The following is a 71,478-nucleotide window of genomic DNA, read 5'->3' as shown; positions in this document are numbered from 1 at the left end:
CATCCTTAACCTTAAGAACATTACTTTTGACTGTCTCTTAACTTATTTTACAAGATAGAAATTCTGTAAACAAAAAATGTATCTTACTGAATGTGTTACAGCCTATTATACATTTTGATCTCAGGATATTTACTGAAAAAAGAGTTTGTTTGTTTTGAATTTCATGCAAAGCTACACAAGAGTTATCTGTGATAGCTGTCCCTAATTTTGCTGTGCAAGTCTAGACAGAAGACAGCTAGTTATCACCATTCACCTCCAACTTTGGGATACTCTTTACCAATGAAAGGTGGGGTTGACCATCACATTATAAAACCCCACAACCGAAAGGGAAAGCACATTTGGCGTGACAGGGATTCGGACCTGCGACCCTAAGATTGTGAGTTCGGTGCTCTAACCACCTGACAATGCCAGGCCCAAATAAGAGTGAAACTAACAAAGTCTTATTACCTAATTTATGTGTACCATGCTATCATTAATATACCAGATTCATATTATTGTATTTATGAAAAATATTTCATTGTTTGGTGTTTTAAATCTTACTTTTTCTTTCAGTCTTAGGCAGGTGTAGCTGAGCAGGATGTTTAATTCATGTTTTTAACTTTCATTTCTTTTACTTTTCAATGCCTATAGGAAAATAAACAAGAATGTATTACCACCAAAATACTGAAACTATGTTTTAGAAACAATACCACCTTTAGTTACTTGTAATACTCTGTCAAAAGAAACGTGCTCGAGCCAAATTAATTGGGTACAAGAGTTGAAGATTTACAAGTTGTTATTGTTAGTTTGATACAAACTTTCATTTTTAATTTGGTTCTAATTTTTCCATCAAAACAGAACTGTTCAAATATAATTAGCAAAACTGGTCACAAACCAATAATTTAACAATAAAAAACACAATATACAATAAAATAGTGCACATATTAAGTATCAGGATAATACCTAACTTCCACCTCCTATATATACATACATACACACATCTTACTGACATTTTTACTCAGCTTATAACAAGTAATATGAAAAAAAACACACACAGCCAATACCATATTATGTTTCTTATACACCTTTTACAAAAAACACAGACAATACAACCTGACATATTTACAGATTCTAGAAGTATGTTTCTTACACATTTTGCAAAAAGGACAGACAATACAACCTAAAATATTTACAGATTCTAGAAGTATGTTTCTTATACGTTTTGTAAAAAGGACAGACAATACAACCTGACATATTTACAGATTATAGAAGTATGTTTCTTATACATTTTGTAAAAAGGACAGACAATACAACCTGACATATTTACAGATTATAGAAGTATGTTTCTTATACATTTTGCAAAAAGGACAGACAATACAACCTGACATATTTACAGATTCTAGAAGTATGTTTCTTATACATTTTGTAAAAAAAAGGACAGACAATACAACCTGACATATTTACAGATTCTAGAAGTATGTTTCTTATACATTTTGTAAAAAGGACAGACAAATACACCTTGAATATTTACAGATTCTAGAAGTATGTTTCTTATACATTTTGTAAAAAGGACAGACAATACAACCTGACATATTTACAGATTCTAGAAGTATGTTTCTTATACATTTTGTAAAAAGGACAGACAATACAACCTGACATATTTACAGATTCTACAAGTATGTTTCTTTTACATCTTGTAAAAAGGACAGACAATACAACTTGACATATTTACAGATTCTAGAAGTATGTTTCTTATACATTTTGCAAAAAGGACAGACAATACAACCTGACATATTTACAGATTATAGAAGTATGTTTCTTATACATTTTGTAAAAGGACAGACAATACAACCTGACATATTTACAGATTATAGAAGTACGTTTCTTATACATTTTGTAAAAAGGACAGACAATACAACCTGACATATTTACAGATTCTACAAGTATGTTTCTTTTACATCTTGTAAAAAGGACAGACAATACAACCTGACATATTTACATATTCTAGAAGTATGTTTCTTTTACATCTTGAAAAAGGACAGACAATACAACCTGACATATTTACAGATTATAGAAGTATGTTTTCCTATACATTTTGTAAAAAGGACAGACAATACCACCTGACATATTTACAGATTCTAGAAGTATGTTTCTTATACATTTTGTAAAAAGGACAGACAGTACAACCTGACATATTTACAGATTCTAGAAGTATGTTTCTTATACATTTTGTAAAAAGGACAGACAATACAACCTGACATATTTACAGATTCTAGAAGTATGTTTCTTATACATTTTGTAAAAAGGACAGACAATACAACCTGACATATTTACAGATTCTAGAAGTATGTTTCTTATACATTTTGTAAAAGGACAGACATATGCAACCTGACATATTTACAGATTCTAGAAGTATGTTTCTTATACATTTTGTAAAAGGACAGACAATACAACCTGACATATTTACAGATTCTAGAAGTATGTTTCTTATACATTTTGTAAAAAAGGACAGACAATACAACCTGACATATTTACAGATTCTAGAAGTATGTTTCTTATACATTTTGTAAAAAAGGACAGACAATACAACCTGACATATTTACAGATTCTAGAAGTATGTTTCTTATACATTTTGTAAAAGGACAGACAATACAACCTGACATATTTACAGATTCTAGAAGTATGTTTTTATACATTTTGTAAAAAGGACAGACAATACAACCTGACATATTTACAGATTATAGAAATATGTTTCTTATACATTTTGTAAAAAGGACAGACAATACAACCTGACATATTTACAGATTCTAGAAGTATGTTTCTTATACATTTTGTAAAAGGACAGACAATACAACCTGACATATTTACAGATTCTAGTATGTTTCTTATACATTTTGTAAAAGGACAGACAATACAACCTGACATATTTACAGATTATAGAAGTATGTTTTCTTATACATTTTGTAAAAAAAACACAGACAATACAACCTGACATATTTACAGATTATAGAAGTATGTTTCTTATACATTTTGTAAAAAGGACAGACAATATAACCTGACATATTTACAGATTCTAGAAGTATGTTTCTTATACATTTTGTAAAAAGGACAGACAATACAACCTGACATATTTACAGATTCTAGAAATATGTTTCTTATACATCTTGTAAAAAGGACAGACAATATAACCTGACATATTTACAGATTCTAGAAGTATGTTTCTTATACGTTTTGTAAAAAGGACAGACAATACAACCTGACATATTTACAGATTATAGAAGTATGTTTCTTATACATTTTGTAAAAAGGACAGAAAATACAACCTGACATATTTACAGATTATAGAAGTATGTTTCCAAGTGTTTTTTTCAAAATCATGATAAAAGATCACTTCTCATCTGAAGGTTCGATATTTTTGACATCTACAAGTGTTGTAACTCACCAATTTCTGCATGACTACAATCTACTTTTATAATAGTTTGACATTCAAAAGAACCAGAAGATAATATCGCCATGAGGCCAGACCTATTGCTAATGTTTAGCATTTAAACAAAATGCTCTTCAAGAAGATTCATTTCTAATATGAATCTGACTCAGTTAAGAATTCTGTATTTGTGGTACAAACATAACTCTATCAGCTTAACCCCTGCACTTGAAGGATTTATAAACAGTACAAATATAATTATTGGCTAATGATAAAATAATGAAACAATGGTAAAAAACAAAAATAAAAAAAAATGTTTACCCAACAATACTCATCTTAAATACATTAAGAAAAAATGCCTCCAAAACAACAAGGACGAGACAAGAACAGAAACAATGCTCCCTAGTTAATTTCAAGGTTACACCTATCTCACAGTCACTTAAAATCCACAAAAACAAGACTTGTGACACCTAACATGCTGATGAAAATTGTAGTGATTTCTTACAGGTGAAATGGAAGAGACGGACATGATATCGAATTTAATATTAAAAAACAACTTTAATGAAACAAAATATACAACAACTGACTACCAGGTGGCAGCAGGATACCTACAAATACAAGAAATGTAAATAAATAAAAGAGTATTGTTTTGTATTGGAATTCCGCACAAAGCTACTCGAGGGTTATCTGCTTAGCCAGTCCCTAATTTAGCAGTGTAAGACTAGAGGGAAGGCAGCTAGTCATCACCACCCACTGCCAACTCTTGGGCTTCTCTTTTACCAACGAATAGTGGGATTGACTGTCACATTATACACCCCCACGGCTGAGAGGGCGAGTATGTTTAGCAACGCACGAGGGCTAATAAAAGAGTAAAGACATGCTTAAATAAAGGTGCGCTATCAACAAATAAGGCAGGCACTAGTGGAAAGAATGTGACAGGACTTCTAAACAGAGTTCTAATTCTCTCAAATCAATATATGTTGTTTTCCTCAAAAGCTGAGACAAATCTGACGTGAGTATCAAAAACTATTGTCATTACACACATATTCTCAGCAGCTAATCAATCCAAAAAATGGCACCAGAATGTGAATATATCTCTGCTACATGTTGCTGTCACAAGGTTAGGATGGATATAATGTAAATATCCAGTACAACAGGAGATAGGTTCTCTCACTAGTCAAACTATGAAAAGTAATACATTAGGCTGAATTTGACACACAACCCAAACCAGACATAGGATGTTTAAAATCAGAACTTAGAAGAAAAAAAAATCAAATAATTTGTAAATATGTACTACAGGATAGTGTATTAAGTAGTATACACTTGTACTTCAAAACACAGGACTGAAACTTGGCACTATTTAAAACACTGGTAAGAAAGAACCACAGAATAAAGTCTTTCAACTGTTAATCAACTGAGAAAGGTAGCACAGAATAAAACAAACGTACTCTAAAGCAGTCTGCCATTAATAACATAAAAGAAAACAAGTGAAAACCACTAAGGCCCTTCATTCTTACACAAATGAGCGCCTTTCATTTTCATACAACTGAAAATCACTGAGGCCTTTCATTCTGAAATAAGTGAATAACACCAAGGCATCCATTCTCTCACAACTGAAACTCACTAAGGCCTTCCATTTTCATACAACTGAATATGATCAAGGTCTTCCTTTGTGACAGAACTTAATAACACCAAGGTTTCCATTTTCTGACAAATGAATATCTCTAAGGCCTTACATTCTCTTACAACTGAATATCTCTAAGGCCTTACATTCTCTTACAACTAAAAAGAAAGTAATTATTGTAAAGTGAATGATGTCATCACTAGCAAGATAAAATATTAAAAACAAATAATGAGCCACTATCCGTTCAGTAGAAATCATAACTAACTATTGAAAAATGATTGAAAACACTCAATATCAAAGTTAATGAATTTCCACATTGTTATTAATATTAACTTCTGATCAGGTTAACACTTGAACAACAAACTAAACAGTTTAGAAAAAACGTAACTAAACAGATAATTAGCATAAAAGACTAATAACAAACAAGATAAATAACACACACACAACATACAGGTAACTATTAACTAACAAATACAGCAATAAATGACACACACGTAAACCAATATTTTACAATTCTTAACAAACATGTCTGAGTTTATAGGCATTCCATATGCTAATTGTAATATTACAGACAGTTGGTATTTATGTAAGGTTACTTGGATGTAGGATGGTGTTTCTAATAATTCTACCCTCAAGAGAAACTATTCATAATTGAACTAACAGTAGACACCATACCCTGCACACACAGCACACAAAGTTATCAGTAACATCCTCCTTGATACAGACAATGTGAAAAACGCGGTGACATGCTGAACACAGCAGAACCTCACCACTGCAGTGGCACTCAAAACAGTACCAATCATGACCGCCACGCTCCTGTCCCAAGAATGAACAAAATCAGTATGTATTAATAATATCATATTAACATTCCAGTGGTTTCAAATTACTTGTACATGCATGTATACTTTAGTTTCAGTAAAATACTTGCTTTAATGTAACAGAAAGTAATCTTACTAGCCAATATTAAATATTTCATACTATAAACATGAAAAGTTGTATTTTCAAACAGAGACTACAGTATCAAATAAAACTACAAAATAATATATATATTTATACATATATATAAATTCGTTGTTAACTAAATTTTCTCAACTATTTTTCTCTTCCTAGAACTGAAGTTGTTTTTTGTTCTTTTCAGAATGGTATTCATCTAACCTTATTAAAAAATCACAACATGTTTTAACACAAGCTTTTGTTTTAAAAGATATATAAACAATTTTATTTAAAACTATGCATACAAAAACACTAGAGCAAAATATATCATGATAAATGTTTTAAGGATAAAGCTACAGATCTACACATCTATTATGAGCCTATCATGAGTATTAGACATCAGATTTTGTTTTAATAAGCCCTTAAGTTTACCATGGAGCCACCAATGGGATAAATAAATTTTACTGATGCATCACCGATTCTGAAATTAATAATGGTAGGCCTAAAACTTACACTAACAGTAAATGGTATTACAAGGAGATGCAGGTCAATAAATATTACAGTGATAGTGTTGAGACAAGATCTTTCTCAAATCAAACACTGTTCATTCCTCTAAGGTGCATACTGAAGTCCTTTCTTGGCCACACCTTTTCTTGCACCTAAGATATTTTTTGACGAGATGTTTTATACAGTGATGAAAAAGACACTTAAAAAGCAATAATGAATATGATTGAATGGATATTTTGTTAAACTCACCACTGGACTATATGGTAATTTATAACCGTACTGTTCCACACCAACTTTAGAACCCTTACAACCTATGCTCTTCTTTATCACCACCAACTTATCTTGAACAGCAAGATTCAGTTGCTGTTCCAAGTCACTGCTCAGTCAAGTTATATTTATTTAATGATATAGCTAGATATTCTATGAAAATTTGGGATTTGCTTCTGTTGCCGTATGTATTCCACAGAATCCCAGATGTGCTGGACAGTTTGAGGGCAGGCTAATCTTCTTCTCATAACCTTCATTGCTGACCAAAAGATTCACAACCTGTTAACACGAAAACACAAAGATGACAGACCAGTTACAACACAATAAATTAACATGTATAGTGTAAGTACTTAAAACAAATTTACTACAACATTATTGAGATTCTAAACATTCTAAAATTTTGGTTACAGTAAAAACAAAGAAATGTTAAGTAGAAAAATAAGGAAAAACAAGTTGTATACTAACTACTGAGTTTTGATCCCAGTCACAGGATGGTGTTGTAAACCATTTAAACACAGTAAAAATACAGAAAAGAAACTTAGAAGTCTTCACTGGGAGTAAAGATAAAATGTGAAGATTTTTGGACAAACACTTACAAAAACTAATACTTCCACATACCAAGTTGTGGATACACTATAGTAGTAATAAACAAAAACTGATACTTTCACACATCAAGTTATGGATACACTAAAGTAGTAATAAACAAAAACTGATACTTTCATGTACCAAGTTATGGATACACTATAGTAGTAATAAACAAAAACTGATACTTTCACACATCAAGTTATGGATACACTATAGTAGTAATAAACAAAAACTGATACTTTCATGTACCAAGTTACGGATGCACTATAGTAGTAATAAACAAAAACTGATACTTTCACACATCAAGTTATGGATACACTATAGTATTGTTTGTTTGTTTTGAATTTTCGCACAAAGCTACTCAAGGGCTATCTGTGCTAGCCGTCCCTAATCTTGCAGTGTAAGACTAGAGGGAAGGCAGCTAGTCATCACCACCCACCGCCAACTCTTAGGCTACTCTTTTACCAATGAAAAGTGGGATTGACCGTCACATTATAATGCCCCCACGGCTGGGAGGCGAAGGTTTAGTATTAACTCGGATGCGAACCCGCGACCCTCAGATTACGAGCGCATGCCTTAACGTGCTAGGCCATGCCGGGCCACACTATAGTAGTAATAAACAAAAACTGATACTTTCATGTACCAAGTAATGGATACACTATAGTAGTAATAAACAAAAACTGATACTTTCACACATCAAGTTATGGATACACTATAGTAGTAATAAACAAAAACTGATACTTTCACATACCAAGTTATGGATACACTATAGTAGTAATAAACAAAAACTGATACATTCACACATCAAGTTATGGATACACTATAGTAGTAATAAACAAAAACTAATACTTTCACATACCAACTTATGGATGCACTATAGTAGTAATAAACAAAAACTGATACTTTCATGTACCAAGTTATGGATGCACTATAGTAGTAATAAACAAAAACTGATACTTTCATGTGCAAAGTTATGGATACACTATAGTAGTAATAAACAAAACTGATACTTTCACATACCAAGTTATGGATACACTATAGTAGTAATAAACAAAACTGATACTTTCATGTACCAAGTTATGGATACACTATAGTAGTAATAAACAAAACTGATACTTTCATGTACCAAGTTATGGATACACTATAGTAGTAATAAACAAAACTGATACTTTCACATACCAAGTTATGGATACACTATAGTAGTAATAAACAAAAACTGATACTTTCATGTACCAAGTTATGGATACACTATAGTAGTAATAAACAAAAACTGATACTTTAATGTACCAAGTTATGGATGCACTATAGTAGTAATAAACAAAAACTAATACTTTCATGTACAAAGTTATGGATACACTATAGTAGTAATAAACAAAAACTGATACTTTCACATACCAAGTTATGGATACACTACAGTAGTAATAAACAAAAACTGATACTTTCACATACCAAGTAATGGATACACTATAGTAGTAATAAACAAAAACTGATACTTTCATGTACCAAGTAATGGATACACTATAGTAGTAATAAACAAAACTGATACTTTCATGTACCAAGTTATGGATACACTATAGTAGTAATAAACAAAACTGATACTTTCACATACCAAGTTATGGATACACTATAGTAGTAATAAACAAAATCTGATACTTTCATGTACCAAGTTATGGATACACTATAGTAGTAATAAACAAAATCTGATACTTTCATGTACCAAGTTATGGATACACTATAGTAGTAATAAACAAAATCTGATACTTCCACATACCAAGTTATGGATACACTATAGTAGTAATAAACAAAAACTGATACTTTCACGTACCAAGTTATGGATACACTATAGTAGTAATAAACAAAAACTGATACTTTCACATACCAAGTTATGGATACACTATAGTAGTAATAAACAAAAACTGATACTTTCACATACCAACTTATGAATACACTATAGTAGTAATAAACAAAAACTGATACTTTCATGTACCAAGTTACGGATGCACTATAGTAGTAATAAACAAAAACTGATACTTTCATGTACCAAGTAATGGATACACTATAGTAGTAATAAACAAAAACTGATACTTTCATGTACCAAGTAATGGATACACTACAGTAGTAATAAACAAAAACTGATACTTTCACACATCAAGTTATGGATACACTATAGTAGTAATAAACAAAAACTGATACTTTCACATACCAAGTTATGGATACACTACAGTAGTAATAAACAAAAACTGATACTTTCACACATCAAGTTATGGATACACTATAGTAGTAATAAACAAAAACTGATACTTTCACATACCAACTTATGGATACACTATAGTAGTAATAAACAAAATCTGATACTTTCACATACCAAGTTATGGATACACTACAGTAGTAATAAACAAAATCTGATACTTCCACATACCAAGTTATGGATACACTATAGTAGTAATAAACAAAAACTGATACTTTCACGTACCAAGTTATGGATACACTATAGTAGTAATAAACAAAAACTGATACTTTCACATACCAAGTTATGGATACACTATAGTAGTAATAAACAAAAACTGATACTTTCACATACCAACTTATGGATACACTATAGTAGTAATAAACAAAAACTGATACTTTCATGTACCAAGTTATGGATGCACTATAGTAGTAATAAACAAAACTGATACTTTCACACATACCAAGTTATGGATACACTATAGTAGTAATAAACAAAACTGATACTTTCATGTACCAAGTTATGGATGCACTATAGTAGTAATAAACAAAACTAATACTTTCATGTACAAAGTTATGGATACACTATAGTAGTAATAAACAAAAACTGATACTTTCACATACCAAGTTATGGATACACTACAGTAGTAATAAACAAAAACTGATACTTTCACGTACCAAGTTATGGATACACTATAGTAGTAATAAACAAAAACTGATACTTTCACATACAAGTTATGGATACACTATAGTAGTAATAAACAAAAACTGATACTTTCACATACCAACTTATGAATACACTATAGTAGTAATAAACAAAAACTGATACTTTCATGTACCAAGTTACGGATGCACTATAGTAGTAATAAACAAAAACTGATACTTTCACACATCAAGTTATGGATACACTATAGTATTGTTTGTTTGTTTTGAATTTTCGCACAAAGCTACTCGAGGGCTATCTGTGCTAGCCGTCCCTAATTTTGCAGTGTAAGACTAGAGGGAAGGCAGCTAGTCATCACCACCCACCGCCAACTCTTGGGCTACTCTTTTACCAACGAAAAGTGGGATTGACCTTCACATTATAATGCCCCCACGGCTGGGAGGGCGAGCGTGTTTAGCGCAACTCGGATGCGAACCCGCGACCCTCAGATTATGAGCGCATGCCTTAACGTGCTAGGCCATGCCGGGCCACACTATAGTAGTAATAAACAAAAACTGATACTTTCATGTACCAAGTTATGGATACAGTAAAGTAGTAATAAACAAAAACTGATACTTTCATGTACCAAGTTATGGATACACTATAGTAGTAATAAACAAAAACTGATACTTTCACACATCATTTTATGGATACACTATAGTAGTAATAAACAAAAACTGATACTTTCACACATTAAGTTATGGATACACTATAGTAGTAATAAACAAAAATTGATACTACCACATACCAAGTTATGGATACACTAGTAACAGGACTTGAAAAATCCACAAAGAAAACAGCTTTACAGAGCAGAGAAACCACATCTGGAATTGTAGAACATGTTTTATTCTCTGTAAAAATAGCGTAAATTAAGAACAATGGTGGGCTATTCCAATTCCAGATCCTTAAAGGAGTTCAAATCATTGTTTAGAACTTTAAAAAAAACTTGAGAGTACCAGAAAACTTTGTTTGTGAACCAACACAACAAACATGTCTTCCCAACTTGCACAGTAGATGTTAAAGAGATATGTACAAATCTCTAGAGTAAACAACACGTAACCAGACTGTGAAAAGACTTGCCAGTAAAACAAAAAATTTTACATTATGGGGTTTTACAAATTGAATATTACAGAATACATTGATGCACAGGTGAAGGAAGTTACAAGCATACAATATATGTATAAATAGAATACCTCATAACACATCTGAAGCCTTATCGTAACAAGTGAGCTAACACAATGACAGTTCATGACTAAATTGGTGGTTTTATTTGATACTGAAAATCACTTAATTAAAAGTTGGAAAGTCACTAACTTGGTACTTACTACATTCAAGGCCTGAGCACTCAACAACAGTGGTTATGTCACAAATTAAAAGCTAAGATATCCATTAACACAACAACGAAAACTGAAATACTTATTTGAAGATAATGGAAGCTCCCATATCTCCAAACCAATGGCTACTTTCATGATAACCGTAACTGAAGAAGAAATTCAAACAGCAGCTGACCCATTCAACTACACCAATATAAAATCTCACAAAGCATCTCAAATGGACTATTTTTTCTTAATGTGGGTTTTGAAATAAAAATTCACATACATGCAATGGATAGACTGCAGAAAGTTTGATGTTGAAACTTTCATACATTAATGGTTCTAGCTGGTTGTTAACAAGTTTCAGAAATTAGTTGAAACAAACATTTCAGAATTATGTTAAGATAATCCCAGTCAAAACATGTTTACACTTATGTTAGTGTGGATGAATGACACCAGAGGGCCAACCTGTCATTTACTTCATATGTATATCTGTGGTTTAACAAAAAAAAACTAATATTCTGTTAGTTGTGAGTTGTTGAATAGGGAAGAATATAATATTGGCATAAATAACTGGTAAAAGGGAAAAAAAGTCACAATTTTGGCTAGTTAAAAAAAAACAACAAATTTTATTTAAATAATTAAAGTAATATTACATCAGTTATTGACTGACAATACATGACTTGTACGCATTGAAAACACAACATTTTAAAAAACGTATTTTTAATAACAGATAATAAAGTAAGGTAATTAAACAAGAATAATTAATTCAGTCATTTATTGATAATACATGATATGTACAGATTGAAAACAATTTATATAATATTGCAGCATTACATATATATTTATTATTGATGACACCACAAAGAAAGTCTGCCACAGTCTTGCAGTTTCCCACAACATACAAGTTTCGGAAGACATTCATATAGCAGCTACACATAGCGTGGACAAATATTCGTTAAGGGGGGTTACCAATAGCAACCTGCTGTATAATGGTGTGCAATTAATTTTAAATATTTTTTATTTTATTACTTTAATTTATTTATGGTATTCAAATAAAATGTGTTTTTTTTCCTGTAAATAAACTCAAAGTATATAATCATGTGTGATATGCAGATTTGAATATTCACTACTTTTATAGAAAGTTCTATTTACACATAACCATCCCTAAATACTTCAGTGTGTGGTAGACACAAAGGCTTCTACCTGGTAGCATGCAGAAAGGTTGCATAATCACAGACAGGTAGCTATAGCTATTGTATAAATCCTAGTGTACGCTTCAAAACAAAACAAATGTTTGGGAAACACTGAACTTCAATACTGCCATTTTTTGGCCTAGTTTTATTGCACTAAATACCACACCCTAATCAGATCTCTTACCCATGACCCCAAGGGCTGGAACAATTTGTTACATCAATAGCCAAGAACCATAAGGACATTAACTATTGGTCCCAGGGATTTTCAGTATACAGATAGAACAGGTTACATTTTTTTAAAATCTGGTTTATCTTTTTATCATTAGACTTTAAACTGATAGAAGGATGAAGGTAATTAAATTGTCAAAAACGTTTCCAAAATTAATTCTTTGGTCACCAATGTATAAAACAGTGACCAAACAGTGGTACTGATTAAGGATGTAATAATGTATGCATGGTAAACAGTTTGAAGCATGTTTTTCACGAACCATGATTCTTCATGTGAATTTTAAAAAGTAGACAGAGAAACTTTGCTAACTGTTTACATCTCTGTTTATTACCCAATAATAAACAACAAAACCTCCTTAAACAGAAACTTGTTCCACTCCCTTACTTCTACCATTAAGATAATTTCTACTCATATTTTGTACTTTTAACAAATCCACACAATTATTCTTTAGCAATTATAATTTTTTGTAACATCTGAAGTACAGATATACACATTTATAAATTATCTACACAGAAATGTAATAAATAAAAACCACTAGGACTGTAGCAGCAAGCAGATAAACATAGTCCTACAATGAGACTTTTGTAACAGAATTTTCTTTTATACTACTAATATGCTTATAGATACAATATTCACCCTCCATGGCACATTGACGATATTAACAAGTGTGAGGACTAACCTAATGTAGTCGAGTAGCAAGAGACCCACTTTAAGTGACACAAGATTATGGAATTATGATATTGGAAAAACACACAGGATCAAGAAATCTTACCACAAAATTATAGATACCTTCATAACTCTAACACTTTCAAAAGGTGGACCTTTCTTTTTTTGAGGAACACTAAGATTATGGAAAGTAGTCTTATACCCTCTGGTTCAGAGATAACTGGAAGACAGTATATGCTGGACATGGTATGTCAACAAGTTTAACAAGAAGCCTGTACAAAATTATGCTGTATATTTTGTTTTTTGTCAGCTAACCCAAACACATACTACAACATTACAATTACAATATTATATCTCTTAATAAACATTCAGTTCACACCTGAATAAGTTACATCTTCTCAATCTACATCTAACTAAGACTCCTATTATTGAGTTAACAATAAGATAACAGATTGACAAAAACCTAAGTTTCCAGTTCTGACACACCATTGGATAGACTTGTAGTACTCAATACCAATGTAATCTGTTCACATAATAATGTATAACACTCAATAACAATATAATCTGTTCACATCATAATATCTAGCACTCAATAACTATAATCTGTTCACATCATAATGTCTAGCACTCAATAACTATAATCTGTTCACATCATAATGTCTAGCACTCAATAACAATATAATCTGTTCACATCATAATGTCTAGCACTTAATAACAATGTAATCTGTTTAGACAGTAATGTTTAGTACTCAATAACAATGCAATCTGTTTAGACAGTAATGTTTAGTACTCAATAACAATGCAATCTATTCATACTGTAATGTCTGGCACTCAATAACAATGCAATCTATTCATACTGTAATGTATGGCACTCAATAACAATGCAATCTATTCATACTGTAATGTCTGGCACTCAATAACAATGCAATCTATTCATACTGTAATGTCTGGCACTCAATAACAATGCAATCTATTCATACTGTAATGTCTGGCACTCAATAACAATGTAATCTATTCATACTGTAATGTCTGGCACTCAATAACAATGTAATTTGTTTAGACAGTAATGTTTAATACTCAATAACAATGCAATCTATTCATACTGTAATGTCTGGCACTCAATAACAATGCAATCTATTCATACTGTAATGTCTGGCACTCAATAACAATGCAATCTATTCATACTGTAATGTCTGGCACTCAATAACAATGTAATCTATTCATACTGTAATGTCTGGCACTCAATAACAATGTAATTTGTTTAGACAGTAATGTTTAATACTCAATAACAATGCAATCTATTCATACTGTAATGTCTGGCACTCAATAACAATGCAATCTATTCATACTGTAATGTCTGGCACTCAATAACAATGCAATCTATTCATACTGTAATGTCTGGCACTCAATAACAATGCAATCTATTCATACTGTAATGTCTGGCACTCAATAACAATGCAATCTATTCATACTGTAATGTATGGCACTCAATAACAATGCAATCTATTCATACTGTAATGTCTGGCACTCAATAACAATGCAATCTGTTGATACTGTAATGTCTGGCACTCAATAACAATGTAATCTATTCATACTGTAATGTCTGGCACTCAATAACAATGTAATCTGTTCATACTGTAATGTCTAGCACTCAATAACAATGTAATCTATTCACATACCAATGTCTAGCACTACATTAATACATTAATATGAACAATCACTGTGATAATCTGTTATATTCAGTATGTTTTACTATTTATGTTACTGTATGTATTAAAGCCACTCATTATCAAATTTATGTCCATTCAAGCAAAAAAATAAACAGTAAATATGAACTGAAAACATAGTGACTTAATTAGGGACCTGCTGACTTAATTAATAATAATTATTGTCTGTATTTTAGTGGTTCAATTGTTACTTTCTTCTGAGAAATCATGACTTGAACACAGTTAATGTAATATTACCCAAACATACCTTATTTAATGTGAATGACCTTAAAGTTTAAATGTTACCCACTCTATAAAGTTGACCTTTGATGGGTGTCTGCTTTTAAGAAAAAATGACAACAAATCTAATTAAGTATCTCTTTCCTAGTAGGCAGGTTAATTAATTGGATAATGCAAGGTCAGAGAAGGCCATTTCATTGTCAAGGTCACCTCTCTAATAAAATCAGAACCACTTAAGCATCATCCAAGTATTAAATCTGCCCATAATAATCATACATTGTCACATATACAAAGATTATAAGCTAACATAACATTTCCTATTTCATGTATATGTCACATTATTATTGAAATCTGGTAAAAGGAATTAATAAATCTTTGTTAAATTTAAAGCAACCAGTTTTCAACAAGATTCTTCTTGTTAAATTGAAAAAATTAATGAAACACATGAAGTAGTTAAAGTTTGAAACTTAGACTTGTGAACTTAAAGCATAAGGATGAACAAGCATCTTGTTTAAAATATTTCTTAACATTTATGTCACTGAAATAGTATAAATCTGGTAAAAATCTGAACTTAAACCACCAAAGCAGAAAGTAGTAATTAATGCAAAGTGTACACATATTATCTGAACCATTACCCGAACACTGAGAGATTTCACATAATGCACAAGACAGTTGAACAAATTGTTTTTTTTATAAATTACAACTACTGAGGTATATTCTTTTTAGAGTTGGTAGAGGTTGGTAACTACTGAAGTAGACCAGAATGTAGGCCTAAGACAAGTATGAAGCAGATTATTAGATGTCCAAGTACTGATCAGATGAAGTGTATGTATGTGTGTGTGTATATATATATATATATATATATATATATACACATAAATACATATATTGGTAGCTAATCATCTGTGTACTGGAAAGTTATGAGACAAACACACACAAGAAATATCTCTAGAAAATAAACACAAAATTCACAACTGTAATAAGAAAAAAATAGGATAAAATGTTCCATAATGACAGTTTTTCACAGAAAGTTTATTAGTTGTTGTACATATAAAAAACACAAAAAATGCCAGAATTGAATAAAAACAAAAAGTTTTAAAAATTCTAGTCTAAAGGTTTGTTATTCTGATAATTTTGGCACATTAGTAAAAATGTACCTGCATGACAAATGTCTACTTAATAAATTTTCTATTAATACATTTATATGGTTGGTCCAAATATTAGCACTAGCTGTAAGACAACAAGTCAACAACACCTACAACCAGCTCTAGTATAAATGAAAAGTAAAATTTAATATTCATTCTTAAAATGTGCCTCAAAGCACAAATTCCAGTTTTTTGGCAACAGGATTTGAGCTATGTACCCTCAGATCAACAATCCAGCATATATACTACAAGGGCAGTGGTTCTTAACCTTGTTGGAGGTACTGAACCCCGGAAGTTTCGTACTTGCATTCACTGAACCCTTTGTAATTGGAAAAATAAAATATGATTTTTTCAAATTCAAAACATAAGTAGATATTTTATTAGTGCACAAAATGAACCATGCATCAGTTGCACACAATATCACTGTCTTCAAAGAACAAAACCAACAAAACATGAATTTCACACAAAACAAAAACTTAACTAAATGAATATTTACTACAAATCAATGTGACTTTTGCTGTTGCCTTTCAGAGACAAGTTCAGATATGCAGCTTCACCTTAGCAAGTGCCATTCTCATATCATTTTCACAACAAAGTCTGTTCCTTTCTTCGCTTTTATGTCTACCATCCTCGAAAAGGATTGCTCCCAACGATATCTTGTAACAAATGGTACGAGTCTCTCAAGGGCTTTCTTAGCAATAAGAGGGTACGCTACGATTTGGTGACACCAAAACACTGAGAGCATTGTTGTTCTGGAAAGTTGCTGTTGAACCTAGCTCTGCTGAAGTTCAATGATTTCATAGAGGTATTCATCATTGACATCTGCTGTCGCAACACTAAACGCGGAACGACTGTCCCACACATGCTGGACGTGACTCTCTGGTGGGGAAGTATCTGTTGAGAGACTTTGTGAGCTCATCTAAGTGCATGGCAATTGCTTGCTTAAGTTCCCCGGGTACAGAAATGTCTCCGATTTCAGACACATCTTCAATCTTACTTACACAGTTGTCCAGCAGGGGAAAGTTTGCAAAGTTATCATTCTTTGTTCATCGTTTCCATAATGGTAGCTTTTTTTGAAAAGCCTTCAGGTTTTCTTCCACTTCAATGATGTTGACTCCACCGCCTGCATCTGTTGATTGAGAGCATTGAAGATATCGGCCATGTACACCAAAATGAGAATGAACTCAAATTTTAAGAAGCAATCTGCATGACAATGTTGGTGCTCTTGCAAAAACAGGGATAATTCCACACGCATGGCAAAAACACGATTCAGCACCCTTCCCCAGGATAACCACCAAACATTAGAATGGTACAGAAGTACCTCAAATTCAAAGTCCATTTCATTACATACCTCTTTGAAGATGCGGTGCTTCATGGCATTATTTCACAAAGTTCAGACATTCCACTACAATTTTAATACTTCTGCCAGTTTTGAAGGCAAGGTTTTTGTTGCCAATGCATACCTGTGCAGAACACAGTGCGTTACAATGATGTGTGGTGCATCGGTTTTCACCAGCCCACCAAAACCAGAGTTTCGTTCCAGCATGTCTGGAGCACTGTCCGAACAAACTGCAGAAGCCATATCCCATGAAAGATCATTGTCTCTGAAGAAGTCATCCACAAGTTTCTTCATGTCAGCTGCCTTAGTAGTTGTTGTAAGAGGTTCACAAAATAAAAAAACTTCTTTTATCTCGTCATTCTTCACATAGAGCACGAATACAACAAGTTGGCTTAGAATTGAAACGTCAGTGGTCTCGCTGAGTTGAAGGCTGAAGTTTGCTGGACTTGAAATCAGATCTGGAACTACTTGAGCCAAGATGTCATCGCTCATATCATCTATTCTGCTGCTGATGGTGTCATTTGAAAGAGGAATTTGGGATAACTGATTTTCAGCAGCTTTTCCCAGCATGATATTTGCCATCTTCAATGCAGCTAGTTTTATGAGTGCTTCACCAATGGTGTGTGGTTTGCCCTGCTTTGCGATCAAATACGCAACTTTATACGATGTTGTGAGGATCGGTTTATCGATGGGTACAAAGCCGAGAACAGGCAAAGTAGCCTCTTCATCAAACCTGGCTCTCTTTACTTTGAATTCAGCAAGCATTGTGTTCTTGTATTTCCCATCTCCATGCAGTTTTAGGGAGTGTTCTCTTAGTTTTGCTGGTGCTACACTAGAATTGCTCAACTTGGCATTGCAAATCATGCATTGAGGATGCTGACTCCCATCATGTTCCGTTATACATGTGAATCCATATTATGCGATTCGTCCGACCACTTTCTGTTTTTGCTCGACATAGTTAGTGTGAAGGGATTGAAATTTTAGAAAAAAAATCACAAATGATGCACGATTACTACAGTCACAAGTCGACTGCTAAGAGCACGAAGTTCCCTGCAGCACAGATATTAAGGCCAAGTGATGTGGCATGATCAGCCGCAGCCAATGATGGCCAAGTGGAGCATAACGCCACGAGATATACAAGTGGGTGAATGGAACAGACACACACACAGCGTGTGTCTTGACCTCCACCAACCCCTGAGACTGACTCACCAAACTCCTGAGGTTCGACTGAACCCAGGTTAAGAACCACTGTACTAAGCCATTGCAGCCTACCTATTAATAAGGGTAACCAATTAGCAGATATCTCAAAAAAGCTTAAAATACTCCAGACAAAGTTCAAAGGTAAAGAGTAATAAATTTTGGGGTTGGTGTATATATCTTTGCTGCTTTTCAAATAAAATTACATTTATAAAGACCTGTTGGTCGAAACACTGTCTCATTCACTGAACCAACATTTAAAATACAACACTCACAGCTAGCCCTTTTCAGTCAAATATTTACCAATCCTTCATTATAACTCCCTTAAACTTACTACTTTCTCCATATCTGAAGGTAATCCATTACAAAGGCCAACCATCCTTTTAGAAAAATAAAACTGTCTTAGCTGAAGATGACTCCCTTATACCAAAATTTGTGTGTCCCCTTGTCCTTCTGTTCTTACTGTTTAGTATGATAAAAAATGACATAGCAACACAATTGATCTATACTACAACCTTACACACCTCAATCAGATTCTTCTGTGAAAGGAGAATAATTTCAGAGATTTTTTACCTCTTACCACATGACAACCACTTCATCCCATGCACCATTCTAGCAGCTCTCCTCTGAACCCTTTCCAACAACTCAATTTCCTTCCTAAAGTAAAGAATCTTAGACTGAATATAATACTTCAAATGTGGCTAACCAGTATCACATGAATGCATAACCTATTAAGACTTTTCTTTCACACTTATGTAGATACAGTCTAAAATCTTATTTGATTTGCTAATGACATCATCACACTGATTAGATAGTTTAAGAGACTATAAACTAAGCTCCTCTTCCTTCAATAAATACTATTATGGTTACCATAATTAATATTATACCTATAATTTATGTTATGCTTCACATTGGTTGCAGTTATTATAATTAAAAAACGTGTCTGCTATTGAAATTCCCAACTCACCAGACAGTCCAAGTTCTTCTGTGGAGCAGCCACAGTCTCCTCACAGTCACCAACACTCAAGACCTTAATATAATCAACATATTTAAATTTATTGACCTTTCCTCATCTATCTCATTGATGTAAATAAAAAACATAACAAAAGTCCTAGCACTAAGCCCTGACACACTTGTGACATCAATCCAGATTGACTGAGCTCCCTCTATAATAACCCTCTTTCATCCAGCCACTCTTCTATCCCACCACAAAGATATTTTTGTTTCAAAATTGTCTACATTTAACCATGTTTCATGACAATTATATTAAAATTCTCTTTTCCAACCCATGCTCTAAAGTTTCAATTGTATTTCTTTTATCGTCATACCAGTAAGTTAAACTAATATGCCTTTAAAACCTACTTTTCACTAGTCCTAGTTCAAAGCTGCCCCTACTGCTGGATCAATAGTTTTCAGAAACAAGCCAGCTCCTACCCTATTTCAAATCATACTTCCAGAAACCTCCCCATTTACCACAGAATTAATCTCACAAATCCAAGCAGCCAATCTGCTTATCCTTATATATTTACTTAAGTGTACAGTTCAGCCCCACTAACCTACTTATTTCATCCCAACAATTAAATGTGCAGTATTGCTGACAGAATTACATTTTTGGCCATTTTATTTAAGTGCTTTTATCAATTATGTCCTCTGATCAATTGTCCCAGAGTGTAATGGAAAGACTGCTACCTTTACTGTATCACTTACTCTATCAATTATACCTTCCATCCTTGTCCTAGAATAATATAAACAAATTATTTTCTCTCTGTTTACTAGTTGTACTAAAACATCAGCTTTAACAATAACCTAATTTCTTGTTTCCATCTCTATCTGTCCTTCTGTTCTTGTTTCCTTCCTCTGCACAAGCTGAAGGTTAAAATATGTTAATATGAAATATAAAAAAGATAGTTGACATAAAATTATCAGTTCTCTATTAAACATAATATTTATAAGTTACAATAACAATAATACTGATTATGTTTCTCAGTCTAACATTTCTGTAAAAAATAGTAACATTTGTCATTTGTTGTTAAACAGACACATGAGATTTACCCAGAAAAACTACAAACAGAATGTTAAGTCTAATCAGTAATGTTAAATGCTGAGCTTAGTAATACAAAGTCAGGCATATTTCCATTATGAATAAATTACCAATACATCAGAAAAAATACTTTAAAAAAATAACCAATACATCAGACAGTTGGCACTTGTAACCTAGACCTAGTAAGATGTTATTAAAATTAATTAAACAGCATGGAGATTCATCAAATGATTCTAATGAAACAATACAGGGATTCATCAGATGATTCTTATGAAACAGCAGGAGATTCATCAAATGATTCTGATGGAACAGCAGGGAGATTCATCAAATGATTCTGATTGAACAGCAGGAGATTCATCAAATGATTCTGATTGAACAGCAGGGAGATTCATCAAATGATTCTGATGGAACAGCAGGGAGATTCATCAAATGATTCTGATGGAACAGCAGGGAGATTCATTAAATGATTCTGATGGAATAGCAGGGAGATTCATTGAGTGTTTCTAATGAAATGACATTGAGATTCATCAAATTATTCAGTGCAATAAATATTGGCATGTTCTCTTGCCATACTTGTGAACTATGTATATACAAACAGTACTAAATAGATTTACCTTAAGTTCATCAATAAATACAGAATGGTTATTTTATGATTCCTCACTGTACTAAAATATTACAGTCAGTTATACAATATTTCTTTCTTCTTCCACCATTATTTAACACAACAGTTGATTCAGTCTTTTCAAAAGCTATTCATGTTAGTATTACACACATAATTTGCCATAGCATATTGTACCTTTTCACTTTTGTCCTGAACCAAGATGAGTGGTTTCTGGTTATGATTTTTTGTGGTTGTTCAATCACCAGCTTATTTTAATTTTTAATTTGTCCTTATTAACCACAACAAATTTTACCAAAATGTGTATTTGTCATACATGTAATTTCTATCAAAAGTCAGTATCTATTTAGGAACAATACCTTTCATTAAATCAACTGACATGAGAGAGAAGGTACAGCAGGCCCTCTCACTGTGTTGGTAAATTACATGCAACGTAACCTACGTAGTGCATTAATTAGACATTTATAAAAGGGTAACCTATAGGCAAGTGTGAAACCTTAGTAAAGCAGTACAATGATAGAGATATTTTATATTTTACTTAAATACTTCAAAATTTATAAAGCTAGTTGCTTTCTGATAAGGTTACTATATACATGCATTTTGAATCTCACATATAGTGAGTTGAATTACAAAATCAAAGGTATTAAGATATTTATTAAACTGTATTAAATTTGTATGAAAAGAATTAAATATGAAGTATCCCTTATCAAATTAGAGTCACCACAAAAACAATGCTCACTTTCACTCATGTTTACATTCAGTAGTCACATATTTCTCATTTTTATGACTTTTACTTACCCTTATACTTTGCAACTATTTACCATGATCGCAAAAAAAACAAAAAATACACACAACAGTTATCTAAATTATTACATATTATAATTTTCCTTGACTTTAACACTTACCATTCACAATAACATGTGAAACCTGCAGTGAAACGAGTCAGATTCTCCTCTTAGTTCACCATTCTTTAATTATTAAGAATTTACAGTGGTCAGTATTAACATTTATATTTTTAACTCAAATAAAAAAGATTTTCAAGTTAACTAAGCAAACTAGGCTTAACAAGTTAACATAAGATACTGCTGCCCCTAACGACAAAGTAACAAAAGTAGGGTAAACCAATATAACTTATTACATAGTGTTACAACCAGAACTTAGTAAAGATAGATAGACCTGTGGCTAAATTCATCCACGAATGATGCTGCAAGGTATGTTATCATTCAACAAAATTCTACGGAAGTGTCAGCTAATCCATACATTAATAAAATAACCCGGTGTTTGTATTTTCGCTCATGTCATATATCTAAGTAATAACTTTTTAACAATCAGATACTTTTTTCACACAGTCGTCAAGTTTTGTTTACCGTAGGTTAGTATCTTTCAAAAATTAAAGTGCCATCTACTGTAACATTTATGTACACTGTTCATATTCAGTAAACTACTTGAATATTTAGATATCCATCAGTTATTACACAAAAACAATCTATGCTACTCAACGGAAATATTTAAACCGTTTTAAATTTAACGAACCCAGTCTGTTGCATTGACCAGAAAGTCACTACTCAATACAATAATTTTATTTGTAGATTTTTAGAGTCATTTTAAATGATGAAATACCTGAAGAAATTTATCCTTCCAGACCAACATTCCCAGTGACTCAACAATGAATTTGTTTTTCTTGTTAAGCAGAAAATTATACAATGAAATATCTGTGTTATGTCCACTACGAATATCAAACTCCGGCGTTTAGCGCTGTAAACCCTTACCGCAGAGCCACTGGGAAACCGGCGGTAGGTCTAGGAACTATGTAACGCTAAAAAATCGAGTTTCGATACCTGTGGTGGGCACAACACAGGTATTCCATTGTATAGCCTTATTATACACTTGACAACAAACAACTCAGGCTAATAATCCATGTTATTTTCTTTTTCTTTTTGATATTATTGGCTTGAAAGCTTGCGAAAAACAAAATTGCCTGAAAACTTAAGTTCCTTATTTTACTAAAAACACTGTCATTTCTCTCACAGTATTTGCTTTTTAGCTTATTTTCAGATTATAGGAATGTACAATTACACATTTTGTGTAACATAGCTGAACAGTAAGTATAAAATGGTTCTAAGTCAATTCTAACGATGATTTTTTCACGTTATTTAATGATCTATATTTACACCTAAGTATACACGGTGGGATATAATATTCATACCATCAGCCAAAATAACATTTCAACTATAATTTGTTTATAAATTATTATTATTATCATTGTAGTCGTTCTGATCTGATGAAGATTAAGTCTATTGGGTATGGTTTGGTTTTAATTTCACGCAAAGCTATATGAGGGCTATCTGCACTAGCCGTCCCTAATTTAGAAGTGTAAGACTAGAGGAAAGGCAGCTAGTCATCACCACCCACCGCCAACTCTTGGGCTATTCTTTTACCAACAAATAGTGGGATGGACTGTCACATTATAACGCTCCCATGGCTGAAAGGACGAGCATGCTTGGTATGACGGGGATTCGAACACTTGACCCTCGGATTACGAGTTCAGTGCCTTAACCACCTGATCATGCTGGACTCCATTGGTTACGAAAGTTATGTTAATGTGCGAAGTATGTATGCATAAAACAACAACAAATATTTAGGGAATATTTACGGTTTAATCCGCACAATATTCTTCTGTGGATATATTTGTTATTGAAGCTAGTTTTAAGAAAATGTATCAACATAACACAGTTAGGACAGAAAGTGTTCGTACCCTTGCGTCTTCAGTAGTTTTTTTCCTCATAACTTAAAAAAGTATCACGATTAGGATAATGGAAGTATAGTATATTATACATATCATACCAACACACATCATAATATTTTTTATGTAAATTGAACGACAAATACAATGTTTATAAACAAATAACCAAACCAGAAGGGGCAGAAAGTGTTCGTACGTCTACTTTAATGGTCAGTTGTGTAGCCTTTCAGGAGAATTACTTGGCCCAACCTCTCCTCATAGCCCTCCATGATCGTTTGACAGTACTCGACTGGTATTTTCTTCCATTAATCTTTACACAAGGCCTCCAACTCTTGCAAGTTTTTCGGATGACGCTGATGAACCTTGGTCTTCAACTCATGCCAAACGTTTTCAATTGGGTTGAGATCGGGTGACTGCGATGGCCACTCCAGAACGCTTATATGGTTCCTCTGCAACCAGGATTGCACATATTTCGATGTGTGCTTAGGGTCATTGTCGTGCTGAAAGATCCAACAACGCCCAAGCCGCAAGTTCTGAGCATCATTATTGATATAAGTGCCTAATATATCAACGTACTCTTCATTTTTCATGATTCTGTTGACGCGGTGAAGGCTGCCTGTACCAGAAAAGCTGAAGTAACCCCATAGCATGATCGAGCTACCTCCATGTTTAACTGTAGGGACGGTGTTCTTTGGAAGATTTCGTTCCCCTTCTTACGGAAAATATAGCAAACATCATTGTGGCCGACAAGCTCAATTTTAGTCTCGTCTGACCAACGAATACTCTTCCAATAGGTAAAGGATTTATCTACATGCTTTTTTGCATACCTCAATCGTGCTTCTAAATGAACAGGCTATAAATATGGAGTTTTACGAGGACGGCATGCTTTGAACCCAGAAGAGCGTTACATGTTCGTAACTGTAGAGATGCTTACTTCAACCCCAGTTTCTCTTACCAGTTTCTGTATGTCATTATGCGATAAACGAGGATTCCTACTAACTTCTCTGAGAACCTTCCTCTTGGTTCTCTCGGGAATTTTGGTGGGGTGTCCGGAACGAGGGAGGTTAGCAGTTGATTCTGTAAGCTTAAACTTGGCAATTATACTTTGAACAGTATATTTCGGCACATTAAGTTGTATAGCAATACCGGAAAGAGACATACGAGACTTGTATTTTACAATAATTCGGGTTTTTAAATCACTGGACAGTTGTTTCAAGTTCGCCATGATGACCAAGCAGATTAGGACAGAGACGGCGCTAAATTGCCGGAAGTACATTTTTTGCTGGCTAAATTCCAATAATTATGAACCCAGTGTCTAGTTCTGGAATGGTATAATGTAGTTCATTCGCCAAACTAAACAAATTTTTTTCGGGAATATCAGTTTTTTCACACGTTCTGAACTGTTTTTGGTTATTTGTTTATAAACAGTTTGTTTTTTGTTCAATTTACATAAAAATTTATGTATATGTGTGTTAGTATAATATTAATAATATATTGTACTTCTATTAGCCTACTCTTGATAGTTTTTACGTTATGAGCAAAAATCACTCGGGACGCAGGGGTACGAACATTTTCTGTCGTAACTGTATGATAAAAGTCGCTGTTTTGTTTCTTTTAATCTCAAAAACAGCAAATAATGCATATGTGTTTTAATCATTTCGCTAGGTAAAATCTCAAATACAAGTTCGTTAAAGTTGCTTATGACTCATTTATGAAGAATAATATAAACAATACAGTGTACAATCGAATTTAAAATTCAAGAACAAAATGCCATTTATTACAAAAAAATCACTTTTTCTTTAGGTAAGGTCACATTGTATTATTTTAGTAACGTTGCAATGATATATACATATCGAAATAATCAAGTGACAAAAATAACACTAAGCATGTTTTTGTTGTTTATGGAATTTCGCACAAAGCTACTCGAGAGCTATCTGTGCTAGCCGTCCCTAATTTAGCAGTGTAAGACTAGAGGGAAGGCAGCTAGTCATCACCACCCACCGCCAACTCTTGGGCTACTCTTTTACCAACGAATAGTGGGATTGACCGTAACATTATACGCCCCCACGGCTGGGAGGGCGAGCATGTTTAGTGCGACGCGGGCGCGAACCCACGATCCTCGGATTACGAGTCGCACGCCTTACGCGCTTGGCCATGCCAGGCCAACACTAAGCACCAATTTTTTTTTTTTTTTTTACTTTTACTTTTTCTTGTTCCTGGACAGAAAGTGTTATTTCCCAATTGCTTATGCCTAAAGTAAATGGAAAAGACCTATTTTTATCTTCAAACTTTGCTTTTGTGACTTGGGAGCGTATAACGAAAACATAATAGGAGACATTATTTGGGGGCTGTTATGTGAAAGTGATTTACATTAGAGTCGTAAATCTCGAAAAACTACTCACTTATAAATATTTTTCTATAACTTTAGTATAAATACATGTAAATCTTGATTCATATGTTGCTTTATTCAGACCTTATGTAAATGAAAATATGCAAATTTGCCCGTTTTTACATTTTTTTTCTAAATTTCATTATCCAGGTCACAAAAGCAAAGTTTGAAGGGAATAATGGCCATTTTTTGTACTTTTACAACATAAGCAATTAAGAAATAACACATAATATCCAGGAACAAAATTTGTGTTACATAGTGTAATTCGTATGACTGCATTGACATATTATGAATTTCGTTGCATAACTTTGGACTTGTGAAACATATAACTGTATACTTCTAATAAGTCCTTTTATGAGCATACTTCATCTCAAAACTTACTAGGCTAAGTCTTGGCTTATTTTTTATATTATCTTGGTGCAAAAAACACTTTAAAATGTTTCTAATTATGGTTTGAAATATACTAAATTCAAACATGGTAATATGCCAAATTAGTCTTAGGTGTTACTTTCTGTGTTTCTGTGACACGAACTGGCCAATGGTTGTTTAAAGGCTCACCTGGATGACAACGTATGGACTTCTTTCTATCTTTAGTATTTAATCTGTGTTGTGAATACAGGCAGGTTTCACATAACACGTGGTCAAGAAAATCGTTCAGTTTATCTTGTTTGAAATTACGTTTGGTCATTTGTCACTTTCAAACTAATACCTGTTACCGCCTGTGGAGAACATTGCTTGCAGTGACCTTGTTTCAGGAAGTCGATAGCGCCGTCCTCCAGTGGTTATACAGGTGATACCTGGAAGTTATGGGTTACCTGTGCTGTAATGAGGATGATCATGTTGATGCATATCTCTGTGGATAAATGCGAGATTTCTTTTAAATTAAGAGACGTTAAACTTGACAGTTTTTTTTTTGCTCATCAAGGAGTATGGAAAATCCTGGTTGTCCTATCATTCAGAAATAAGTCTCTATTTTGGAATTAAGGATCAAAGAGAAGGCAACTAGTCCTAAGCTTCTACTGCTTTTAACTGAATAACGAAATTGACTATCACTCTTGTAACACGTACACCGACAGCTGAAAGTGCAAAGGGTGTTTAGTATCGTCAGGTCTCGAACTTGAGGCTCGTGATTCCATAGCTCTATGTACTGACCAATAGACAATGCTTGCACCTTTAATGGAATAAACTATCTACTGTGTTGCATTAAGGCCTCTACTGGCTTCTCTTCCCTTTTAATAAAAATATCACGCAGTTTTATAAACTAAATTTATTAGTACAATATTAGTTTAAAACAAACTGGTTTATTATTTTACTATGCATCATAATACTTGCAACGTTTTTATGGCTTTTACCCTTGCATACACATCAATGATGTCGCTAAAGTCTGTCAGCTTTATATTGTTGTTCTGAACTAACATTAACGTCAAAGCAGCAAGGTGTTGTTTTTGTACCGAAGAATGGGGGGGGCATTTGACTTTCAGAACTCCAACTTTGAAAGTGAATGTACTCTCTCGGCTACGAACAAACGTAACGTCAAGTATATTGAGAAAGGGTATGTCTATGTTTTGATAGATCAAGACTGTACTTCCTTTGTGTAACAATTTGTTGTAGTATCCACTATTCTTTGCTCTATTTTTGTTACTGCTACTACTAGGAAATAAGTTAACACTAAACTTTGAAATTCAATAGTTTCATCTAAGATTTCCAAACCATCTCAGCACTTACAGAATAGATGCATTTTTGTGAAGGATTTCAATTTTTATGGATGTAAGGCCATCCATAAGTCCAAATTTGCTGGTCAGTTAGGCACACGGTTTTCTCCTATCACGTAAACATTTAACAAGAATGTCAGCGACAATATTGAACATTTCAACTTGAAAAATTTGGTGGCCTTCTAGAACAGCACTTGCACCATTAGACTCATCAAAGAATGGTTTAATATTGCGGGATAGGTCCTCGTAATTACTCAGATATGACAGTCCTAACAGTCGCTTTTGGGATTCTTGCCCTTTCTTTGCCTAATTGATCAGAATTTAAAGTCTGGAACAATTTCAACACTTTTAGAAGGATTTTTTTTTTTCTATCTAAAAGGAACCAAACCCATTGTAAAAGTGTTTTCATATACGTCCATTATTTAATGTACATTTAGGTTCCTAATGTATTTTAAACTGACCACTTTGAACCTGAAGACTGTGTAAAATAAACATTTAGCTGTAATTGTCATGTGTACTGGTTCTTCTCGCAACATCCAACCAAATCTTCAAAGTTCTTGTTACAAGATAATTCATCAGTGTGTCTTTAAATCAGAAGAACTGCACTCAGTGGCATACGTAGGTAAGGGCTAAGACCCAAGACCCATTGATAAATTTATTGTTTAAAACTGCATGGGATGAAGGCCCAACAAAAATTATTAGCCCCGAGGCCCACACAACCTTAAATCCTGCATTGACTGCATCCATATATCACTATTTATGTTTTACAGTCACAACTAAATCTTATTAATTAAATTGAAAAAATAAACACTTTAGTGCCATCATTTTGTAGAAAAGTTACCAATCGATATACCTGTGTGTTAAGAATAAAAAAAAAACTACACAGTGGGCTCTCTGTGTTGTGCCCATTATGTATTTCAAAGCCCAATTTTCAGAGTTATAAGCTGTTACACTTACTACTGTGTCAATGGGGGGCACTCATGTAAGTTTAGTCAATTTTTGGAATAACTGTAACATTATTAAGCAAGCATGAAACAATAATACAAGTCTGTAGCATAGGAGATTCTTAAAAAATATGTGCAATGTTTTAAGTCAAACTGACCAAAAAGACAATAAATACTGGAAACATAAAGTGTTATTCTGAAACAGAATGACAAAAATACCTTATTAGTCAAATAAAACAATGTCAAGTGATGTAAGTTTATTTCTCTGTGTATTTAAAAGCTGGAACTAAACTTTAATACCAAGCAAGTTTTGACTTAAAGTATTGGCTTTATTTGGAAGTATGTTAACTCAATCAATTTTTGGAAGTACTTACTTCGTATAAATTTCAATAAACAAGGTTCTTTATCAAAGAAAATGTAAAAAGATTATGGAACTAAAACGTCATCTACTGCACTAGGTACGTAAAAAAGCGTATACATTTTCATTAAGCTTAACTACATGTGATAATCTAACACACAAGCTGTGTACTTGTAATTACTGTAAGATGGTAAAATATTAACTATATATATATTGTTGTCATATTATTGAGAGGTTATAACCACAATATCCGTATATTAAATAAATGACACTTGTGTTCCCAACTACCTTTCATAAATGAGAAGTTTGTTGAATATTGTAAAGAGGATTCACACGGAACTGGGAAATGGTCAAGGTTAAAAAAAGAAACGTAATAGCAGAACATGGTGTCTTTAGTAGCAAGACACGATTTATTGATTCTCAGTCATATCTGTACATGTATAAAATAATACATTTCAAAATAGTTCACAGGTGAAGTTATTTTTGGATATAAAACTATTATGCATACAAACTCACAATGACATAACAATAACAGTTTGGATGTTTAATTTTGACATGTCTATAAAACCCAAGTTTCAACAATAAAGTAACACTTTTTTTTTAACAGTAAGAAATAAAAAAACTGATGAAAATAGATGCTACACGAAACGAAGCTTCTTGCTGTAAGTTAACATTTCTATCTCAAGATAGTAAATGAATAATTAACTTTTATAGTAAAAAGATAGAAACTGCACATGAAACAAATTTTTATTTTGTCAGCCATGACCAAAACATAGCATACACACACCTCACAATAATTTGGAATGTAAAATATTTCCAAGAAAACAATAAAGAAGTCCTTCCTGGGAAGCTAATACAAATTATTTTAAATCACCTGAAGATGCTAAGTCAATTTGGCAAAACATAGTGTAGTTACAAACCTCTTACGCCCAATAAACTCAAAGTTTGTACCATCCAACAAGCTACAATTTCCTCAAGTTACCTCACTATTTCTACTCCAAAAAACATTTTCTCAAATCAATATTTCAATTTTAATATACAGTCACTAAACAAAACACTAGCTCCAGCACGAGGTTACCTAAGTCTTCACATATACAAAGTGGAAATTATATTAATATGCTCTACCATCAACAACAGAGGCTGCTTTATTATATATAATCTTTCTAATTTCCCCAATACACCTGTTTATTAGAGAGCTAGTTAACTCGAGACCTGCTATAGAAGGTCTGACAAACATTAAAATTACTACCTATAAGGTGTGGGTCATCAAATACAGGGTTTTCCCAGAAACTCAACATTACAATATTTGATCATCTATACCCAATGATAAATGATTCTAACATAATATGATCTATAGTTTAATACCAGATTATGTTTACATGTGATTAGCTCACCTAAAAAACTCTGTTGACTGAAAAAATATGCAGATAAAAAGTGTTCTGAAAATATGTTAAAGTTCAGATTAAATGGACATCTAGTGGTTAATCACTTTAGGAATAGGCAGTGTGACAGCTGCTGGTGAGACACCAAATTACAAAAAGTGTGTAACTGCTTTTTTGTTTCACAAAAGAAAAGTGAGTCCCTTAGAAATACAGTGGAACCCCTCTAAGAGGCCACCCCTCAGATTCGGTCACCCCTTGAAAGTGGTCATTCAATCAGTCCCTTTTTTTGTTTACATAATCCCTAATTATGTACAGTGGAGCCCCTCTAATCTGGCCAATTTGTCTCAGTCCAGAAGGTGGCTGCTTTAAAGGGGTTCCACTGTACACCATGAAACATAAAGTTTAAAGTTGCTATCTCTGGAAAACAAAATCTTACTTATCATTGCAGTTATTCATAAATTATTTAAACCAGAATAATCATTGTTATTATACTTTATAAATATCCTCGTACTAAACTTCTGACCCAATTATTTTAAGAATCACAGATCAGGAAGATTTGATGTCATTAGCCTACATGTCTAGTTTCAAGTCCATAAGATTGTCTCAACAACTTTCTACTTAAAGGTCTGGAATGTGATAACTTGGGAAATAAGTAACAAGCCAATATTTTGAATAGCACCAAATGAAAACGTCACGTTCATCTTACAAAGTATTAAAACAAATCACTATTTTGCATCTAATGTGCTTTATTTTGTTAGAATATTCTCTATTTATTAAAAATGTTTCATAATAAAACCAATTCATTCCAGCTCGTGCGACTCTTAAATCACATAAAATTCTACTATAGCATTTCAAGAAACTTATGTTAATTAGTAGTATCTAAACAATTAACTTACACAATAGCTGTCATTACTTATTCAATGTGGCAACTACACTGGTAGGCAAAATTCGTATACTATAGTGCTGGTGAAGGTTGGCTTCAAGTTTTTTTTAGTGTTTAATTTAACAGATAGGAGAGCCTAGGTGGACCAAAATGTCCCTTGTTATCCTTTAATATTATGTGTTACTATACAAGACGTTGATTTATTTCTTTAGAGTTGAGCTTTGTAGTTTTTTTTTCAAATTAATATTTACATTTAGAAACTACCAGACATAATATTTTAGTACAGTTCTGAAGAGGTTATACAAAAACTGGAAATCACACACAAACTTGTAAGTATACATCATCCACAGACTTGTAAGTATACATCATCCACAGACTTGTAAGTATACATCATCCACAGACTTGTAAGTATACATCATCCACAGACTTGTAAGTATACATCATCCACAGACTTGTAAGTATACATCATCCACAGACTTGTAAGTATACATCATCCACAGACTTGTAAGTATACATCATCCACAGACTTGTAAGTGTACATCATCCACAGACTTGTAAGTATACATCATCCACAGACTTGTAAGTATACATCATCCACAGTTTTACAAGCATCAGTCCGCATTGCATGGAACGCCACCAATTGTCCCGTTTTATCATAAGTGATGTAAAAAAGTGTATTCTTTAATACGTGTAGGCACAAACTGGGGAAAAATATATGATATTGTTAGAGTATTTCACATACAATGTGGCTTGTTGTTTTTTCACACTTGGTAACAACCTGAAAATTTGAACAGTTACCTTTTAAAATATAAGAGAAACTTTGTTTTTGTTACATAAATGTAATATGAAAAGAATCAAGTGTGTAAAAAGTAAAGAAAAATCCCGAGAAAAACCAAAATTCTCATTACATATAATCTCATGCTATAAGCCAACTACAGTAAACTGTCAAGACAAAATCTTAATTCAGAACCCTTAATGGTCTGATTCAAGTTCTCCAGCAATAAAATCTACTGTCTCTGTTGAAGTATTTTAAAGATTTCTTGACATTCTATTTCAGTAATTCTTCTGTACTGTTCCACTTCTTCTAATGTCTGTAAAAATGAAACAAAAACTGTAAATACCTAGGTGAAAAAGATGTTAATTCTTAGAACAAATATAATTCAAAATTCCATACTTAACACAAGTTTCAGTTTCAACATGAAGCAACAAAACACTTTGTTGTTGTTTTTTTCAGTTCTGTATACAGTGGGGAATTAAACCTAATATTATTGTATAGCAATTCTGTAGACTTCCCACTGACTTTTTGTTTCTTGTCAAAGTGTACATTATTCTATATGTTCTAAGTACTGACTAACCAGAGACATTTTTTGTCAAAGTGTAGATTATATTATACGTTCTAAGCACTGTTGCACCACTGACTCACCCTCTCACACAAAGCTATTTTGATACTCTTTCTACCAATTGAGCACTGCTAAAAAATGTTAATGCTCAGTGCACCAGTCTATACACCTCATACCACCCTTGAACATGTGCATAAGGAGTAACCACTCTCCATCAGCAGTATTGTACCACCTTTACTGGTGCAGCTGGCTCCCTCTGATGTTCCTAATCGATACTCACTTTTGAGGACTGGTAGAATCTATAACGAATAACATCAGCAATAAGGAGTAAGGGTAGGAAGTGTGCAAGAAGAAATAATTATTTAACAGAAATACATTTTCAGTGTAAGAACATGTTAACTTCTGATATGATCTTACCTAACAGTGAAACAAAGCCAAAAGTGACCACCTAGAAATAACTGACGTGTTCAAAGATGAAACTGAAGCACACATGTGGGGCACAAGACTACTTCTGAAACGTGTATACTTTTTATTCCATAAGAAGGAAATGAAGTTGGCACAGTCAAGAATGGTTCATAATATAAAGAAAAAAATGGAAGAAGTTCAAATCTACCTCCATTTCAGAAAACAGACCAGAAAAGAGTTGGCTCCAGAAGCTGAAGAGCCACTCTAATAAAGGAAAACTTGAAGCAACTCAACACTCACATGAGAGGAAACAGCAAGTCAAGATACTGTTTGCTGAATTATAACGATGGAGAAAACATCTACCTAACCTCAACTGGACAGATGAGATTCCACAATCCATCCTTGGCATTAGGTGGTTGAGGATAAGAGTAATATAACCATTGTGGTAGAGGCACGTTGATCGTGTGATATATGTACGCAAACCTCAACTGTAAATAACGTGTCGTGTCAAGGAACCAGTGAAATGTTGATCACGTAGCCTACCCGCTACGAACCAGAGAAATGTTGATCACGTAGCCTACTCAGTTACGAACCAGAGAAATGTTGATCACGTAGCCTACTCCGTTACGAACCAGAGAAATGTTGATCACGTAGCCTACTCCGTTACGAACCAGAGAAATGTTGATCACGAGCCTACCCGCTACGAACCAGAGAAATGTTGATCACGTAGCCTACTCCGCTACGTAACCAGAGAAATGTTGATCACGTAGCCTACTCCGCTACGTAACCAGCAAAATGTTGATCACGTAGCCTACCCGCTACGAACCAGCAAAATGTTGATCACGTAGCCTACTCCGCTACGAACCAGCAAAATGTTGATCACGTAGCCTACTTCGCTACTTAACCAGTAAAATGTTGATCACGTAGCCTACTCCGCTACAGACCAGTAAAATGTTGATCACGTAGCCTACTCTGTTACAAACCAGTAAAATGTTGATCACTTAGCCAACTCAGTTACAAACTGGTAAATGTTTAAGTAGCTTACTCAGTTACTTAACTAGTCAATTTTAAGATGCCTTACACGAAGCAAGAGATTGACACAAATTATATATTTCCTGTACAAATATATCTTAGACAAATCTGTAATATTATATTCACACAAACTTTAAACGTGTTAAAGGAGTTTGATGTTTTTGCAATAATTTTTAATGTATTCATTACCAAATATAATAACAGTATGAAGAACATTGACAGTTGTCCTGTTTTAACCAAAAGCGTACTCTTTCTCTCTGGGGATCTTGTATCAATTTACTTTTAAACATCAGCTTCCACTGAAGGGCTTAAAGATCACTTTAACACTAAACACATGAAAATGTTAGCTTGAAAAGAACATTATTACAGTAACTTTCAGCTCACCTTCTTCTTATAATGCTCATCCTTTATGCCTTCCATATTGATAGTAACGTTCCAGTACGCTCCCATAAATCCTGTCTCTAAACATTTTATGCCAACCTGAAATTCACAAAAATAAAAGCAATGTGTGGAAAACAATATTCTATTATTTATCAGAAATTTGTATTTCACTAACTAAACAATGGGTTTTTGGTCAAATCAAATGTTAATCTGTATCAAACATTCTATAACAATTATATGTTAAAACAGGATAAGTGTTTACATTGGTATCATTTAAAATGTCACAAAGTATCTTTTTTTTTTCTGAAAACAATTTCTGTAATAAATTGCAAGTTTTGACATATTTATACAAGGGTCAAGCTAACCCACTACTATTTAAAGATAAAGTACAACAACTGTAAACAGTTTTATATTATTAAAAACTTATGATCACAAAAAGGACAACTGTAAGATAATTAAGAAAAACAGAACCTAATTGAAACTAATAATCTATTTAATGAAGATAATTCTATGTAACAAACTAATTAGAAATACATAAATACAGATAACAAAGGAGTTTTGTTTAACTAGATTTGTTCTAAATTCACATCCCACACCACAATACACAGAACGTGTGAGCTTTGGACAATTAGATTTGTTCTAAATCCACATTCCACACCACAATACAGATAACAAGTGAGCTTTGGTCACATTCCACACCATAATACACAGAATATTATCTTTGGTCAACTAGATTTGTTCTAAAATCCACATTCCACACCATAATACAGATAACAAGTGAGCTTTGGTCAACTAGATTTGTTCTAAAATCCACATTCCACACCATAATACAGATAACAAGTGAGCTTTGGTCAACTTAGGAAATTAAGTTTATTCTAAATCCAACATAAGCTAATACAAATTGACTTTTGTAAGATTAATATTCATTCAAAGACCAGTTATCAATAAGATGTAATAAAATGAGCTGTAAAGAAAAATATATTATTCCATGCAAACTATAAAATTATTAAAACTAGTAACACTGATTTTCTTGTGAACTTTCAACAGGAATAATCTTGAAGGTATTAAAACTGAACTTCCAATTCAAGAAAGCCTAGGTTTCATATTTTATATAAACCTTTTTACAACAACTAGTTCAGTTTAAACTCAAGGGCTTGTGGAAGAGAAGCATTATTTCTAAAATTTATTACAGAATACAACTAATTTATGTAATTGTACCAACATTTCTTAGGTTGAAAACATTGCACACTGTATTTTCAGTAAGAGCATAAAATATTCAAATATATTTTGGTCAGGTCTGTTTTATATTAAAGGTGGGGCAGTAACTAGGTAACGTTTAGACGACAAACATATTCGTTAACACTGATCAGGCTGCTGTAAGCCTGGGGCATTTATTCCACACGTTATCGAAAGTGTCCTGCATCTTGGGAAACTAGGCAAACTGTTAAATGTTAAATTTATGTTGTTTACTTAAGAAACTAAAATTGCATGTATTATGAAACATAACATACATGTTGAATTATTATTTTTATTTTTCACAAACCTTCATGAAAGACTATCTGCACATAATGAGAACGTGCTAGAGTAGAGGGGAGGAACTACTCGTAGAGAGAACTTGCTAGAGTAGAGGGGAGGAACTACTCGTAGCAAGAATGTGCTAGAGTAGAGGGGAGGATATACTTGTAGTGATAACAGGCTAGTGGGGAGGCACTCTGTCAACTGCTGAGTTTTTCTTGCCTAAACAAGTAGCAGAAATTGACTGTTACTTTTATGATGCAATTACAGTCTCAAATACTATGTTTGTTTTGATGATTGTTTGACGTAACATTAGCAAGTTTTGGAAGCTATTAATTTTTTATTAAATGACAATCACATCTGAAATTTCACAAGCTGTAAACAGTTTTCATAACAGAAATAACAGGTTAAAAATAAACTATTAAATAAGCACTAAATTCATAGATACAATGTGGTAAATCCAAGCTAGTACTGACAGGGTGGTTTCTGATATGTTCAAGTCTAGTAAAACACAGTCGCTTATATCCAAACTGTGCTATAGTGCTTCCTGGTGAGAATTATAATCATTTTCCCATCACCTCACCTATCAAGTACTATAGCTATACCAGTATAAACGCCCGTCAAAAATGGCAGGAAACCAAAGACTGCCATATTTAAATCTTCCAATATGTATTTGCAACTCTACAATATCTCCTTTACCTACAGAATGTAAACACATTATGTATTGGTGCCTTTCAATAAAATATTAAAACACACAATGACCAGAGACTATATATACACACACACGTTTTTCTTCTGAGGAAGAGTCGTCGTCGTCTTCCCTATAGATAACTAAAGAGTTGTCGTCTTCCCTATAGATAACTAAAGAGTTGTCGTCGTCTTCCCTATAGATAACTAGTTACTTTAATTTATTTTAACAAAGATTTTTTCATAATAATTTTCAAGCCTACACTTGTGCTACTTTCTTAATAGAAATCTTCCCAGGTTTTCTATTCAGATCTTACCTAGCTTGGTGTCACATAATGATGTGGTGTCACACAGATAATGCCATGATTGATCTGGTCCTAGGAACTCACTCTTTGACAGAATTTTATATGGCAGGAAAAGTGCCAAAATTAGGAACTATCTACCTCTACATTAGTGATTCAACTAAAATAGAAACTGGTATTCAAAAGAGGAAAAGTAGGATTGGACTCATGTAACTGTCAATGTCAAGTGTGACCCCATGACTTACCAACCAACTGACAGTTGGCACATATTTATTGATGAGGATAAGTGTGAATTATTGTTATTAAAATAAATGACCAAATTTTATAAAACCCTTTAAATATATTGCCACATATCCCAACTAATTGATTATATCAATATTGTAGCTTTTGGTTGTTTGTTTTTTTTCATATAGTAAAATACCAAGAAGAAGATTCCAGGGTTCAGCAAAACTGTCATAAAATTTACTACAATGTAATCACTATTTTGTAAGAAACAATCATTGACATTTATATACAAGCATAATATTATTACAACAAAGGTCTAATAAACAAGGTAGTTTTGTGTTACATTCCCTTCAAATTAGTGGGCCAAACTTTCATGCTTGAAAAAAAATACAGGATCATTTTGGCAGAAGATTTTTCTTTAATGTTTTATTTGGAACTTTACATGTATCAAAATTCAGTAATATAAGTTACTTTCTCTAAAATTGAGTGTCACCCTCATTTGATACAGAACAGAGCAGTCATTGTTTTGGTCATTTCATCCAGCCCAGTCATTGTTTTGGTCATTTCATCCGGTCCAGTCAATATATGTAAAAAAGGCTGGTATGGGGGAGAGAAAGCTCTAGATTCCTACACTCAATTACACAACCACCTTCAAACATGTAGTCAGCAATTGGTCAGTTACCTCATTCTTTCTTTGTGAACCTGACGATTATTGAAGAAGGTCAAAATGTTGTTCACTCCTCTACATAGAGATTTTCTACCCATACCAGCCGTTTCTACATGTATATTTTTCTCTACAAGTGGGTTTTCTTGTCAACATAGTCCAGTCACTGGTTTGGTCATTTTGTCCAGCTATAATAAATAAAAGCTGGTACTTTTAATACACAATGAAAATTTGTACTGAAAGTGACCAAATATTAATTTTGATAAAAGGAAGCCAAGTTTAAATTTTGGAGCAGAATTTATATATTTACTCTGTCTGATGGTCCAAGTATTATGTCAAAGATGAAACATAGATTTCTTGACATAATTGTTTGATATTAATTCATTCCTAAGCCTGTTAAATTTGCCTATTAACTTACAGCCAAGTAATGACTACTGTTGTTACATGCAAGCAATCATAAGTAAACCAAACAAGTACAATAACAAGTTCCTCACATGGACTAAACAAACAACATAATCTAAGTTAAATTATAATTGTAATTACTACTAAAATACACACTGCATAAAAAAGCTTGTAAAATCTCATTTGCTGGATTTATCTTGTAAGTTAGGATCTGAGGCCAGTTTAGATTTTTCTCAATTTGTAAGATTATTACATGTTCAAACTATTTATCAGATACTTTATTAATTTAGTTCAGTGTTTTATAAGAATTTGTACAACACAACATGGGTGTTATTACACTAGGTGTTCTTAGTTTGAAGTGATATCTTGGTGAAAAGGCAGTTAATTTCATGATCTAACTTGGTGAGAATAAGTTTTGATAGCAAAGTAAATTGATTTAACTCTAAGAGAATTATTATAAATTTATAATAGCTTGATAAAGAACTTCTCACTGAATATATGTCACATGCAAGAAACTGCTTCAAAAATCACACATATCAGGAACACTATTTATATTATATATATTTTGCCCAATCACAGAAGCAGTTACAAAGCACATTTAGGTGCTACTATTTTTATTTTAAGAACATGGTAAACACCGATTTAGATATAAATTAGGTTTAGACTTTGGTATGTTTCAAATTTTATGCAAAGCTACACGAGGGCTATCTGTGCTAGCCGTCCCTAATTTAGCAGTGTAAGACTAGAGGGAAGTCACCTTGTTATCACCACCAACTGTCAACTCTTGAGCTGCTCTTTTACCAACGAATAGTGGGATTGACCATAACATTATAATGCCCCCACAGCTGAAAGGGTGAGCATGCTTGGTGTGATGGGGATTCAAACCTGCAACCCTCGGATTACGAGTCGAGTTCCTTAACCACCTGGCTATGCTGGGTCTTGGTTTTGACTTCTTATTGTTATAATACCATACTAACTTTCAGCAAACCTATTTACATGAAATGTTGTTTTATTTAAATATCAGTTGAGCATGAACATTGCATTTAATTCCAACATATAAGTTAAAATTTTGGAGATCTTAGAAAAATCATGATAAAAAGAACAGCACACACAAAGCTTTACACACTGTACTGGAAAGACAGCACACACACATAGATTTACACAGTGTACTGGAAAGACAGCACACACAGATTTACACACACTGTAGTGGAAGAACAGCAAAACATACTTACTTGCAAATCTGATTTTGCTCCAATGTTTACTAAAGAGGCAAGTTCTTTAGCAGTTTCCCACACTTTACAGACATTTCTTGCAAGACTCATAGGTACATCAATAGCTTTCTTCAAGCCTGCCTCCATAGCTGTCTGCTTCCTAAAATAACAAAAAATTACTTTAGAAATATACAAGACAGCATCAGCATTTTGTTTGTAATAAATAAAGGAGCTTTGAATATGTCCAGACTCTTAATATTTTAACAATATTTAGTTAGTATGCTAAAACTTTAAATTATTTATACTTGCATTAGAATTAAAGTTACATTTCTTACCAAGGAATGGGTTACAAGCAGAAAACCGGGAGTCCTTAAGCTTTATACTATATAACAACATACATACCTACAAGTCACAGGTCTAAATCAATCCTAAATATTTGTAAAACTATTCAGTGGCAAGATAGTTTTCCAGTTTTCCAAGTCTCTATGGGTTGGCTGCTCCTTATGTGTAGTATAGACAATAGTGAATGTACTTATTTCCACAAGATTATAAATTTCAGTCTTAATTTTTAGCTTTTGTTAATTATAAGTAGAAGTTACACACTTATAACAAGAAAATTCTTTGGCTTATATCATGTTGGCTATCAATTCAGGTCTTGCAAAGTAAGCACAAGTCTACCAATAATAAATTAATATTCTGTATTATATGATACTGAAACTGAAATAAAAGGTATAATGTATTACATTATAAATCCACAGTAAGCAATAAACATTGAGTATAAGCCAAATTGTAATAACATTTTTTAAAATTGGTTTGTATTATACTGAAATAAAATTTTCTGAAGTGTTACAACACTTCCACAGCAGTAAAATATGGAAAAGAGCTATGAAGCACTGTACTTAAGCCAGAAACTTACTTTATGATAATTAACAAATTATAGACATTTATTTTGCTATTTTCTTCTTTCAGCTGAAATATTTTATATTGCACAAAGACTTCCTGTCTCAACATTACTTGTTTTTCTGATTCAGCTTCTTAGAGACTGTCATTAAACATACACTTGTTTACTGGTGCATTTTGGGAAGTTTTAATTTTCCCAAGCTTCTAATATGGATTATTTTGGGCTCCTCACTTTCCACACCAATAGCATTACTTATCTAGAAGAAGATATACAAGTCCGTTTTTCATACTTAACTCTGGTGTACAGTATAAACATGTATGATGAAGTTAGAACTAATAGGAGCAGCCTGTAACAAATATTAAGTAAAATAAGGAACAAGACACTTATTTTATTAAAACAAGTGCACTAATTCATGGAAATAAATAAATTCTTACATTACAACTTCTTCTGGTGTGTTCTTGGGTAATCTCAGAGCTGCCTACATAAACAAAACAGAGAACCTCAGACAAGTTTTCCTGCAACAATTACCAATAAAATCAAATATTTTATGTACAAAGATCAGAGTGAAACTAAGTCTACATTTTGGAATCCAACAGAAAATCACTAAGCTGCTTGCACAATATTGTTCTGAAACCTATGGATGTGGTACAATCCTAACATTTACAATGTAAATTATGAAAGGAAATTCTGCAAACTGAAAACAATTAAAAATATACTTCTTGCCATGACAGGTCAGGGTTTTTTTTCTTGAAATACCAACATTTTAAAATCTGTGAAGTAAGAGCTACTGGAGACATATTACCTAAGTACGAGGGACTCCCCATGATAACTTAAGTACAAGGAACTCTCCATGTTTGTACATTTGTTTCTTTTAGAATTTTCACACAAAACTACACAATCTGGACAGACATCTCTAATTTTGAACAAGCAAACTAAAGGAAAGGTAGTTACTCAACAGCACTCCTCATCAACTATTGGGCTAGTTTTATTTGTCAAACAGTGGATTTAACTATCACTCTTATCACACACCCACAACCCGAAAGACAGAGCACATTTTCGTACAGCAGTGGGATGAAAGTCACCTGTCGTCAGTTTGGGTCTACTAAAACTAGTCCCAACTGATGTTTACAATATAGCAAGTACTGCAAAAGGAAGTACAGAACGGTTAAGAGTCATGCCTGAAGAATTTATCATGAATTTAAAACAAAATATTTGATAAGTAATTAAAATAAGACATAAAATGTGAGAAGAAAAGCTAGGACACAGCAACAAATAATGCCAAAAATGACCACGCCTGTCCAGTCAAAAATGAGTACTAGGAATAACACAACCTCAAATCAGCATAAAACTGCAACTTTAAACTATACATTAGTAAATATATTTATATTTCTTACAAGCTTAAAATACAAGAGTCAGTAATGTAGAATCTTATTAAAAACATTTATTTAATATTATTTGACAAAGTCAAATTTTTCATGGACAAAAGATTTTCTAGATTTCTTCATGTGCACAATAGTACACAAGATATAGTGTGAAACAACCTTTATAACTAATTATGTTTATGTGTAGTCACAACAATACAGATATTATTTAATCTTTTAAATGGTGACTTTCAACAACATTATTACCTGGATACTGACTGAACAAGAAACAAGCTTTATGAAAGTAAACATCACAGGTGGATGATGAACAGAGAATTTGTACATAAGAAGCTAAAAAAAAGTCTAATGTTTCTCAGTAAAAATAATTTTGATTGGAAAAAACACATCTTGTAATGTAACTTTATTAAAGGTTAACAAAGCAGATTTATCTTCTTAACGAATTCAGGGTTTAAATAAAATTATGTATGACACCGAGTTGACAATGTACTTGTTTTATAAGCTACAAAAAGGACCATTTGTAGAGAAACATCCCTTCTCTCAAACTGACATTCAACATCACCACCTCTTGGACTTTTTTGTGTCATCTACTAGTGGGACATAACTACCTTGGGATCCTCTTGTCTCACCTACCAGTGGGACTTAACTACCATGGGATTCTCTCGTCTCATCTAGTAGATGCAACTATCAATATTACACCCATGCTCCAAATATGTACCACATTTTGGCAATAACGAACTATGAACACAAACTGTTAGATTAAGTGTGGGCACCACAATCACTTATCCATATGCATCATGTAGCAAAAAGGAAAACTTACCATATAATCACTGAAAGCTGTTGTGTCAGCATCAATGATGGTGACCAGTTCCTTCATGGCATTATGCATAACAGGAATGATGTTTCTCATCTGTGCATCATACTTCTCCCACTGTTTTTTGCCGTACGTCATTTGACCTGCCATTACTCCAAGAGCAGCTCCCTTAACATCATAATTAAAATGTTTTCATTTTCTGATATTTATGTTGGGTTTTCCAAGCACACTCCCTACACTTCAATCTTTATAGAATATTATTTCCAAGATGGTAAAAAAAACTGTTCTCCAAAATGAAAGAATTACTTCAATTGTAAATTCAGATATGGATTATTTAAGAAATTAGTTTGTGCCATTGAACATATTGTAAACACATAACATTTTCTTAAGATAATATTAAGGTATAACACACACAATATATCTGTATAATTTCCACAGTTTTACTGAAATAATTTCTCTTCTTTATCTATGGTTAAAGATCACAAATTAATCAACTGATTCATCCAGGATCAGTTTTCAGCAGCCATATTTAATATACTTTAAAGTATTATGATATATTAAGGTTAGAAAACTATCATGTCATTATTCATGAATTTCTACTTCTTATAGCCTCTGAAAACTGTGGTACAAGTCTCAATGAGAAAATATATCCAGCCACATGTATCACGAGAAGAAAAATTCCACACAATACATGCAGACCACTTTTGCCACTTCTATATAATTTCTAATTTTCTTGTAAAGTATACTGTGATTATGTTATTCAGAAACAACTAGATAGTGATATCATTAGAGTTATTGCCGTTGGTTCTAATATTCAAACCAAGCACACAGATTAAAATGAAAATTACCACTACTTGAGGAAAATTAATTTATTGAAGTTTTGGCAGAAAACTGAGAACAGAAAAACAATTACAATAATTTTTCATGAAGAATTACCAAATATTCAAAGTTAAAAATACATATAACTTATGTCTGTGTAACAATAAATGTGAATTTGTACATTCATCTGTACAACTTGCATGAAAAAAAAATTAATTACTTTGTATGTGTGATGACAGAAAGTTTACTATGTAAGCTATGATAATGAATCATTTCTTCCGCCATAAAATCATTCTGAAAAATTATTGTATTAGCATGGATCTATACTGGATAAACATAATAATATCATGGTTATAGTATTAAAATATTTTCAGTAATATTTTTGTGTGTTTTGGTCAACAGTGAACAAAAATAAAGTATATGGAAGAAATCGTACGTTTCCAACAGAAAGTCTGATAATGCAAATGTTATTTAAAGTTGACAAATGGCTTAAAAAGAACATTCTTAAAAAAACTACTGTTCTCACACAAATCTAAATTTTGTTTTGAATTCTTTTACACAGAAAATCCCACCTAATCTGAGACAGTAGCCTAGTTTTCTGCTGAAAGACTTGTTTAATGAACAGCAAGTAACAATGTAGTGTTGTACTACAGCTGGTAAATATCACACTTATTGTTATGTACCCTGTCTCACAATGTCACAAAAATAGTTGTACCAGTGTGGTGTCCCTGACATTCCCTTCCTGAGCTAGATGTAATTATCACCATGCAATAACTGCTCACATGTTACGTTTTTATAAATTGACGTCAGCAGAAAGACGTGCATTAAATAAGAGGGTTTTTCGAAATGCTAGATTAAAGACAATATATTTTGCTTTAAGCCAGTAAAGTTATTTATATTTTCTAGGAAGCTATTAGTGGAACTAACACATGCAAAAAAATAAAACTTAAGACTTTCCAATTGCTTTTATGCAACAATACAATAGTAAGTTCAGTATTTAAATCCTGTAACACACGTTTGATATGACAGAACCAATTTAAAATACATGTATAATACTAAAAAAATTTAATATACAATTTGAAATAATCTAAACTCTTCACAAAAGCTAAAAGTGACCAGAATGCTAAATTTTTTATGTGAAGAGTAAAACAAACATAACTTTTCTAACCTTACTTGAATGTTTCACTCGTTTAGAAACAAAATAAAAAAAAAGATTAGTAGAACAGAACAGTGGTTCTCAAACTGTGGCTCACAGACCATTGTTGGTTTTGCAAAATTATTGAGCGGTTCTCAGAAAAACACATTCTGTAATGGTGGAAGCAAGTGTTTGCACCAACCAAAATTCCCAAATTTATAGAAAAGTGATAATTGGAACTTTTTTTACACAAAGCATGAATTGGTGGGCATTACAGACACAATTAGTATCTGACATGTGCATCAATAAATAATTAATTAAAATTTCCTGACAAAAACATGAGCCTAATAAAAGAAACACTGGCACAACAGAATTACTTTGGCACTATGAGGTCAGGAGCCAAGATCATTGTAGCTAATGCAATAGCAGTGCAATCATTTGGTTTGTTAGTACTCTGTTACACTCTCAGTGATGTGATGTTTTGCTCTATTAAGACATGAGTGAACATTCTCATTTATAAATTTGTTCACCTGTTAGCATTATCAGTGCATTATTTTTTACTCAATTTGTTTTACACGTAATAATGAACATGTGGCTGAAAACAGGAAGTGTAAAAATAGTGAGACAAGAACCATTGACAAAAGATAGATTTTTCATACACTGAGACAAATAAAACACTAAGTAAGACGATCAAGATGGACCAGGAAAATTCCTTATCAACCCTGTAGTTTTCAATGCCATTTTTTAAATTTCTTTCTGCATTGGTAATGAATCACATTCAAACTTTAATGAAATTACCTTCATCAAGTATATTATAACTTATTTGTATTCCTTTAGTTTAAAAGGAAACATTTAAAACAGGAATTAACACTAGTTTTTGCTCTTATACAATCTGCTCACAGACACAATTCTCAAAGTTAAGAACTCTTACACAAGTAATGATAACTTGGTTATACATACTCTTATTCCAAACAGTTAAAATCTACCACTCATATGTATTTTATTATATCTGGAAACTTCCCAAGAAATTCTTCTCACTGGGTAAATGACTGTAAATTTCTTCCAAGCTTAAGGTCATTTAGGTCAACTATGCCTACTTGCAAAGTAAAAAATGTGTTGCTATGTAAGAGCTTAAAGTTGAATGGCATATTTATAACCAACAAAAAGAGCAGATTTCACTCTTGAATACTGTTACCGTAATGGTAAACATATTTGCTAGCTTTTGGTTTTAAATAGTACAAATAGATGCTAAGTCCATTGTTCTCTAGAGGGGTACACAGTGCTTGGCAAGTGTTTCTCATCTTATTAGTTTAATAGACAGATTGCCTTCAAATTTTATATTTATACTTTGATTAATTACGTTATTATTTGCATTTTAATATGCATAGCCAAAACATTTAATGATTTATATACATTTAACTTGTTGTAGCTTGGATCATGAAAACATAAAAACAAGATGGCATCATTCTCATGTGCAGCATTAGTGAAAGAATCTGCACATGATTCACCATGTAATAATAAAAAAGCCCCATAGGGATCGGTTGACATATTGGTATAAATAATTAAAGACAGAAAACTGGAAAGGAAAATAAAAATTAAATAAAAAGATAAAGACATGAAATTAAGAATATTAAAAAGAACAAGTTTCAACAGACTTCTACACAGAACTAAAATTTACGCACATATATATTTCCATTTATTAAATTTGAACATTTTATAGCACTGTACATTAATCACAGTAACTAGGGTTAGCAATACAGTATAAGAAAATGGAAAATATAAACATTTATCTTAAAAAAAAACTTTTGGTATTCATTTAGAATGTTCTAGAAATTATGCGAATTAAATGTAAAAAATGTAAGATAATAAAGAGTATTTTAATATTCAAAATAAAAATCACTTTGCATGTGAACTACTGAGAGCTTGATTGCAAGTTACTAAATTAAATAATGATTTTTTTAAAATTAGAAACAGTAGAAAGTTAAAAACTACTGCACTTATGAGGACAATCTTATGTAAGAAAACATTTTCCTTGTATGTACATCTGAAAACTGAAAACAGAAGCATACTCAATACTGAACCAAACTTGAGACCTACCTTTCTTCAGTGGTTTTGGACTTTCAAGAGTCACACAGACCAAAGAAAGTGCATCCATCATGTGTAAATGATAAATTCAAGACTCCTCATGAAAAATGGGGAGGCAAGAGATTTTTTTTTTGCTGTTTTTAAAATTAAGATGAAGAACAAGTTTAGACTTACTCAAAGTCATACAAGATGGGGTCTTGGAATTGACATTTTTATAATATAATAAAATTAATAATATAATAACAAACAGTTTACCGTAATAGCTTCATAAAAAGGACAAATCTTGTACCTCCAAGGTCAAAGTTTTTATTATTTATACTCAGGTAAAGGAAAAATAAATCATTGAAAAATATTTATTATTAGGAGGGGTTTGTAAGATTTGTCATTTCTATGAAAGGAGTTCATGAGATGTTAAATTTTGAGAACCACTTTATTGTTTACCACCTACCATTGTGGCAACAGCGGCAGCAACAGAGCCACCACCTGGTGCTGGTGATCGTGCAGCTACTGCTTCAATGAACTCTTGCACAGTTTTCTTGGCCAGAGGACCCACACGTTGGTCAGGTAGCATATATTCAATTATTTTCTCTTTTGGATTAAATGGGCCCAATGAATTTAATCCCAACCTGTTGATAGCCTAAATGTAAAAAAATAGTAACTTTTATAACAGGAGAAACCTGTTTTAATCCCATTGGTTCATTAATACATATCACTATAAAGTAATCATTTAAGAAAACAGTATACATCATAAAAGTGTAACTAAAGCAGCATTAATGGAGATATTTACTTTTTTGTAATACAAAAAACATTAATAAAAGTTTGCAAAATGTGCGAGATTTTCACACTATTTGATAAAACAGGAGAAGCACTAAAAGAGGAATTACACATAACAACAAGCTATATTATCTGAACCAAGCTTCATAGATAAGAAATAATTACATAAGGTTACTGCTTGTTGAGGTTTCCATGGACAGGTCTACCACATCTCACAGACTGTTAATATGAAATATATGCAAGCCTCAACAAGACTGTTAACATCAAGCACAGGCAAGCCTTGATATGACTGCTAATGCCAAGCCTTTTAGTAGTTAATTTCTACTTACAAGATGTATTTTTTGATCTTCTTCCAGCACAAATAGGTTTTCTTTCTCAATGTAGTATTCTGCAGCTTGTAACATGGCACGCAATGGAACCAGGCCAACAATCTGGGACCCAGTTACTGGTAATCTCAATTCTCGAGCATCTTTACAAACCTACAAATTTGGATACACAACTATACAGCCTGCTAAATTGTAACTGAAAATAGTCCAAATAAATGTAGTTATTTCTCTAAAACTTTTGACTTGTGTAATTTTCTGAGTGCTGCAATTGCTTCATGGGTTGAGATGAAAAATCTATTCTAAAAGTAACTAACAGAAACCTATCAAACACCAGCACCTCCAAGAATACTTACATCTTATAAACTAAGAAAGCATTTGCTTTTTGAATATCCTCAGAAAATGAGTAGTGTGCAAAACTCAATTAGCCACATCTTTTTTTCCAAAAATTAAGAAAAATTACACAAACATATTACAAGGGAAAAGAACTGACAGTGAACAGTAGGAGTCATTTAAAAATATAAAACAATTTAACCCGATGATGATAGTACAGCAAAATATCATACAGTAATAAATTCAGGTATGAATCTTGTTTTAAAGCTAACTATGCTTGTGTAATACAACTGTCAAAAACACTCGCCAGGACTGCTAAATTGCTTTAAGAGTAATCAAACACAACTCTTTGTATTTCTAAATACATTTTCACAATATACACATCTAACATTTCCCAGTCACACATAATTAACTGATAATATTGTTGTAATATGATCTCTCACTGAGTGGGTTCTTTTGAATTTAAAAAAAAATGCCAAGTCTAGTATTTACTACAGGCTGCATTCACTCTGATGCAAGTTGTAGGCCTAAGTTCACAAACAGACTTTAACATAACTCTGAAGCTGCTGTAGGCTTAATATACTAAACAAAGTAAGTATTCTAGAACTACTTTTATGAACTTACTTGACTGTAATGTCCTGTTCCCTCTATAGAACATTTAAATCAAAATAATTAATATATACATGGGGGGTAGACAAAAAGTTATTTACGTCTAATAAAAGACGTAACAAATGAACAACATTTGGAGGGGGGGAGCTACTTTTTTGTCCACCCCCTGTAGCTTAGAACAATATTCACTTTTTAATGTATTTTCATTATAATATTTTGAATGTTCTATATGGTGTGAATACAAAAACTTGATACAAAGACAGCATTTCAATCCAATGAAGAAATGAATAATCAGAGTGTTTGATTTACTTTACTTTTTAATGACAGTTATTTTTTGAGAAATCTGATTCTGTCTAGAACTTTCTGTAAAGCACAGACTGAGAATCCTTTTGGGACAAGACATACCATTATACTATATTCTATAAATGGGTAGGCCTTTTTAAATTAATTACCAAGTCCAATTCACATAACAGTAGCAAATTAACTTATTTCTTCAATAAACATTTGCAACAGCCATGTTCACTTGTAGGCCTGATTTCAAATACACAAAGTCTTCCACATAAACTCTGAAACAAATGAAAACCTAACTTATTTATAAGCTTGCTTGTAGATTTTCACACTTAAATAACCGAGTAACCGAAGAGCAGAATATACACAATAACTGTCAGTCCTAACACTGAATTTAATAACTCACTGATAACTCCACTGACTCATCAACTGCTCATTCATTATTCACTGACATAGTGCTTCATTTTATTTATATTGTACTCATCTTTTAATCACTTTACAAATTTTACAGATTATTACATTCTGAACCATCTCAGAAAAAAGTAAATTAACACATTAAAAACATAACTTATAACAATACCGACCTTTAGAGAATCCTAAACCTTTTAACATGTTAATGAAACTTTTGTGCATAATTACTCTGAAAAGCCATTAGGTCACAACTGATTCAACATATTAGAGAGCCCAGAATTCATGGAAGAAGATTCTTAAGTATAATTGTGTTTCCTGTTTCTCAACAGCACTGTTATTAACAGACATTTGATACCAGCAATGTGCATGAGCTGGGATGTATCCATTTGTCATCTAAAGTTAGCACATCAGATACAAACAGGATGAATAGAACATTTAAAAGATACATATGTAATCAACTACAATTACCTCCTCATAAACTGTATGGATAGGAGTTACATCATGGTCCGTGATATTGAAGGATGCTTGGGCCAAGTTAGCTGTCTAGCCACCATCCAATACCTTGGCAATTCTTTAGTGCCTGGCTATTGAAGGAGATTCAAACAAACAATCTTAGCTCCAATTTCAAGGAAATTCAAACAAGCGTTGCTGAAATAGTTTTAATGCTCGAGGTAGTTAGGCTATACTTAAATATTTTATGTTGCTCTTTAATATTTGATTGAAATTTTTCTGTTTAAAGATAAATACCTGAAAGACAGACTTTATTTTAATTTGTTGTGTTTATATATCTCACATTTATATTTTATATAACATATAATGCTTTCTTACTATATGCATTGTCTACAAGAAACTAGACATTGTTCATAAACAAAATATTAACTCCTTAAACTTGAGCAAATGCAGCTGTCATACAGCTGAAAATCCCAACTTAGTCATCAGACGGTGACAGTATCCAATAAAACTTGTCTCTCTCTGATAGGAAACTGATCCATACAAAGTTATAATCCATCTTATATAAATAGATAAAACTTATGGAACTAACTATTAGAACATCACAAAAAATAATACCAGCAGAACATTAAAGAGCTAAGAAAACACAACAAGTACCAAAACTAAATTAAATCAAAGCTACATTACTTTTATATTTTCTGAAAAAAATAAACTTTCCTGAAGAAATGATTATTCAAGAGTTAATATACTCTTCAAAAAAAGAAACACAAAAGGCAAAATATGAGACAAATTGTTAACAATTTTATTCCGGGTAGTTCTGTATGACATGTGTGAAACTTTGCACATTCACTGCTGAACATCCAACGTCTGCAAAGGCGAAGCCCACGCTCACTAGTTGACGTTTAACATCACTCAACGTCAATAACGAGTATGCCCCCGTGAGCATCAATAACTGTTTGGCATCTTCTGCCCATGGAAACGATGAAATGACGAATCACATCCTGTGGAATGGCTGTCCACTCAGCCTGCAAAGCTGCTGCAAGCTGAGGTAGAGTCTGCGGTTGAGGTTGTCGCCGTCGTAGAAGTCGGTCCAACTCGTCCCAGAGATGTTCGATGGGGTTTAAATCTGGTGATCTGGAGGGCCAGGGAAGAACGTTGATGCTGTGGTGTCTCAAAAAAGACAGTGGTGAGTCGGGCTGTGTGAGGACGGGCGTTGTCATGTTGAAAAACATGACAACTTTAACCTTCACCATGATGGGTTGCACATGGGGCCTAATAATCTCGTCGACGGTTGCGTACGGTCTGATTGGAAATCCTACGCAGCCCTGGTAAGGTTGAGGCAGTAGACGTTGCAGTGGTGGTCCTATCCCGAAGGTGACGTAACCGGATGTAGCGATCTTGTGCGGCGTGGTCACGAGGTCTGCCAGATCGTGAATAGTCACAAGTTGATCCATGTTGTTGGTGACAATTCCATAGCCTTGTGATGGTGCTTGGGTGGACATTCACAGCTCTGGCAACATCTGATCGAGATTCGCCTGCTTCCAAGCGACCAATGGCGTTGTTGCTTTGTTCTTCAGTCAGTCTTGGCGTAACTGTGTTGCGTGTCGGTGGCTTAACACTGAGCTACGGAAACCGAGAACCCGCCACTTTTATAGGATTTTGCACATGTTGCACTTGCAGAACATGCAGATCTCTCAAACAAATTTATTGGACACGAATGCGTTTTGGCGAAAAATCCGATGTTTTCCTCCGTTTTCAAAGTGCACAACTTTTATTGTCATTTTGATCTGACAATCAGTGCCTTAACACGTGTAACATCACATACTCTGAGCTTGTAACGTTATTACATATATTTCTCTTTAAAATAACAAAATATCCCTTTTCGTTTCTTTTTTTGAAGAGTACAGTATTTCTTCATAACTACATGTACATTTAAAAACATGTCTGTGTTAATATACTGAACACTCAACACGAGTATTTAAGTTTTTATATATATATTTATGAGTATAAAGTGAGACTACTCACTTGATCTGCCCCTCTTCCTTGTTCCCTGACGTTTAATGCTATTCTATGAGCTTGTTCTTTGGTACTCAAAACATTAATGTTGTAAGCAATGAGAAATTTCCTGGCTCCACACATGGTTGCTCCCCATCTAGGTACAAACTCGGAAGGACCATAATCTGGTTTCCATTCAGACTGCATGACCTGTACATACCAAGTATCTTTTATAAAAAATAAAAAAGCACCAGTGTCAGTGTCTTTAAGTTTTCTGGTTTACAGAAGTTTAAACTAAAATTTGATTAATAATGAACAGTCTTACAATATATTCAAGTGCACAAACTTGAAAATTTAATGTAACGACACACCAAGAAGCTGATATAAAAACCTACTATATATAAAATACAAAACTTGCTGACAATTCTTTAAAGATATTTATTGAAATATTATACCTTTTCTGTTAACCCCTCATACTCCCCTGCTCGTATTTGGGCACGGTCTTCCTATAATCTTTTTTGAGCAGCGAAGCCATAAAGGTAAACTATAAAAGGAAAAATATGAAATCTTTTGATATGTTCAACTTGATGATGAAATATATCATTCACTCCTGCAAAACCTAAAGATATAAAATATCCACTTTCCTGAAAGATTCTTTAAATGAGTTTACATCTATTCCTTTAATGAAATATATATTAAGTTTACAAATATAAATAATCTGACCACAAATTCTCCAATCATAATTAAATCAAACATATCAGAATTGCTCACATGCGGATTTAAATTTGATATAAAACTGTAAATAAATCAAATTCACGGATCTAAGTTTGTTAATAAAATGACAAATGTTATAGAGTAAAACACGCCACTGTTAAAATGTTCTCACCTTATAAGTACCATGCTGTAAGTTTGAAGTTCATTATAAATATGAAAATCAACCATGGAAGCAATACAAAGGGAAGAAGGAGTAAGAAAAAACAGTAGCAGTGTCTGTGGGTTAGTCTGATGAAATACCAATCACAAATGGTGTGATGACCAGTTGAAGGGTCAAACACTTCATACTTTGGGTGAATCCACCACAAAGTAACCTTCTCTTAGCAAATGATAAGATTACACTGGGTCAAAAAGAAATTACTTGCAAACGAGAATTTCACTTCTAAACACATTACTGAAAAGTTAAAGATCAAAAGAACAACAACAATCATGAAGTCCAGGCTAAGTTGGACACTGTTACTATGAGTCAAACAACAATCATGAAGTCCAGGCTACGTTGGACACTGTTACTATGAATCAAACAACAATCATGAAGTCCAGGCTAAGTTGGACACTGTTACTATGAATCAAACAACAATCATGAAGTCCAGGCTATGTTGGACACTGTTACAATGAGTCAAACAACAATCATGAAGTCCAGGCTACATTGGACACTGTTACTATGAGTCAAACAACAATCATGAAGTCCAGGCTACGTTGGACACTGTTACTATGAATCAAACAACAATCATGAAGTCCAGGCTAAGTTGAACACTGTTACTATGAATCAAACAACAATCATGAAGTCCAGGCTAAGTTGGACACTGTTCTAGTAAGTCAGAAAACTTATTCTGTCAGCAATATGCTGAGACAAGGATCGTAAGATCATACAGACTGGAAAAAACAATCCAACCGACATGCACAGGTCATGAACACATGTCCAAACAATTGTCTGAATCATGACTATAGGAAGATAATTTCAAAAATTACTAAAACATTCCAATGAAAAAAAAAAATGCCACCATCACATAAAAATTGAATAAAATTACTATTACTCTTATTACATGATAAATTCTGAGGCTGCAAGCAATAAAAAGATTCATGATGGACAAAAGAAACAAAAAGAAGACCACTGAAACCATAGATGAGAGCCACAGGTATTTCAAGACCTTGAAAAGGTGGTTTGATATGAAAAAAGCAGACAATTTAGAAAAACAACCTGTGACAAGCTTTTGCATAAATATAGATTTAAAAAAAGTAATAGGCTAGTTTTATTGTACTATATCAACCATGTTATTACCAGGATACAAAAAGAGATATAATAAGTTCAATAACAGCTATTATAAAACAAAATAAATCAATAATGAAGTTCTGTTTGGCCACGATTTTGTAAAGAAATAACTATCTCTAAATCAAACATACAAAAACATTCCAAGAGAGGAAAGTTAATATTAAAATCATTTAAAAAATAATAATGAGTCAAGAAAATAAAACTAGAAAAGAAAAATCCTAATTCATTAAAATAAATTATATTAGATGCTTCTTAAAGAAATAATGTTAAATTACAAATAAAAGATCATGAAATAACTGACATATTTTAACAAATCAACTATCTTTCATAACAGTGTCACAAACGTAAGTTTAGCCTCTCTCTTGTCAGTTTAATTTCAAGTTTTAAAAGGTTTTAATTCCTTGCCAGACCATATGATTACATATTACATGACTAACTATTTAACACAAGTTTTACATAAGTAATCTTGAATGCAGTGTCCATATGACAATGCTAGAGGAAACTCATGTTGATGTATTAACATAAGAATTATTTTTGACATTTAACTGACACTAGGGAGTAGGTGGGTTGTCTGTTAAGGCAAATTTCACACATATAACTGAATCAAACAATAGAGGAAAATTATACAAACAATATAAAAATCACAACAACTACAATAAAAACTGCTACTTCACAAGGTGTGGGTGGTTATAAACAACTCTGCTTAAATCCAAAATAGTAACAATCCCCCCTCAATTCTTATGTTTTGACAGTTGAACCCCATAAAGAGTCTCCAAGTCAATCTTGGAAGTCTTTCTGAATAAACCTTAAACAGGTGAAAAATGTGACAGGTTTGTTTAAGTCTACAGGTAGAAAAACTGTCGAGAAATGAAAAAATATTTTTAAAAACAAAATAGAAACTAGGTTTACTTGAGACAGAGTGAACCATATGTTTAGATTCACAGATGGATGAAGAATACTGAACAAACCACAGTATTACTGATAAATCCTGACAGTGATTTAAAACAATACATATACATTGCAATATTATTCCTATGTAATGTCAATTAGCCATATTTTTTTGCAATATTTCTATTAACATAATGCCATGTGGGGGGGTTAGTTTTCATATAATTATGGTTTCTCACAGTGGCTTGCTGAATTACACTAAGCCCTCATGCATGCCCATTACTTAAGAGTTCAGTATGACAGAAGACATATATTAGCCAAGATTCACTATACTGACACACATCATCATAGAGCCTTCTGCAACTTAATATCTTGCAGTACCAGCTCCAGTAAACCAAAATATCTGAAGCCATAGCAATAACTTCAAAGGAAAAGGGCCTCAGTTGCCATGACAGCAATTCCAGGAGGTCATAAATATACTACAGAAACAAAACCAAGAAATCTCAACTTCATCAATCGATCCACAGAATAGTGGCGTGATGATTCTTTAAACTATTTGTGTAGCAAATACATAAAACCTGTAAAGTATTATTTTACCTGGAGCGTTCAACTCAGCAGCCAGTTTCTCTCCAAATTTCCTAGCACAGTAAATACACTCTTCCATCTCCACTCCTTGGACTGGAATAAATGGACAGACATCAAGGGCACCTAGGCGAGGATGTTCTCCTGAAATTTCATTAAATAATAAAAAGACATCAGTTATAAGGTTGAACACAGCATCAGTATACACAAGCTCGATTTAAAATTATACACTGAAGAGACCTGTGGACTTTTTTCATGATTATATATAATCATCGTTTCTGAAACACTTTCAACTTCTTTGCTTTGGCTATCACTGGGATAAAAAATCTTTACAAATTTGCTTTGAAAAATTTTTTTGTAAATGGAACTAAAATTTGTGGAAGTAACATAAATTATCTATGCTAGCAGTATGAATAGAGAATTGAGTCAGACACCAATAAGAGATGAAAAAACTTACAAAGAACATTTAACATTTTGCTTCTGAAAAGTGACAGAAATGCATTAAGGTAAGTCTTAGCAAAGTTCTACAACATTTCAAATTTCTTGTGTTAAAAACATTCTTACAGCTATTTATTGTTCTGATAGTGACTGATAAATATCACCAATGTTAAGACTAACAACTATTAGACATCCAATAAAAACACTGCTTAGAAAAATGCTAAATTATTTGAGAGCCATGGCAGCAAAAAAAAGCAGGACATTTTACAAAAACTTTCTCTAAAGAAAATCACAAATCATATAACTGGAGAAACAAATAAAGTACACTAATAATTATTAGTAAACAGTTTAGCTACATTCGTTAGCCTGATATCATCACAACTTTCAGATACAAGGAAGCTTGAAAACAGTAGTGTGTGATGATCACTACAAACAAATAAAAGGATCATGGCATATTTGTCATCTTGACAATCCAGTACCCTTGTCCACTGTATCTACAATACACATTAACTACAATAGAAAGTGTACAAGTAGACAGTTGTTAAACCAGTAATAATAATAAAAGCGTGGCTATGTCAGGGCTGAGTTTATTGAGGTACAAGGTCTTAATAAACTTTACCAACTTGTTAAATATTTTGTAAAAGATGAAATGTAAATCTGAGAAAGTTCAGTAGTAAAATAAGGCTTAGAAAATTACAACCTTAAATATGACTATGAAAGTAATAAGCAAAAATTAACACAACTTTAATCAATAATGTAATATTATATTTTACTCCTAACTGTTGCTTAGTTAACTTTAATGTACAGATTTTGTTTTTTTAACTGATAAAAAAAAAGACAATAATAAACAGAAAAGTCAAAACTCTCATGCAGGAGGGCAAAAGAGAAAAATGTTACATAAAACTGAAATCATATAAAATCAAGAATTCTTAGTCATAACAAGTGATTTATTACATTTACTATAACCACTTACAAAAGGCGATACATTTTAAAGTCAGATCTAAAAGAAATTCTAAATATCACTGCAATGAGGAGTAATTCTATGAAAGAAAATAACTGATTTCATTTTGTAAATTACACAGTTTTTAATGTTTTTCTCATCTACCTAACTACCATACAGACAGACATCAGGCGATGTTGGTGATGGAAAGTACTTTAAGTCTACAAGTTCCCACAAGTTTAGCAAAATTTACAAAGAGATCAACATGTGTGAGTTCTGTTCTTACATCTTACACATTCTGCATGATATAGTACAATAAGCAATGAGAAACTTCCCACAATATTTTCAGGTTTAGAATGAGCCAGATCAATCTGCAAGAAAACAAACCCCAGTTTCTTACCTTTATGCTTTGCCATATCAATGAGCTTATATGCAGCCCTAGCTGCATTAAGAGCTCCTTCAATTACATCATCTGGAGAACCAACAAAGTGTAAACTGTGCGATTGGTTGAGGGCCACAGTCAATATCTAAAAGGCTAACTCCTTCCGTGTTCGAATTGACTTGGCAATCTGCTCAATGATCTGGAAGTAAAAGTTGTGTAAAAATATAAAACTTAACGCATATGTAAAGTAAAGAGTCATTTGGTCCTTTAAACTATCCCTATCCACTCACCTCCGAAAACAAAAAATTAAACCCGTGTACCCTTTATTTTTTTCAGAAATAATCACTTCCCAAATATGGCCTCCACTACTGTTGACAACAATTCACTCCATAAACTAATCACGCTGTCAGATAAAAGAAAACTGGTCTTAATCAGAGCCTATTGTATCTTTTCCTTTCATCCTACTGTTTTCAGAACTTAGATGCAAGAAAAAATTCAGGGGCCTTTCTACTATCCATCCCCAAAATAATCTTTTTCAAGACAAAACAAGATATCTTGCTCTTCTCTTATTAGAAAACCATTCTATCTCTGGAATCATGATAAAACCTTCTCTGTATTCTTTCCAGTAAAATTTTCATACATAATGAAACCAAAACTATATTAGAATTTGTATTTTTAAAAAAATGTATTTTTTTTTTTATTGTTTAACTAATATGTCTACAAATACAACATAAAATAACATTAGCTTTTCTAATACAAAGGAACACTTGCTTCTGTGTGGAATTTCATCAACATGTGTTCCAAATTATGATAATCCAAATGCATTACCTTGCACTTACTGTAATTTGTGTCATTCCCCAAATATCTGTTCAACTTACCAATTGGTCCAAGTTATTATGCAGTTCCTCGATATACCCAAGGGTAGGATGTTATCAGTAAACTTTAGTAACTCATTAATTAATATATATAAGAAAAAACAAAGATTCAAGTGCTGATGTGTGAGGCACTCTAATATTAAAAACAGTCCAGACTGAAAGTACTCTGGATGTTGAGGTAATACAATATAACTTGAATAGACTGACAAATTAGAGAAATATTTAAGAAATGACCTTCAATTATAGTGAGTGTAAGGTTATGAAGTCAAGACTTTGAAGCACACATAGATCAGAGCCCTCTCAACAGCACCCTGTTCCACCTTATAAGAGCTTAAGACTGGGAAATCAGTGTATCATAAAACATGGATTTAAACTTTTCATTTTTGCTTTTCCTCAGGGGTGGATGTACAAAGACAACTTTGTAGTTTGTATTATATGTTATGCATTAAAACCTTTTTTTAACAAGTTGCAATTACATGAGAAAGTTTCTCCATTATTAAAGAGAGAAATATTAAAACCTTTAATTTCTTAATATTTAAAATCCCAGGTTATATATATATCACTTTCAAAATTTGTACATTGTTTCTTTTGAGATTTCTTAAAGCATCAATTTTACACTTAACTGTTGTTTTTAGTTGCTAAAAGAATATTTTTGAAGTCAAATTTGATATTTCGAGTTTACACTTCCAATGTGACCCCAACACCCATTAAATGGTTAAAAAGTTTCATACAGTTAATCGCATTTAGTTTCATTTCAAGTTTCAATGCCAGATAATTATCAAAATTTAGTAAAGGCGACCTCAGTAATAAAAGCGAAAATTATGAGTTTGTTATTACCATACGCTTTTGTGATCAAGGCCAAAATCTGCAGTGACTTTAAATCTTAGGTAGAATTAAATTTTTGTAAGATCTGTTAGTGTTACGATTACAGTAATAATTTGTATGGTGATCTGGGTCTCATGCTACTTTGACCTCTTGGGCAGAACAAAGCATTCGGTCAATTTTTATTACATACAGACATATGAAACCGTGTTTCATCGTATTATTTGAGGCTTAGGAATTATCACTATAGCGTAAGTAACAGCTTTCTTGTATTACTAATTATTGTAGTTCTCGGATACGTGCGCACTAGGAATTATACACACCCGACTACACTGTATAGGATTTTTGTTTGAAAACAAAAAGTTTTGGGTATTCACTACCACTTACCTCCTCATTTTGGCCCTCGGAAAAATTGGGCACGCATTCTACGATTTTTACTTTCATGCTCATCGAAAGACTATATTTAAAAATTACGAACTGCAATGAAAAATTTGTCTCGGCAAAAACGGTCTATAGGCTTAAATGCTGTAAAAACAAATTACTCTTTTTGTGCAAGGTAACTGGAACAGCGTTTAATTCACTTGAGATGGTTTATAACGCATAAATTTTAAGGATATGTAACACAACACTCACATACCAACAGTCAAGTGGGTATGGTCACTTCTTGACTATCATTTTAAACCTAAGAAAACCGGTTTCTACCAATCACGCGACGTAAACAAGAACTTTCTTCTTCACATGCTCAAACACTTGGTAGACTTAGAAACCACGAGACAAGGTCAATTTTCGAAAGCAACAACATGGTAACCTTTATATCTACCACACGCTCTGCAACAGTGCACTTTGGACTAAACTTTAGACCTAATTATTTGTGTGTTACAAAAGAGAAACGTGTGATTTTTTATAGCAGAAACTAAAACAACGTGCATATATATATATAAAATCTGTAGGCGTTCGCATTTGGAGAATATGAATTAGGATACTGCTACTACAAAAGCAAAAAACAAGCTTTTTCATGAATTAAAATATTACGTTTACATGAAATAGTCTTATACAAACGCAAAACATCAATCAGCCCAGAAGCGTTGGAACCTTACCCCAACTTTTACTATTTGCCTTATATAGCAACTGTAAATTATATTATTTTTCTGGGGTGGCATGCTAGCTCGGGAGTTGCTTTTAGCAGTTTTAATACTTTTAATTTCACATTGTAAAATATCTAGCCAAGCACCCTCACATCGCAACTCTTTCCTAAATTTCTGCATCAACCAACTCGCTTTTATGAATCTTGGTTTAATTGTTATTAAGCGAAAGGCTATACAATGGGCTATCTATGTTCTATTCCCAACGAGAGTCGAAATCCGATTTTTTAAAGCCGTAAGCACGCAGGCTTACCACTGTCCTGTTTGGTGTCTAATGAATCTCGTATTTTATAAAAAAGCTTTGAATGAATTTAGATCAGTGGTTCGGCGGAGGTCAAGACACACACACAGTGTCCGTTCCGTTCACCCCACTCGTATTATTCGTGACGTCACGCTCCACTTGGCCATCATTGGCTATGGCTGATCACGTCACATCACTTGGCCTTAATATCTATGCTGCAAGGAACTTCGTGCGCTTAGCAGTCGACTTGTGACTGTAGTAATCGTACGTCATTTGTGATTGTTTTCCTAATCTTTCAATCCCTTCATACTAACTATGTCGAGCAAAAAATAGAAAGTGGTCGGACGAATACGTACAATATGGATTCACCTGTATAACGGAAAATGATGGGAGTCAGCATCCTCAATGCATGATTTGCAATGCCAAGTTGAGCAATTCTAGTGTAGCACCAGCAAAACTAAGAGAACACTCCCTAAAGCTGCATGGAGATGGGAAATACAAGAACACAACACATGCTGAATTCAAGGTAAAGAGAGCCAGGTTTGATGAAAAGGCTACTTTGCCTGTTCTCGGCTTTGTACCTATTGATAAACCGATCCTCATAGCATTGTACGAAGTTGCATACTTGATAACAAAGCAGGGCAAACCACACACCATTGGTGAAGCACTCGTAAAACCATCTGCATTGAAGATGGCGAATATCATGCTGGGAAAAGCTGCTGAAAATCAGTTATCCCAAATTCCTCTTTCAAATGACACCATCAGCAGCAAAATAGATGACATGAGCGATGAAATCTTGGCTCAAGTAGTTCCAGATCTGATTTCAAGTCCAGCAAAATTCAGCCTTCAACTCGACGAGACCACTGACGTTTCCATTCTAAGCCAGCTTGTTGTATTCATGCGTTATGTGAAGAACGACGGGATAAAAGAAGATTTTTTATTTTGTAAACCTCTTACAACAACAACTAAGGCAGCTGACATGAAGAAACTTGTAGATGACTTCTTCAGAGGAAACGATCTTTCGTGGGATATGATTTCTGCAGTTTGTTCGTAAAGTCTCTTGATGGATACTTCCCTACCAGAGAGTCATATCCAGCATGGGTGAGACAGCCGTTCAGGTTTAGTGTTGCAACAGCAGATGTCAATGATGAATACCTCGACAAAATCATTGAACTTCAGTAGAGCCAGATTCAACAGCAACTTTTCAGAACAACAATGCTCTCAATATTTTGGTGTCACCAAATCGTAGCATACCCTCTTATTGCTAAGAAAGCCCTTGAGATACTCATACCATTTGTTACAACATATCTTTGAGAGGAATCCTTTTCGAGGAGGCCCGTCATCCCGGTCGCACCAAACATGCTCGCCCTTTCAGCCGTGGGGGTGTTATATTTGTAACGGTCAATCACACTATTCGTTTGTAAAAGAGTAGCCCAAAAGTTGGCGGTGGGTGGTAATGACTAACTACCTTCCCTCTAGTCTTACACTGCAAAAAAATTAGAGACTGCTAGCGTAGATAGCCTTCGAGTAGGTTGCGCGAAATTAAAAACAAACAAAACCTTTTCGAGGATGGTAGACATAAATACGAAGAAAAGAAACAGACTGTTGCAAAAATGACATGAGAGTGGCACTTGCCAAGGTGAAGCCGTGCATTTCTGAACTTGTCTCTGAAAGGCAACAGCAAAAGTCACATTGATTTGTAGTAAATATTCATTGAGTTATGTTTTTTGTTTTGTGTGAAATTCATGTTTTGTTGGTTTTGTTCTTTGAACACAGTGATATTGTGTGTAACTGATGCATGGTTCATTTTGTGCACTAATAAAATATCTACTTATGTATTGAATTTAAAAAAAAAACATATTTTATTTTTCCAATTACGAAGGGTTCAGTGAATGCAAGTACAAAACTTCCGAGATTCAGTACCTCCAACAAGGTTAAAAACCACTGATTTAGATAGTAATATTTGTCAGGACGTTGTTCTTTTAAAATGATTTGTTAAAATAATTCGAAGTCCAGTTTTAAGTAACGATAACAAATTAGTGTATTTACTTCTTAATTAACGTTTATAAAAGTTTCATTCACTTATTGTTTGTTTGGTTTATTTTGAATTTCGCGCAAAGCTACACTAGGGCTCTATCTGCGCCTAGCCGTCCCTAATTTAGTAACGTAAGACTAGACGGAAGGCAGTTAGTCATCACCACCCACCGCCAACTTTTCGGCTATTATTTTACCAACGAGTAGTGGGATTGACCGTCACATTATAATGCCCCCACGGCTGGGAGGGCGAGTATGTTTAGCGCGACGCGGGCGCGAACCCCTGTTCGGGTGCGATTACTCTTTACCAACGAATAGTGGGATTGACCACTGTCACATTATAACGTCCGTCGCCACGGCTGAAAGGGCTAGCATGTTTACTGCATTTGGTGCACTATAAGCCGTCTCCCGCTAGTACAGCGGCAAGGCTACGGATTTACAACGCTAAAATCAGGAATTCAATTCCCCTTGGTGGACTCAGCAGATAGCCTGATAAAGCTTTGCTATAAGAAAACACACACACTAAACCTCGAAAGTTATAGCTGTGATTAAAGCTTATTAATCAGGAAACTGTGGACAGTTGATATTGTTTAGTTTGTTTTGAATTTCCCGCAAAGCTACACGAGGGCTATCTGTGTTAGCCGTCCCTAATTTTGCCGGGTAAGACTAAAGGGAAGAGAGCTAGTCATCACCACCAACCACCAACTCTTAGGCTACTCTTTTAGCAACGAATAGTGGGATTGACCATCACATTATAACGCCCCACGGCTGGGAGGGCGAGCATGTTTGTTGCGACGGGAATTCGAACCCGCGACCCTCATATTACGAGTCGAGTGCCTTAACCACCTGGCCACGCTGGGCCCAGATACTTGACCAGGAATGTTTATAGATTTCTAACATCATAAACTGTTTATATTCGTTGGATTAACATCGGATGTTAGTGTTTCTACGAAGACATTAAATAACTTCTGCGGTGAAAAACTGACGTGTGATTAGCGAAGCTAGCTCCCATTTGAGTAAATTATAACTATATCAACTCAGAATAGATTCGCTCATTGCGAACCGTCGATAAAATATTCAGTTCCAGACCAGATAGAAGATTCCTTATCGTTTGTGAGTTTGTAAAACTTTTGTATATAAATCATTATTTGTAATAATCGTTATTATAAATTGTATTATTGTTTGTATGGTGAAATATATTCGTATTAAGAAATAAAACTGTGTGTCAGTCTTCTTGGCAAATATCATAAAGTTGAAATAGATCGACATTTAATTAACTTCTAAATTCCAATTAAAACTTATCTCAGTTTTAAAAGCTACTTGAGGGCGTAATACAGAACATAATAAATTGGGGGCTAGTCCCGGATAAATTATAATATGCAACATTTCCTATAAATGTTGTTTAAAATAGTTGGTAACACATGCAACGTCGCACTTCTATCGCATTGTCTGTAATTTCAAAGCAAATAAAAATTTTCTCGTTTTCTTAACCTATGTGGACGAATGTAGAAAAGATTTCACACTAGGAAACAACAAAATTAAAGATAAACTGTCAAGTTTCAGGAGTTACACAATTAGTGTAAATATTTATTTGTTCATTTGTGTTTGTTTCTTTCATTTGCTGTCAGTGTGCGGTTTCTTTTTTTTTCTATAAAATTTTCTAATCAACATTTCTATATTGTGGATATATTTAAACTTGTCTGTTGGATATCATTCGTCATGAATACCATGATTTAAATTATTGGCCTGGCATGGCCAAGCGCGTAAGGCGCGCGACTCGTAATCCGAACGTCGCGGGTTCGCGCCCGCGTCGCGCTAAACATACTCTCCCTCTCAGCCGTGGGGGCGTTATAATGTGACGGTCAATCCCACTTTTGTTGGTAAAGAGTAGCCCAAGAGTTGGCGGTCGGTGGTGATGACTAGCTGCCTTCCCTCTAGTCTTTCAGTGCTAAATTAGGGACGGCTAGCACAGATAGCCCTCGAGTAGCTTTGTGCGAAATTCCAAAACAAACAAATACCATGATTTAAATTATTATTGATTTTGTTTGTTTGAAGTTAACTAAAAGCAACACAATGGGTTATCTGTGCTCTGCTCCTTACAGGTATCTAAACCCTGATTCTAGCGTTCTCCGTAGGCATACTGTTGTACTACTGGGGAGGCGTTATTGTTAATAAACCACTACAAAGTAGTTGTATTACAATAATTAAAAGTAGCATTTCATGTAGTTGTCAGAAACGTAAATTGTCTACCATAAAATTAATATATATATATAACTCCAATTAGTTTTAAAAATTACTTCTCAAACGAATACAAACTTTTAACTCATATATAGCAGACTAAAGCTTGTAAGTTACTTCAAGTTTTGATAAATTTATATTATGTATTTTGTTTCTTTCCCTCACTTAGTATGCCTCATATTTTAATTTAATTTTAAAGATGTGAAGTGAAATAACCCCAAAAAAACTATTTCTCATATTAAATTGCTCAAGAGAAATTATTTAATTTTAATTCTAATTGATTCTACCTGTTACTAGTTACTTGTTGTTAAGCGAAAAGCTGCACAACAAGCTGTAATCCTGAGTATCAGTTTTTGGCGATGTGTCCCCACACTAAGGCACCAACAATGTGTGCGAATTGACGTAACGCTGTCATGTGATCGGAATGACGTCACTGTAAATGAAAAACTGTGTTGAAACGGAAATATATATGCAAAACGGCTCGTTTGGGTTGAGAAAATATTTTACGTAGAAGAGCGAACAACGTTTCGACCTTCTTCGGTCATCGTCAGGTTCTCAAAGAAAAATTCTTCCATATATATTTCTCTACAAGTGGGTTTTCTCGACATCACTGAGTTGAAACGGAAGGCTTGAACTCGGATAAACTAGTTTCGAAACATTCGTGTGTCCTCTTTGGTCTCAAGTTGTCTTCTGGTAAGAAAGTGGATCAACAGTGCCTACTTGACTCCGGATTTTTGACTTCACTTAAGAACACAAAAGACAATAGATTATTCATATTAAAATGACCTCGAGATGGGTTGAAATTTGGCAAGTTTTGATGGTTCCTCGTTTGTCACCCTAAATACAACAAACAAATCTTTTTACAACATGATCGATTTTATGTAAAGTTTTCGTTAGTTTTCAATCGATAAAATGGTCAAAATATTTCATGGGACCCGGCGTGGCCAGGTGGTTAAGGCGCTGGAATCGTAATCTGAGAGTCACTGGTTCGAATCCCCGTCGTACCAAACATACTCACCCTTTCAGCCGTGGGGGCGTTATAAATCGATGGTCAATCCCACAATTGATTGCTAAAGAGTTGTCGGTGAGCGGTGATGGCTAGCTGCCTTCCCTTCCTTCTAGTATTACACTATTAAATTAGGGACGGGTAGAGTAGATAGCCCTTGTGTAGCTTTGCCCGAAATTCAAAACAAACAAATGTTTCATAAGAAGGAAAATGGCGTTTTGTTTTTTTTTTGTTTTTTGTTCCATGCCAACCATCTTTTTCATGTTCGAGTTGTTATTTATTTGTTCGTAGATATCACAAAGCTACACAAATGTCTATTCTTACTCTAATCTCTTACAAAATCTGATTTCTTAGCATCACAAACCTAAATATTTGTTGTTGTGTCACTGATGGGCTTAAAGTTCAGAAACTAGTTTGTTTTTGTTTAACCTGTACGTGTAATAATTACGTATTTGGAAAATGAATAATCTAATTTTCAACACCACTCAAAACATGACATATTTACGTATTCTGATTGGGTTTTGTTTCTGTGTTTTTAAGTTGTTTTATTTGTGTGTGCTTCTAAGTGACTTTAATGTATTTCATGATTGTTTCAAGCGACTTAAAAAGCAAAGAATGGATATTTTTATCACCTGTAATGACACGTCATTATTTCAAAATCATATTTGTCTTTAGATATGTGATTAATATTGCCTTGTTAGCTTATGTTCTAATTTTGTGTTAAAGTTACGTGAATGGTGGCGAGTATTACAATTCTGTGGTGGGCAGAGCACAGATAGCTGAGTGGCTTTGCGCTTAACAACAATAAACAAATAAACAATAAGACATTATATTAATTCTAAGGGTGTTAACCATTTTTATTTACACACTATTTTTTTAATTAGATAATTTACAATATTATTATAATTACCTGTTTTTTGTTCATTTTTTACCTCAAAAATTCTTGACAAGATGGCGCCAATAAACTATTTAATGAACGTCTCTTGATGGTTCTTCTAAGGAACTATACATGTGGAGTTATCGCACCATAGCCCGGCATGGCCATGTGATTAGGGCACTCTGAGAGTTGCAAGTTCGAATCCCCGTCACACCAAATATGCTCATCCTTTCAGTCGTGGGGACGTTATAAAGTTACGGTCAATGCCACTAGTCGTTGATAAAGGACAGCCCAATCCGCGACCGTCGGATTACGAGTCGAGTGCCTTAACCACCAGACCATGCTGGGCCGTATTTTGAGAAAGAGTTATTCATCACAATGTTTTTCGTGCCACCGTATAATTTCAGAATAACGAGCATAATTTATCCAGTAGTTATTTATTGCCAGTTAAACGAAGGTATGTACTTCTTATCTTTCTCTCCAAGGTTTCAACTGTTGGCCCGGCACGGCCAAGCGTGTTAAGGCGTGCGACTCGTAATCTGAGGGTCGCGGGTTTGCATCCCCTTCGCGCCAAACATGCTCGCCCTTTCAGCCGTGGGGCGTTATAATGTGACGGTCAATCCCACTATTTTTTGGCTAAAGAGTAGCCCAAAAGTTGGCGGTGGGTGGTGATGACTAGCTGCCTTCCATCTCGTCTTATACTGCAAAATTAGAGACGGCTAGCACAGATAGCCTTCGAGTAGCTTTGTGCGAGATTCAAAAAACAAAACAAACGTTTCAACTGTAAGCTAGAGGGCGCTAAAGAGTCGATTTCGATAGCACGATGAACACAAGAGACAACCAATTAAGTAGCTTTATTCTGAAGAGTTTATATGCTAAGCAACGAATTTAAATACGATGGTGGGCACAGTAAAAATAGCCCATTGTGTATCTTTGCATGAAATTCAAAAACAAACAAAAATCATTCTTTTAATTTATAATAATTTTTGTTAATCAAAATATTGCCCATACAATTAGTTTTTATTTGTGGTTCAATTGATAAACGCCATTTATTAAAGTGTTTGTGAAATATATAACCGTAAACAGTTTAGAAATAATATATATATATATATTTTAACGTACTCGACTCCTAGCAACAGGAATTTGAGATATGTTCAACAGAGAAGACATCTTATATGTCAAACTCTTACCATTAAAGCAGCTTTCCTTGACAAAAGTACAGTTTTTCTGAACATCCCAGTTTGTCTTCTGTTTGTTAAAAGAGAGAGAAGCTTCGATGTTAATCATGACCATATCTGTAATCCGGAATGTTCGAATATTTGTTCCGGTTTTTACAGACGTTTTTTTTTTTTTCTGTTAAAATGTACACGTCCGACAGATGGCTTAATAAATGTAATAAATGTTGTTCCTGACTACATATTGTGAAAGTAAGTGGAATATGTTATCTAGCAACACTTATAGCTCCATTTTTTCAGTGTAAATATTACACGTTACTAGGCAACACTCATCGTTTCAGTTTCGTGTGTTGATTAATTTCTTACGACTTAATTATCTCAGTGAAAAGTGTATCATAACCATATTGCCATGAAACGTTTCTAGTCAAGTCGGACTTACACTCTCATGCAAGTTACGTCAAAGCGTCACTACTCCAGCTAAATTGCGGACTCTCGCAAGATAAACTTTCATTGTCCCTTCCTCTCAAACCTTTTGTGAAACGATGCTCTTGGTATAATTGTTAGAACAAAACATTAAATATAATAATAGTACGAAAAGCTTCTTGTATAGATGGCAGCACAATCGATTATCATTACTAAAACGCGAAATCACAGCAAAATACTTTTTTCTTTATTAAACCGAAAGTTTCTCATCTAGTTGTCCGAGCGGTATAGACCCATAAATCAAATCTCAAATTTTAGTCATAAACTTTATATTCTTGATCTTTTTGTTATTGAAAACCGCTTTGTAAGAATTCATATAAACATTAGCTCACTCAATAGTGTTGAATTGCAAGAAGAAATATAAAAAATAATTTTATCACCCACACAAGGGAACCAAAATCACAACGTTGCGCGATCTTTTCCACTGTGCCTAGCAAATTTACTTTAGGATGTTACAACAGGAATACACATCGATTTGAATGACTTGCCTCCAGGTGACGAACTTGTATTGAATGCACGAAATAGATTCCATAAACTTTCTAGACACTACATTTTTTACTGCTTTCAATAAAAAGTGGAACACTTTTTGTATTTAAACACGAGACTACCTACTATACTATCAGCTCATTGCAGGTATCGAACTCGGGTGGTAGCATTTTGAATCTGAAAACTTATTGCTGTGCCACTGTGGGGTATAAGAAGGATAACTGTTATGTTGCAATCATCTTTTCTTACTCAAACAAGTGCAAAAATACTGGTGAGGAAACAAGGTAGGAATGGGCATGATACATTAACGCTTTATCTGTATAATCTCACAAAAGGCGTGTCCAGCATCTGGTGCATGATTACTTCGTTTAATTTTTTATCCTGTATGCAATAAAATAGGTGCACAAAACAACAAGACTTTTAGCATTTAAAGTTTGGATTTTCCTTGTAATATTTGATTCATAAACAACGAGAGAATCTTAAAGTTTAATTTGTGGAGTTTTCTTATTGTATGTGATTTACAAATAAAGAAAGCATTTTAACGTTTAAATTATGAAGTTTTCCTTGTGATATTTGGCTCATAAGCAACAAAGTAATTTTAAAATTTCATCTGTGGAGTTTTCCTTCTGATATTTGATTCATAATCAGCGAAGACATCTCACTTGGATTTTATAAATCGTGACAGTTTTTTTATTTTTTACGCATTATTTATGCATTATTTATAATTAATAGATCTGGTGAAATAAATTATGCCATATTAAGGGTTAATATGTAGTAGAAAAATTATATATATTTTATTAGTCGTAATAGTGCCTGCAGAGCAACTGTAAATTTGTGCTGTAATTGTTTCAGTTAAAATTACGTTTTATTTCTGCGATAGATGGCAGGTGTTCTGCTAATATAACAAAATTTGAAAAAATCACAGAGTAGTGTTATACTATTAATTTAGTGCTCGTTGAGATGATTTACTGTATATTGTGTCTTTAGTTTTGGGACAAAATCTTTGTTAACAGGTAAAGAATTGCTTATTTTGAACATTTTGAATCCATTTTATTAAATTGTTAAGCTACACACGATTTGTCAAGATAGTGAATGGTTCATGATAGTTTTTAGTAGCATTATTTAACTTTTTTTGTTGTTGTCGCTGAATAGAAGTATTTTTCGTCCAGTATCAGACCTCTTAGGTCTAATGAAATACTATTAACATTATTCGATATATATATACGAAGTCTTTTGACTTTAACCCTAGCTTTGAAAACTATGATATATCTGTTGGTATGAAAATAATACCGATATTTGTTGTTGTTTTAGTGTGAATCTCTACACAATGTATTGTCTATGTTTCATCCACAGTGGGGAATCGAACTCTTGAGTTTTAGCGCTCTAAGTCCGTGAACTTACCAATGGCGGGATACGATTTATAATAATTCCAAAATTGCTTCTCTATAACAAACAAACAGATTACGTTTCGTCAGATTAGGTGTTTACACCATTACAGTAAAATGAACGATTTTAGAACGAGCATTGTACACCATTAGAGCAAAACTAATGATATGATATACGTATTGATATTAAAACATTTTATGAAAAGTATATCGTAAAAATGCAATGTTTTTATTACTGTTTATTGCCATATAATTCATCTTAAGTTTGAACAGGAAAATCCAAAGTAATATGTTCAAAGATTACGAACAACCTAAAAATCAAACAGATATATTGTATCTCGTAGGAAACGTTATAGCACGATATTTTCTTAGCCCTAACCTTCGTGAAATAACAGTTTCGTAGTTTTTGTTTTCGTATATGCATACACATATGCAGATTTTGAGTAATGTTTGTTCAGTTATTCTACAGCCTTAACTCTGTCGAGATGCTTTTTAACCCCACGAAACAGGTATTACAATTTTAATTTTCTTGATTAGCCAATTTCACATATATGTTACGTGTGTTCTATAAAATTGTTAATTCTCGCACAGGGTAAGCCAAAATGAAAAA

The 71,478-nt window shown here is 33.3% G+C and overlaps 1 protein-coding gene, 1 long non-coding RNA gene and 1 pseudogene across 14 annotated transcripts in view; 1 reads left to right on the top strand and 2 right to left on the bottom strand.

Moving 5' to 3' along the window:
- LOC143235739 (zinc finger MYND domain-containing protein 11-like) overlaps positions 1-558 on the top strand; it is a 42,267-nt gene extending 41,709 nt beyond the window's left edge. Inside the window, exon 12 of the mRNA XM_076473945.1 lies at positions 553-558. Coding sequence (XP_076330060.1) covers positions 553-558 — 6 coding nt within the window. The remainder of the gene's footprint in view (positions 1-552) is intronic.
- A 6,320-nt stretch (positions 559-6,878) lies between these two features.
- Positions 6,879-23,320, bottom strand: LOC143234451 (uncharacterized). 12 transcript variants are annotated; one of them, XR_013018662.1, is made up of 6 exons: positions 23,116-23,320; positions 22,845-22,907; positions 21,086-21,145; positions 20,247-20,309; positions 19,853-19,936; positions 6,879-7,013 (listed from the first exon to the last, which is right to left on the bottom strand). It is a non-coding gene; the product is annotated as an uncharacterized LOC143234451 (long non-coding RNA). The 12 variants fall into 12 exon arrangements; XR_013018661.1 differs by having other exon boundaries at positions 22,845-23,320; XR_013018667.1 differs by lacking the exon at positions 19,853-19,936 and adding an exon at positions 10,997-11,072 and having other exon boundaries at positions 6,879-6,993; positions 22,845-23,320.
- Positions 23,321-30,476: 7,156 nt separating this feature from the next.
- Positions 30,477-60,593, bottom strand: LOC143234450 (formimidoyltransferase-cyclodeaminase-like; annotated as a pseudogene). The gene is made up of 13 exons (XR_013018658.1): positions 60,189-60,593; positions 58,123-58,303; positions 56,360-56,488; positions 53,286-53,374; positions 52,861-53,040; positions 50,854-50,965; positions 48,751-48,900; positions 48,096-48,284; positions 43,615-43,776; positions 41,850-41,893; positions 40,536-40,674; positions 35,512-35,607; positions 30,477-33,441 (listed from the first exon to the last, which is right to left on the bottom strand). The product of XR_013018658.1 is annotated as a formimidoyltransferase-cyclodeaminase-like (transcript).
- Positions 60,594-71,478: the final 10,885 nt, after the last annotated feature.

The sequence above is a fragment of the Tachypleus tridentatus genome, chromosome 12 (assembly GCF_004210375.1).
Source record: "Tachypleus tridentatus isolate NWPU-2018 chromosome 12, ASM421037v1, whole genome shotgun sequence".
Taxonomy (NCBI): Eukaryota; Metazoa; Arthropoda; class Merostomata; order Xiphosura; family Limulidae; genus Tachypleus; species Tachypleus tridentatus.
Note: the sequence above shows the minus strand (reverse complement) of the source record. Positions and strands in the feature narration are given on the sequence as shown.